The sequence below is a fragment of the Solanum verrucosum genome, unplaced genomic scaffold, assembly GCF_900185275.1.
Source record: "Solanum verrucosum unplaced genomic scaffold, falcon-dt-bn FXZP01000253.1, whole genome shotgun sequence".
In the NCBI taxonomy this organism is placed as follows: Eukaryota; Viridiplantae; Streptophyta; class Magnoliopsida; order Solanales; family Solanaceae; genus Solanum; species Solanum verrucosum.
Genome location: NW_026019984.1, coordinates 2,867,011 through 2,939,099, shown reverse-complemented (window position 1 = coordinate 2,939,099; position 72,089 = coordinate 2,867,011). Strand labels below are relative to the sequence as shown.

The following is a 72,089-nucleotide window of genomic DNA, read 5'->3' as shown; positions in this document are numbered from 1 at the left end:
AGGGGAAGGTTAGTTTTGTAAATATAGAAATAAAAAAAAAATCTTGGTTTGTGGTGGCACCACGTAGGCGGGCCTAGGGTTCTCTTTTATATATATATGATTTTACTAGGTAAATTACTCGTGCTTCGCACGGGATTGAACTATTTTATTAAGCTTGCATATGATCATTCAGTAATATTTGTATTTTCGATATATACACTACACTGTCAAGAACATTTTATCTTAAGGCAAAGCGTTCCTCCGAAATCTTAAAGTGCTATATTTTTTTTAATTTTCATTTTTGTTATACAAAAATTATGAGTCATAGATAGATTTTAAGTCTCAGAAAATCTCCCTGGCAATAGTTGGTCAAAAGTAATAAAAAAAATTAATTCCAAGAAATTATAAAGAACAACATCAGACGTTAAAAAAAGAGACCAAAAAACATCGAACAACAACACTCCCAAGTAAAGTGGAACATCACGTCCATACAAGATCATAATTAACTAAATTCAAATGGACGACCTTGGACTCCTTTCTTATGAACCTCCATCAATCTCTTTTTTATTATTGTATGCCATATCAAGTATATGCTAAAAATGACCCTAAAATTATTATTATCATAAATGCTTTTTGTCATTGTCTCAAAATAGTTATTACTATTTTTAAGGTTTCATATCACCGACCCCAACTTATTTGGATTAAATCATAGTTATTGTTATGGTTATAGTATGCAGTTACAAAAAATTAATGAAATTATCAACGGGATATTCTAAACCAAAATTTTGACACATAACATATTAAAATCTCGCAGCATAATTTTGTGAGCACTTGAACTCACAAATATGCAAAAATAATAATAAAGACGACATTACTTTCCTAACAATCAAGAAGAAAAAGGCATGTTGCTTAATATATTTTTCAAAAAGATAGTCTTTTGGGTTGTATTCAAGTTTACGGTTCACAAATTTAATTGAAAGAAACTAAAAGAAAGAGTTATTACTTCTTTATCAAAAGAATGAGTTATCACTACAACAAAAATGATCTTTAACAATAATTAATAGCTTAATTATCGTTAAATATGTATTTTCAGAGGCGACTGGTACTCTGTATAAATGTCCCTAAAGTCTATATAACCATTGAATCCAATGACAATTAATTAATGTCGATAAAGGCAGTAGCACTCTTCGTGAACGTGCATATTTATATTGCCGATAAAAAATATTTTTGTTATAGTGTATGTTGGACATTTGTTAGTTTCACGAAGACTTGATTTCTTATTATGCCCAAAAATAAGAGAAGAAGAAATATGACAAATTAGTTAACTTGCGATAAAAGATGTGGACTAATTGTCTCTATACAAATATTCTAGGAATAGTGCAATGGCATACGAAATGTTTATACCTAAGAAAAAACAATCAAAATAATATATTAACTGTGCCAAGAAAGAGAGCAATCATTTTGGTTCTTTTAACAAACTTCATCATTGGTTCCGTATTAGTTATCAGATATTTGTTGTTGTGTGCTATCAAATATAGCACAACCCACAAGCAATTTCCCCAAAAAGTGTTTAAAGAAAACCTGTAGAAAGGGATAAAAGAGAAGATAAATTTTCAATCATCCTCACTGGAATTTTGAACATAATTCAGAAAAAGACACCAAATAGCAAAAAGAAATTGTAATTGATACATGAATCATTATGATTTATAGTAAAAAAAATTATGCTTCATGAAATAGGAGGAAGAAAACTTTGAGAAATGAAACACACTTTATAAGAAGCTTAATTAATCTATTTGAATTCGAAAAAAACATACAAATAATAGTGGCAGAAATAAAAGATTTGTTTACTAAAGAACCAGATGTAATGAATTCAACCATCAACCATTTCAGCAGCGTTATGAGTTGTGCACTTATAGGTCCAAGAGTAGTAATGTCGCATTGCAATTGAAATCAATTTTATTTGTTTATATGAAGAAACCTGTAGAAAGGGACAAAAGAGAAGATCAATTTTCAATTATTTTTTGCTGAAACTTTAACAGAGTTAAAAAAAAGGTCACCAAAATAGGAAAATAAATTGCCATAGTTATATGAATCACTATGACTTATAGTAAAGATTAAGCTCCATGAAAACTATAAACATTATCGAATTCAAACATACTAAATCTAAGGGGTGATGCAAGCGTCAATTATCAATGGGGGGGGTTGTATTAACTAATCAACAAAAACGACATAAATATGCATTTGATGACACTGATTCAATTAAAATAAACCCCTAAATGAGTCCAAATTGTGAACTCATCAACACCCCCAACTTAAACTTTTGCTTGTCCTCAAGCAAAACTCAAGTTCAGCAATTCAAAAAGGATGTCTCAAACAGTACTACACAAGACTCAATCATGAATGTACACAACAAGGCTCAACTTACTCATACAAGGATCAATTGTCTACTCAAAGACTCAAGTTGTGACACACCATTATCAAAAATTCTCAAGCTCACTATACTTGCTTCAAATGCAAGTTCGAGCTCAACAAAGGTATTCAAATGCCCTCACACAAAGAATGATTCCATATTCACACATAATGGTTTAATCATTTAAAGTTTCGGAATCAAATGCAACGCTCACTCTCACAAAGAAGAACACAATGCATGTTTTCACCTATAGGTTTGCCCATATTTTCCAATCAACAATTGTTTCAGCTCACTCAAGATCAAAAAGGTCTTTTCAAGGCTTGTAATGGGGTTGAGTGCAAATGTATGGTCATTTAGGCTTAGTGACTTTCATCCTCGTGAAATGTGGTGCTTTCAACACTCCATTTCCTCTTCTTTCATCATTTTCTTTAGTGCTCATAAGTCATCCCATTATTCACTTTTCATGGATTGTTCGGGAACCCCATTTCTTTTGTATCTTATTCCACAACTTTTTCATTCTTTTTCTTTTCTTTCCCTTTTTTTTTATATAGAGGGGTTCCATTTTTCTCAAAACCATGGGTTAAAAGAGACTTTTCTTGCATTTCTTGACTTGCCTTCTCTTTTTGCCACACCTCCGACTTAGGTTTTTGGCCTAAGTTGGCTATTCAATCAACCACAAATCACGAGGATTATGGGTAGTGGATTTAAGAAAGGTCATGTTTTCATCAAGTTTCTTCAAAAGAAAGGTAAGGCTCAAGGGGTGTTCAAAAGAGGTTCACACACTCACAAGGTACGCCATAAAAAAAGGTATATGTCAAATTGGCTCACACTCTTCGAAGTTGCCTAAGATCATATCAAGAGATAGCCTTACTTAGTTGACCGGACCAACACCAAAGTCGAACAAGACTCCACACTCTCGTTAGTGTGCAACGTTCATTGCAAGAGAATCAATTTGATATTTGGCTAGTCACAACGAGATGCAAAGAGTTCACATATTGACTATGTAACTTCATTTGGCCTCATCGTAGCCGCACATTCATGTTTGTTTGATTATGAGCACTATTCGAGTCATTGATATTGATCAAAACTGATACTCAAATTTGCAAAAGAACAGCCACATTCAATACATACAAGAGGTGGCAAAATATTTTTGGAATGGTCAAAAATCATTTTCAATTAAAAACAAAAAGTAGTACAACACAAATTTAGCACAAAGCCCAAATAGATAAACAAAACAAGAGTCATAATCAACACACAAAGGTGGGCCTCACCCCACTACAAATAAAAAAATATTTGTCCTCAAATATAAATAAAAATTATCCAACACTGAAATAAAGCAAAATAGAGAGGGAGGTAAAGAGGGGGAGGTCATGTCTACACAGTCGCTCCGTCTGTCTGGGTATCAGTGCCATGCGTTTTATGCCTTTCATTCTCAGCACTTTCTACTTAGATATCTAAGAAAAGTTTTTCAAGATTTCAACGACATGACATTTTTTTAGAAGATGAAATATTTATCTTTTCTTGATATTACAATGTAATAAATGAAATAAATAAATATATTGGAAAAATAGTAGACAAATAAAATTAAACGGAAGATTTAATATAGTAATCTATATTACCTTAAAAGCATGAACTCCTAACTTGAATGTTAAATTACTATAATATCCCTAACTTAAGTTGTGACTTTTTCGATGAGTTGTGACTTTTCTGATAAATTGTGACTTTTTTCAAAGGGTTGTGATTTTTCAATGAGTTGTGACTTTTTTCAAAGGGTCTCATTTTTCAACCACAATTTTTTTAATCTTCGACTCTTCTTTTTCTTGCATTTTAACTACTCTTCTTCTTCTTGCATTTCAAAATATTACGTGTGATTTGTTGTCGTTGAGTGAGTTCGTAGTTTAGCGGAATATGAGATACCACTATTCTAACGAAGTAAATTGTTCTATCCTAAAAGAGTATATTCTTTTACCTCGAGTACTTGAGGAAAATAATTCTGATGATTTAATAATTATTATTTTACTTAGTATATACTTGAGTAGGTAATGTTCCAATATATGAAGTTAACAAGATGTAGGTTAAATTTAATTGTTTTTGTTAACAATTTCTCTTGTGATGTAGATATATGCTTCTGACTATCTTTTTCAAAAAATATTACATTTCTCAAGAGTTAGACAACTGTCACGATTTGTTTTTTTATGCTCAATACAAAAGAATAACTTTATTTTGTCAATGTTACTTATGTGATTTAGATTGTCAGAAAGTTTGCTTCAAAATGGTTATTACTAAATAAACATTGTTCTTTTGTTCTATTGATTTACAATTTCTTAATATTTAAGTAGTTTCGAATGAAGAAAAGTTTATATGACTTGTAATAACGCCAGTTGAAATTTGTATTAGTTTAATTTTTATTGTAGTCTAAATTAATTTGTTTTTGTTAATAATTTCTCTTGTGATGTAGATATATGTTTCTGAATATCTTTTTCAAAATTAATAAACTTTTCAAGAGTTAGAGAATTGACACGGTTTGGTTTTTTGATGCCCAAAGACAAAAGAATGACTTTATTAATCAATGTTACTTATGTGATTTAGATTGTCATGAAGTTTGCTTCAAAATATTTATTACTATATAAACATTGCCCTTTTATTTTACTGATTTACTATTTCTTAATATTTTAGTATTTTCAATGAAGAAAAGTTCATGTGACGTGTAATAACGTCAGTTGAAGTTTGTATAAGTTTAATTTTTATTGTAGTATAAATTCATTTGTTTTTGTCAACAATTTCTCTTGTAATGTAGAAATATGTTTCTGAATATTTTTTTCCAAAATTATTAAACTTCTCAAGAGTTAGAGAATTGTCACGATTTGTTTTTTTGATGTTCAAAACAAAAGAATGACTTTATTTATCAATGCTACTTATGTGATTTAGATTGTTAGGAAGTTTGCTTCAAAATAATTATTACGATGTAAACATTGCCCTTTTGTTTTACTAATTTACCATTTCTTAATATTTCAGTATTTTCGACGAAGAAAAGTTCATTTATTATCTAACAACGCCAGTTGAAGTCTGTATTAGTTTAATTTTTATTATTTATTTAATAGCTAATTTTTATGATCTATATATTTTCATTAAATATGCGAGCAAGAGCAGATACAACTTTCAGTGACTTCTTGCTTCGTATTGGAAATGGAGAAGGAACCACAATAAAGGATAATTTAATAGCACATCCAGAACAAATGACTGTCCAACTAAGTCAGGATAGTAATCCTGAAGAATCATTGATCTGGGAAATATTTTGATTCCTTTAACAAAATTACAGATCTGTTGACTATATAACAGAACGGGCAATCTTAGCAAGTAGAAACAAATTTGTAGATAACCTAAATGAAATGATGATTGGTAAATTCCTTGGAGAAACCAAAACATATATCAGTTTTGACTCAGCGGAAGATGATACCAGCAACTACTATCAAGAAGAATATCTCAACACCTTAACACCAAATGGACTCCCACCACATAGGTACATTATTAAATCCTTCTAAACTTTTACAGATGTCTTATTATGTTACTTCATAGCACAAAAGAGAAGTCAACATTGCATGCTTATAAATACATAACAATTAATGAATCTTTACATTGTACAAATAAGTTAGTTCTGAAAGAAAATTCGCCCATCATGATGCTGAGAAATTTAGACCCCTAAAATGGTTTGTGCAATGGGACACGGTTAATTTGTAGAGGATTTGACAAGAATGTCATACATGCCGAAATAACAACAGGACAATATGTCACAAAACAAGTGTTTATTCCAAGGATACAATTATCACCACCAGAGAATGAAGGATATCCTTTCAAATTTATTCAAAAATAATTTCCAATACGTCTATGTTTTGTGATAGCAATAAATAAAGCACAAGGCCAAATAATACCGAATGTTGGATTGTACCTACCATAACATATTTTCTCACATGGCCAACTGTACATAGCACTAGCTAGAGGAATATTTATGGTGAAAACAAAAGTATTGGTCATAACTAAACAACCAGATCGGCACAAAGGGACGTACACAAGAAATATTGTGTACAAGGAAGTTTTAGGGGAGATTTGAAAACTACTAAGAATTGTAAGAAATCAAACATGGAAAAACATACATGCAAATTGAAGCAAATGAAAGAATAATTGGATGTATTCAAAAGTTTGGTGGAAGAAGAGACCATATGAACAACACCAAAAAACTACCAAATATGACATTACTGTTGTGTAGATTCAATTGTGTAAACATATAGTTAAATTATTATACACTATTTCAAGGGGACGTGTTTTTCATGACATAACATAACTAACAACCCAAATTGTTAAGTCCTGCAGAATTATTTGCAAACAAATGTCGTAACAACAAATCTATAATACGACCCTCGCCCATACATGTGTTACAACACAACGCAAAGTTGTGTGACCCGTCACTTAGTATGGCATACTGAACAATAAAATACAAAGTCATAATATGTACAACTGAAATACACATTATCGATAAACTTTTTCATGCATAGGGATGCCAAGACTTGACAAACACGTCGAATGCACAGCCACCTCACGTTACCATACACCTTTGCCCATTAACAAAATATTTCACAAATAGACATAACTTCCAACAATCACATCATGGACAGTCACCAGCGACCATCCACCAACAAATTACCTACTCGCTAACCTCTCTTTAAAACAAACCAGTGTAGATTCAGCAACATACAAACTGCCAGTATCACAACAAACATCCAAATTCACCAATAAACGAATAGTTATACCCTGTTACATTCTCTAAGGCCTGTTACTGCCTTAGAATATTAGACCTTCCAACTCGCATTTGTAAAATTCAATAACAGATCATTAAATGGTCCTGAAACACTCATAGCAGAGCCATAACGGTTGTCAAACACAACAGGACAATATTTGACTACGACTTTATACGATCCCACATCTCCAAAAATAGAGCCGCACTTGGAAAAGTCAAATAATAATAATAATATATAATATATAATATAATATAATATATATATATATATATATTACCTTAAAAGCATGAACTCCTTATCTTAAATATTAAATTACTATAATACCCTACATTAAACACCCATCTATATAATTGAATATCAAATGCCATCTTGAAAGGTTGTGACTTTTCGGATGAGTTGTGACTTAACTAAAAGGTTGTGACTTTTTTATGAGTTGTGACTTTTTCAATAGGTTTTGACTTAACGATAAGTTGTGACTTTTACAAAGAATTGTGACTTTACAGATGAGTTGTGACTTTTTCAAAGAGTTGTGATGTTTCCGATAAGTTGTTAGTTCTCCAAAGGATTGTCACTTTTCCGATGGGTCGTGACTTTTAAGATAACACACAATAAGCACGTGTTCATACGACCCTTTGTTGACTATAAATTGAGAGGTTCCTCTCATTTTTTACCCACAAAAACTTTCTAATCTTCTAATCGTCTTCTTCTTACACTTTAAAAATGATCGTGTAATTTATTGTTGTTGAGTGAGTTTAAAGGTCAGGGGAATTTGAGGTACCACTATTTTGAAAAAGTAAATCATTCAATGCTAAGAGGATATATTGCATATCGTTGAGCACTTGAGGAAATTAATTTTTGGTGATACAATAATTGTTTTTCTTGTTTTTTTTGTTTAATATATATAGTACTATGTAATCATATATCATATCATATCATATATCATATATTCATATAAAAGATAACCTTAGTCCCGCCTACGTGGTGCCACCACAAACCAAAATTCCCTTTTAATTTATTTATTTACAAAATTAGCCTTCCCCTTTCATGAAAAGTTGTGAAATTTATGAAAAATTGTGACTTTTATGAAAAGTTGCTACTTTAATGAAGAGTTGCGACTTTTATGAAAAGTTATGATTTTTATGAAAAGTTACGACTTTAATGAAGAATTGCGACTTTTATGAAAAGTTGTGACTTTTATGAAAGGTTGTGACCTTTCAGAAGGGTTGCAACTTTTCCAATAGTTCTAACCTTTCCGATAAGGCACAATAAATATTTGTTCACACTACCATTTGTTGCCTATAAATAGAGGGATTTCCTCTCATTTTAAAACAACAAAAATTATGAACCTTTTCTTCTTCTCCTTCTTCACAATTAAATATTTGTGTACTTCGATCCTGTTGAGTCGCTCACTGACACCATTGCTTGTGTTAAATATTCTGGTATGTATTTTTATAGTCATTTATTTATACTTTTGTTATTAAGTATAAATGATAAGATGTAATATATTACATTTTCCTTTAGATTGATAATGTTTGTTACTACGTAATCTTGTATGTAAGATAATGTAATGTTTTAGTTTTAATAATTGTTAGGTTTTAAGTATTATTTTATAAATTCCATGAAATTAAATTCTCGCGTGAAGCGCAGGTAATTTTACTAGTGTTCAAATATATGAAGGTAACGTGAAGTAGTTTAAATTTATTTGTTTTTGTTTAGGATTTCTCATGTGCAACAGATATATGCTTCTGAATATTTTCTTAAAAAATATTGAACTTCTCATGATTAAGAGAATTTTCAAGAGTTTTTTTGTTGATGCTCAAGACGTAAGAATTACTTTATTTACAATGTTATTTATGTGATTGAGATTTTCAGAAATGACGTCGCGTTGAAGGGTGTATTAGTTTAATTTTTATTTTGATTTAATTACTAATTATTTTGACAGAAATAGTTTTATTATATGCAAATCTTTATATATAGATATATATGTGTAAGTGTTTTTATTTAAATTAAAGGATTATATGTGTCATGAAAGTATCATCATGTTAACAAGATCTTCTTAGTTCAAAATATATCATTTTAAAATGTTATGATTTCTTCTTTATTTCTCTAAAAAAAATTCATAGCAAATATGATAATATGTGAATCGTTTAAAACTTATCATTTGCAAAATAAATTTTATATTAAGTAATATGAAATAAACGTGGAATACACAGAAAGCTATGAAGTGCAAAGTTGGATTACTATTACCCCCTACACAAAATTAAAATCTAATTAACTATCTAAATAAATAATATAAATTAGAAGTCCTATTTATTTATTTCAATGCGGAGTTAATAAGAAATTTAGCAATTGCACTTTAATTCTTTAGTTATGGCATTATAAATTCTCTTACTTATTATAAATTATTCCAAATGTTATTGACACCCTTTTACATTCTTTAGCTATAGCATTATGAATTTCGTTAGTTATTACATTAATTGTTTCTATCTTCATCTTTCCGTATATTATCTTTTTGCTCAATAACTTTTCACATTCTTATACCACCCCTATATACTTGATAATACAATGTTGTTATTGACCATTGAACGAATCATGCCTGATTATATAAAATGAAAAGTATTTACGAGGATATGAACAATATATTTGTTGGGTGTAAGGTAAACATGTGATTATATATGCGATTTAATAGATTGAATCAATTTTTATGTTAATTTTTTAGTTTATCAATGAAAAAAATGGAAACTCAGAGAACTATCTTTGATTTATCTACAAATTCAATCTAAAGTCTATAAAAAATAATTTAAATACTTTTAACAGAGAAAGTAAAGTGTTGGTGGCAAGAGATTTCAATCAAATGAAACACTAGGGTGAAAATAGCATGAACATGTATTGTCGTCTTCCTTCTTCATTGGCTATGAATTGTTCCATATATTATTTCTTTCATATATTTCTATCGAGTATGCAATTCTTTAAGTATGAATTTCCTATTATTTTTTTGTTCATTTTAATATGAGAAAATTTTACGTCACAAGATACACTCCATGCTAGCTATATAAAAATAGACAAGAAAATAGTGATTGATCATAAAACAATCTTAAGTCAAATTAAAGACTCTATAAATAATACTTTAAATTTATTTCATCTAGTAATTTTTTATATTGAAAAAATTTAATAATTTATATCACGATACAACTTCTATAAGATACTAGATACTTCTATTAGGCAAAAACTATATGATATGTATGCAGCAGGAAAGAGAAGAAGACAACACTTCTGCAAAGAAAAGGTAGAAACTTAAAAAAATGAAATACTTTTCACCATAAGTGATGTTGTTGATATATTAACATGAAATTATGCTACTAAATATATATATCTAAAACAAAGAATTGGTCAAGCTAAATATTTGACATACACTCAAACCTCTTTACTTAACAATCATTCATTATAACAACATTTCACTGTAACAACCTAATTTTCTTTAGAACTAAATTTTGATGTTATATTTTTTCTCCCTATAACATTCTACTTATAACAGTGTAGACATTCACTATAAAAGTAAAATGTTCATAAAATTGCATGTCTATGAAAATCTTACTCAAATATCAATCGAGTAATAATATTTTATAAAAGATATAGATAAAATATTGAAATATTTATGGCAATCGTTATTAGTGTCATGCACATAATAAAATTCAAGTATGAATATTTAAGAGAAAAATTGTACTTAAATGGCGTCCATTATTTAAGGTCATAACCTCAAGAGGAAAGACTATTGGTGACCTTTTTGATACTGTGATTTTTTTCTTTTTTGTTGGTTCAATTTGTTTACGAAATTGAGTAAAGAAAAAAACCAATACTACTAAAAAAATGTCACTTTCTCCCCATATTTAAATTTTGAAAGCTTTTGAAATGTTTCAATGATATCTGGTTGTTTTGTTTTCAAAAAATAATTAAATCTATGATAATCTGTATTAATCATTTAAAAGCACTTGTTCAATATTTTTTCAATTATAATTATTTTCTAAAAAGCTTTAATTTAGTAATATTAATTCTATTTTACAACATCATCTACTATATGATATAATACACGTGCAACGCACGTGCCGTGAGACTGGTTTCAACAATAAATAAGAAGACACATAATTTTACTCATAAATCACATTCTCATTCTCAGCTCTTTCTAGTTAGTTATCTAAGAAGGGTTTTTTCAAGTTTTCAATGACATGACTTTTTTTTAAAAATAAAATATTTATCTTTCTTGATATTATAAAAGTAATAAATTAAATAAATAAATATATTTTAAAATATTATAAAAATAAAATTAAACGAATGGGGTAATATAGTAATTTCAACAATAAATAAGAAGATGCATAATTTTACTCATAAATCACATTCGCTGAATGTGCTTCATGCCTTTCGTTCTCAACACTTTCTATTTATGTATCTGAGAAAGGATTTTCAAATTTTAAACGTGTCACGACCCAAATTGAGTCATGAGTGGCACCCACACTTAACCTCCTAAGTGGGCGGACCAAGGAATCTAAACCCCAACACATACCAATAATTCAACTACTAATAGCAACAATAACGCGGAAGCTCCAAAACTTATTAAAGTAACCAATCAAATAAACCTCTAAAGTCTATTACATATTATCCCCAAAATCTGAAAGTCATCACATCAAGGACATCTAATCTCAAAATACTAAGTCTAAGAGTATCAAAGACACCGAAATAAATGAAATAGAGCAATTTGTGTCCGAAAACTATGGACATCAAGTCATGACTGAGAGAATCCAACACAAGCTCGAATGCATAGCTCACCCTTAAACCCGATATTCTGAGACTGGCTAGAGCTGAGGGCTAGTCAAATTTGCTAGTACACTCGCTGCACTCCATAAAAGGAAAACAAAGAAAAATACAAGTAAGGATCAGTACGGGGCAACATGTACTGAGTAGGTATCATTGGCCAACCCAAAATAGAAACTAATATACAATGAATAATAGTATAAAGTCAACTATAGCACTGAGCAGGTGATAAGAAACAACAACATGAACAAGTGACAGTTAAAACAAGTACGTAATCAATCACAATATCAAGCACACACACGAGGACTCATGCCTCCACATCACACTCGTTTGGGAAATGCGTTCATTGAGATTGAGTACATTAAGTTAATTCAATATCTTTTTCCTTTAATGTTACTGTGTCGGAACGTGACACTCCGATCCAATTATACCGTGTCGGAACGTGACACTCCGATCCAAAAATACCGTGTCGGAACGTGACACTCCGATCCAAAAATACCGTGTCGGAACGTGACACTCCGATCCAATAATATTATTAATTTATCATTTATTATCACCACTTTTCAATTCATTAATAATATTACATCATGCCTTCTTTATTCAAGGCATCACTTCGATAGAGAAGTTTTCAGATTATAATCTCACGGTCTCAGGATTTTAGACCAATCACAAACCACACAACCAAGCTACACAATCACACAATCAAGTACATAGAGAACTTCACAGTATCATTCAATGCATATCAATCGCTATTAAGAGTTTATCTGTCAAATAGAATAAACCATAACCTACCTCCACCGAAGAACTGACGTCAGGCAAGCTACTTCTCCAATGCCTTTCCTTTCCTTAACACCTTCGAATGTTTCCAATCTATCAAGTATGCATAATTTGTAAGTTAACGAATCTATAGACACCACCCACGTTACTATATGTCTAGCCTAGACCCAAAATTTCACCCGATTCCATAATCAATTTTCCTCCAATTTGCATAACTTTCAATTAATATATTATGCCTTATATTTAATTACCTATCTCAATATGTCGACTTATAATTTATAATACGAGAACACAATACTAATATTAAATGTTTGAAGCCACCGGTTACGAAACCAGTGGCAGCCAACCCTCAACCATACTCCTGCATAAATATTGCACGATGGCAATACCCAGATTCCATGATGACCTTACTGCATAAAATATTCTCACAACCAGTACTCCAATCAGTTGCCCCAATTAGGAACTTTAGTTACTGATTATATTTTCCATTAGTCATATCAATACGCACACCCTTATAAATACAACACCTCAATTTTCTTGCCCCCAACATTATTATAATAATAATAATAATAATAATAATAATAATAATAATAATATTATGAATTAGCGCCTAACATTTACTAAAAATGGACAACAATAGAATTGAATATATAAGACTAATGAGTAATTAATGCATTCCAAGGATTTCCACCCAACTTTTCCTATCATTAATTACCACCCAAGTTCAAAGCAGCACCATCTATATATCTGTTTCTGATTCTTTCACCCCATTATTAAATAATTAATCATACAATCTATGTTCATATATAAAATACAAAAGAGTTATGATTTGGTTGATTCTTTACCTGATTCGCTGGTACTTCTTCGACTCCGCAGGTAAGGATTCGCTCGGTTGTAAGTCTTCTTTTCTCCTCTTTTAATTATTTAGGGTTAATAATTATCCACTAATTAATAACTACATAACTACTAAACCCTATAATTTATTTCTACCGAATATTTACTCCTTAATTATTATATAAGACCAACTATAAAAATGTGAAAGTGACCCACTATAAATTTTAATGTTATTTTCTTTAACCACCAACTAAATAAATTATTAAAAGCACCCCATTAATTTTATAATTGTAGTTATGAATAGTCCAAAATATCCATTTAGAATCTATCGAAAAGTATTTTTTTGAAATAAAAAGCTCTAGCACTCAAAACGACCAAATGGGTCGTTACAAAACGACATGACTTTTTTTAAAAGATGAAATAATAATCTTTTCTTGATATTAGAAAAATAGTTAATGAAATAAATAAATATATTTTAAAAATAGTTGACAAATAAAATTAAACAGATGGGGTAATATAGTAATTTCAACAATAAATAAGAAAACACAGAATTTTACTCATAAATCGCATTCGCTGAATGCGTTTTATGCCTTTCATTCTCAGTGTTTTCTATTTAGGTATTTCGGAAGAGTTTTTCAAGTTTTCAACGACATGACATTTTTTTAAAAGATAAAATATTTAATTTTTATTGGTATTATAAAAGTAATAAATGAAAAAAATAAAAATATTTTAAAAATATTGGAAAAAATAAAATTGATCGGAAGTGGTAATATAGTAATTTCAACAATAAATAAGAAGACGCATAATTTTACACATAAATCGCATTCACCGAATTCGTTTTATGTCTTTCCTTCTTAGCGCTTTCTATTTAGGTATCTGAGAAGAGTTTTTTAAGTTTTCAACGACATTACTTTTTTTAAAGATGAAATATTTATCTTTTCTTGATGTTAAAATAGTAATAAATGAAATAAATAAATATATTTTAAAAAAGTTGACAAATAAAATTAAATGGATGGAGTAATATAGTAATTTCAATAATAAATAAGAAGAGGCAAAATTTTACTCATAAATGACATTCGCTGAATGTGTTTTATGTCTTTCATTCTTAGCGCTTTCTATTTAGGTATCTCAGAAGGGTTTTTCAAGTTTCAACGACATGACATTTTTTTAAAAGATAATTTTTTTTTTTTGATATTATAAAAGTAATAAATGAAAAAAATAAAATATTTTTAAAATATTGGAAAAAATAAAATTGATCGGAAGTGATAATATAGTAATTTCAACAATAAATAAAAAGAGGCAAAATTTTACTCATAAATCACATTCGCTGAATGTGTTTTATGTCTTTCATTCTTATCGCTTTCTATTTAGGTATCTCAGAAGGATTTTTCAAGTTTCAACGACATGACATTTTTTTAAAAGATAAAATATTTATTTTTTTCTTGATATTATAAAAGTAATAAATGAAAAAAATAAAATATTTTTAAAATATTGGAAAAAATAAAATTGATCGGAAGTGGTAATATAGTAATTTCAAGAATAAATAAGAAGACACATAATTTTACACATAAATCGCATTCACCGAATTTGTTTTATGCATTTCCTTCTCAACGCTTTCTATTTAGGTATTTGAGAAGAGTTTTTTAAGTTTTCAACGACATGACTTTTTTTAAAAGATGAAATATTTATCTTTTCTTTATATTAGAATAGTAATAAATGAAATAAATAAATATATTTTAAAAAAGTTGACAAATAAAATTAAATGAATGGGGCAATATAGTAATTTCAATACTCCCTCCGTTTCACAAAGAATGACCTCATTTCCTTTTTAGTCAGTTTAAAAAAAAATGACCTCTTTCCTTTTTTGGTAACATTTTACTTTTAGCTTTCCACGTGGCATGTTTAAGACCACAAGATTAAGGGCAATTCTGTACCTTTGACATAACTTTAATTTAGGACCACAAGATTCAAAAGTCTTCTTTAATTTCTTAAACTCCGTGCCAAGTCAAACCAGACCATTCTTTTTGAAACGGAGGGAGTAATAAATAAGAAGACGCAAAATTTTACTCATAAATTACATTCGTTGAATGAGTTTTATGCCTTTCATTCTCATCGCTTTCTATTTAGGAATATCTGAATGGTTTTTCAAGTTTTCAACGATATGACGTTTTATTAAAAGATAAAATAATTATCTTTTCTTGATATTATAAAAGTAATAAATGAAATCAATAAATATATTTTAATAATAGTAGACAAATAAAATTAAACAGAAGAGGTAATATAGTAATTTTAACAATAAATAAGAAGACACATAATTTTACTCATAAATCGCATTCGCTGAATATGTTTTATGCCTTTCATTCTCAGCACTTTCTATTTAGATATCTGAAAAGGGTTTTTCAAGATTTCAACGACATGACCTTTTTTTAAAAGATGAAATATTTATCTTTTCTTGATATTACAAAAGTAATAAATGAAATAAATAAATAAATTGCAAAAATAGTGGACAAATAAAATTAAACGGAAGAGTTAATATAGTAATTTCAACAATAAATAAGAAGACGCATAATTTTACTTATAAATGCGCTAAATGCGTTTTATGCCTTTCATTCTCAACGTTTTCTATTTAGGTATCTGAGAAAGGATTTTCAAGTTTTCAACGACATGAATTTTTTTAAAAAGATGAAATACTTATCTTTTCTTGATATTAGAAAAGTAGTAAATGAAATAAATAAATATATTTTAGAAATATTTAACAAATAAAATTAAACAGATAGGGTAATATAGTAATTTCAATAATAAATAAGAATACACAAAATTTTACTCATAAATCACATTCTCTGATTGAGTTTTATGTCTTTCATTCTTAGTACTTTCTAGTTAGGTATCTGAGAAGAGTTTTTCAAGTTTTCAACGAAATGACATTTTTTTAAAAGATGAAATATTTATCTTTTCTTGATATTACAAAAGTAATAAACGAAATAAATAAATATATTTGAAAAATAGTGGACAAATTAAATTAAACAGAAGGGATAATATAGTAATTTCAACAATAAATTAGAAGACAAATAATTTTAGTCATAAATCGCATTCGATGTATGCGTTTTGTACCTTTCATTCTCAGCTCTTTCCATTAGGTATCTGAGAAGGATTTTCAAGTTTTCAACGACATGACTATTTTTAAAAGTTAATTTTTTTTTATATTATAAAAGTAATAAATGAAATTATTAAATATATTTTAAAAATAGTGGACAAATAAAATTAAATGGAAGTGGTAGAATAGTAATTTCAACAATAAATAAGAAGACACATAATTTTATTCATAAATCGTATTCGCTGAATGCGTTTTATGCCTTTCATTCTCAACACTTTCTATTTAGGTATTTAAGAAGGGTTTTTCAAGTTTTCAACGGCGTGACTTTTTTTAAAAGATGAAATATTTATCTTTTCTTGATATTATACAAGTAATAAATGAAATAAATAAATATATTTGAAAAATAGTGGACAAATAAAATTAAACATAAGGGATAATATAGTAATTTCAACAATAAATAAGAAGACACATAATTTTAGTCATAAATCACATTCATTAAATGCATTTTATGTCTTTCATTCTCAGCGCTTTCTAATTAGGTATCTAAGAAGGATTTTTCAAGTTTTCAACGACATGATGTTTTTTTTAAAGATAAAATATTTATCTTTTCTTGATATTACAAAAATATTTAATGAAATAAATAAATATATTTTAAAAATAGTGGACACATAAAATTAAATGGAAGGTGTAATATAGTAATTTCAACAATAAATAAGAAGACACATAATTTTACTCATAAATTGGATTCACTTAATGCGTTTTATGTCTTTCATTCTCAGCTCTTTCTATTTAGATATCTGAGAAGAGTTTTTCAAGTTTTCAACAAATGACAGTTTTTTAAAAGATAAAATAATTATCTTTTCTTGATATTATAAAAGTAATAAATGAAATTAATAAATATATTTGAAAAATAGTCGACAAATAAAATTAAATAGAAGGGGTAATATAGTAATTTCAACAATAAATAAGAAGAGACATAATTTTACTTATAAATCATATTCGTTGAATGCGTTATATATATATATAATATTTTTTGAATGCTATGATAGCCCGCAACCGCTACAACCTTTGTCCTTCGGGTAAGCATTGGGTAAACCCCCACTATGTACCTGTAAACAACACATGTGATGTAAACCGCACTAGGTAAGCTCTATGCGACATGCTTGACTAAGAAGGTATTAAGAGGAGATCAATCCCGGATTATCCATGTGAGTAACCACCCTCTAAACAAATTGAGTCATTGCGAAGGATGATGAAAATTAGAGAAAATGATCAAAAGGGTCCTTAATGTATGGGGGTTGCTTTATTGTGGTCCTTAATCTATTTCACATGATCCATATGATCCTTAATGTATTATAAAAAGTGATCAGTTTGGTCTTTTGCCCTAACTGTAACAGATTCATTAAAAATTTCTGTTAAATTTAACCTTGCCCCATGTACAACTCAAGCTTTTCCTTTCTCCGAGCTTGTGCATTTTTTTTTTTTTTGCTTTAGCCATCAGAAGGAAACTTCTCTCTTCTCATTTAAACACAAAACTTCTATTTTTTTTTACAACAAAATGTCAAGAAAGAAGAAGTTTTTCTCTTTCTTAGTTCATCTTTGAATTCCTAATTGCTACTCTAATTCAATGATGATAAGTGATTTCTAATATAAGCAATTCTTGAAGTCTTTCATTGTCATAAAAAAAATAGAAAGTATTTGAAGATGGATACATAAGCTCTAATCACAACCTTATTTGAAGGTGATAAAATTGATCCACCATCAAGGATAGTAAGATACACCCAAATTGTAAGAAAAAAAAAATCATAAAAAAGAAAAAAAAAGAGAGTTGATTCTTTGCCACCATTTCTTTTGATAAATAAACATTCTTGGTAACAAAGAAGAAAGTAAGTGCGTTTTTACTATATAATTCTATAGTGAAACTTGAAAGAGATGCAAAAGGAGAAAATTATGGCACTTTTCACGCTATGACTTATAAGGGGAATGAAAAAATTTTCCTGATTTATTTTGTTGTGGGTCCCAACGTTAAACTTAACTTGACTTTTTGATGGATCTGTTACTTTTAGGACAATGGACTAAAGTGATACCCTTTTATAATACATTAACGACTATATGGATCAAGTAAAATATATTAAGGGCCCGTTTGACCATGCGATATGGTATCATGATATGGAATCATGATATGGTATCATGATATGGGATCATGAGATGAAATTGAAGGTTTGCTTGGACATGCGATATGAAATTTTTGTGTTGTATATTTTCTCATAAACATAAAAATCCCATAAGTTGTAAAACTATTAAAATAGCCCCAATTGTTTATTCAATCTTATCAAATAAACAAAAATTATACAATCGCATAATAAATTATTACAAAGTTATTTGTTCTCCACTTAAGTAATTGTTTCATCTAGCTTTAATATAATAAAAAAAATTGAACATAAATTGTACTTGATATGCTCATATCTCTCAACTACTCTTAGCTAGCGTTTGGCCATAGATTTCTAAATATTCTTGGCAAATATTATTTGGGTGAAATTTCACCATGTGTTTGGCTATCGTATTTGGGAAATATATTTCACTTTTTTAGAAAAATATGATTTATACCCATAAGTTTTAAAAACTATCAAAACTAACAATAAGTTTGTATTACAAGACAATTGAATCTTCGTTGCAATAATAACAAATAGTGTCCATGACACTAGAGCAATGTGGTAGTTTGGAGTGAGTGTCATACATCGTGAAGTAGACAAATCACATGACTTTGTTACCTTGAGCCGATTGTTCATCATTTTCATCAACAACCATATCATCATTTAATATTCACTGAATATTTCATCACTACTTTGGTGTTCACGTGAAAAATTATGTAATACGACACAAACAACTACTATAGAAGGTGTTTTTGTAAAAGATAAAAGTTTGGGGTAACATTTCAATTTTCAAAAGATCCCAAATAATGAGATTTGGCCCAAATGCTAGAAAAAACTAGTATTTGGGAATTTGGGATATTTGCCAAAAATATTTGCCAAATAATGACAAATTGTATGGACAAACACTATTTGCCAATTTTTTTCCCAAATATTATTTGGGATTAGTGAGTAAATATTAACTTAGAAGTAAGATAAAAAATAACAAACATCACTGACTTCTAACTATTTACAAGAAAAATCTATAGTCAAATATTATAGAATAACGAAATTTTAAAAAGTTACCACAAATTTGAGTCAAAAACACTTTTAATAAAATTTAATCAAAAAAATTATAACTAGTCCACTTGACTAAATATTAATAACTAATTGATCAAACTTTTCCCAAGTCCTCAATCCATTGGACTTGATATTCTTCAGTCATGTGAACGAACATTTTGCGAATACTAAGATTAAGAAAGTGCGGCACCGCCAATGAAAATTGTCTTTTATCAATATTATGCTTAGTCATAAGATTAAGACGTTTTTTTTTATTATGAAAAATCAAAAAAGTATTACTCCCTTCGTTCTTATTTATATTCACCAAATGAATTTCTACTTTATCATTTATATTCACCAAATTTAAAGTAATAATAAATTTTATATTGGTGAGAATAATAAATTTTAAAAAGTAATGATGTGATTATAAATTTTATTTACATATGAAACAAATGGTAGTAGATATAAATGTGGGGTTATTTTAATAAAATATAAACTCATGGATCAATTATTGTATTAAAATATCTCAAATCATGATATGAAATCACCATATAATTCCATATCATGGTTTTTGGAGAATATGGTATCACCTCTCATGATATGAAATCATGAGATGGAATCAGCGTAAAATTGCATGTCCAAACGCTGATTCCATCTCACAACACCATATCGTGATATGGTATCGCATGGCCAAACGCCTACTAAATATCAAAGTAAAGCAACCCTCATACATTAAGGACCATTTTGGCCATTTTCTCATGAAAATTATATTAGGATAATACTTTTATTAGTTTCAGTTAAAATGTTTACTTAATCAATTGTTTAACGGGCGAACCCCCAAAAGGTTCTATTTATTTATTTCTCTTCAAACGCCCCACGAAAAAAGTATAGCACCGAAACTCCAAAAAGCTACTCCCCTTTACAGATCTCCACTCGGCAATCGCTGTACAATTCCTCCGGCGAACGGAGTTCCGGGATGTCACGAAAGTTATCGGATAACGGAATCGACGGCGACGATGAGAGGGACGACGAAGAAGAATATTCCGATGAAGAAGAAGAGGAAGGAGAAGAAGATGAATATGAACCAAGGCTCAAGTATCAGAGGATGGGAGGCAGTGTGCAATCGCTTCTTTCAAGCGATGCTGCTACATGTATTGCCGTCGCCGAGAGAATGATTGCCCTTGGTACATACAGTGGAGCCGTTCACATTCTAGATTTCCTCGGCAATCAGGTGATAATTTTTTCCTTTTTGCATTGAGTTTTTGTGACTTCATGACTGAGGTTTATGTTACTGTTGTGATAGAATTTAGCTGGAAAACATTGATCAGTGGTCAAAATGCGTTTAGGATAACTGCTTTATCAACTTTAGCTCTGCTTTTATTGATTGTTTGATTTTTTTTATTCGAGTAGCTTGAGGACGAGGCAAAATTTACTTACTCTAATTTTTAGAGGTTATGTTTTACTTGAGAATTGTGAGCAGATAGATGTCATTTCAATAGCTAAACCTATAAAATTTCTTTTCTTTTTTCGCTGTGGCCTAGTGGTCAATGAAGCAGATTCAGAAATAATGAGGTTTCATGTTCAAATTCCAGACACAAAAACACTGGGTGATTTTTTTTTGATGGATAGAGTTACCAGATACATGTTGCTAGATGACATGTATACCCGTGGAATTAGTCAAGGAGCGCACGAGCTGGTACAGATATCATGTTTATAAAAAAAGAATTATTTTTTTTCTTTTTAGGCTTAAATTAACTCTAGTGATGTGTGATGCACGTCACTTTTGTGATATACTCGAGGCTAGAAAATAATAACAAATGGTTTACTTTTTTAGTCTGCAATTTGTGGTGCCATGGATTTATGTAGTTTTAGACTCAGATTCTTGACCTTGAATGATGATCCTTAAAATACTCATCAAGATGAATCCAGAAAAACTGTATACATATTTGGAGAAAGTATTCAGGGGGGAGCAAAGTATCCGGGGGGGAATTGCTGTGCAGCTGAAAGATAGTTTAACAACTTTCTAGTTAATCGAGAGGGGATTAGACATTTGCTTCTTTGTACTAGTAGGAATTTTTTTTCCTTTTTGTTTGTTTTCGTTTTTTAATATAGCGAAGTAGTCAACTTCCTGAGAAAAACGTAGAAGCAGCCAACTTAGGGAGAGGAGTATCAGGACTTTTATGAATTTGTTGTCATTCTAATCCCATATGATTTTAGGCAAGATAGAAACCTTAGTTGAACTCATGGAATAAAGTATGTGGAAGTAAAGGATGCCATTAAAAGTATGAGGGTTGAAAAGCTTGTAGTCTAGATCTTATCCCTTTTGGGAAGTACATTGGAGAGGTTGGATTAATATGACTACCAAGCTACTCAATGTTTTATTAAGGAACAAGTAAGAAAATACCTTGCTTCAGGCTATTCAAAGTTGTATGAACTATCAGATATTAATCTTATGGGTCATATGAAGCTTTAGGAAATGTTGATATATCATAGACTTAGGAACACTAATGGGGCAGTAGTGAATCAGGTTAGACACATGCATAGATCTATAACAGAAGCTATACCTTCATTAGGAAGTTTTTTTCTTTTTTTTTTTGAGAATGGTAATGTTGTATTCCTCAGCATTAAGCATTAAGGATATGTTGGAGACCTCCAAAAATTTCAGATAGAAAAACAAAAGGAACTACAGCAATTACAAAAAGCCTAGAAAATCTACTAACTGTTCAACATGACGCAACTTTGTATTACCGTTGACATGACTTTGATCGGAAGGAGTGGAGGTCGCGTATCAGGGTTGAAGGTTTGTAGGGATAGAGTGTTGTCTTGACCACCACATGCAAGGTGGTATTATATTACACCATTTCTTTTGGCGTTTGCTCCTACTCTCCTAGTTCAGCAACTAAGAAGATCTGTTGTGTGCTCTGGCATTATCCACCGAGTTTGTGATAACTGAGAAATAATGTCCAGCAACTAAAAAAATGCATCATCTCACCAACTGGTTATGAGGAGTAAATCTTTAGATCTGCATGTGGCAGTCAAATAGGATTGTGTTACTTCAGTTTTGATAATCAAAGATCTTGTTGAAAAAAACATCGTTTAGGATCTCCTTTAGTAGATAACCAGGATGTTTCTCTAATCTCTATTCGTAACAAGGCTCTTGCTCGTTGGTTTAAGTTTTCCAAATCAAGAAGTCACTTGTTCCTTGCTTAAATCTTAAAGAAGTTTTGTCTGCCATAGGTTAAAGAGTTTGCGGCTCACACTGCTGCAGTCAACGATCTTTGCTTTGACACAGAAGGTGAATACATTGGAAGCTGTTCTGATGATGGGTCTGTCATAATAAATAGTCTTTTTACTAATGAGAGGATGAAATTTGAGTATCATCGTCCAATGAAGGCTGTTGCTTTAGACCCAGATTATGCAAGAAAGGCTTCCAGAAGATTTGTGACCGGTGGTTTAGCTGGTAATTTGTATCTTAATGCGAAGAAGTGGATGGGCTATCGGGACCAGGTTTGTCTTTTGTCCATAGTGTTGATTTACCTTTTCTCATTGAATGAACGTGAAAAGATTGTGGGAACTCTTGATTTGCATTCATGTGGCTTTCTTTGGCAGGTTCTGCACTCTGGTGAAGGTCCAGTTCATGCAGTGAAGTGGCGGACTAGTCTCATTGCCTGGGCAAATGATGCAGGAGTTAAAGTTTATGATGCTGCCAATGATCAGCGCATAACTTTCATTGAACGACCTCGTGGAAGCCCACACCCTGAACTTCTTGTCCCTCATATAGTTTGGCAGGTAGGTTTCAAGGCTGTTGTATAAGTTTGTATCCGTTGATTATTTGATTGTAGTTATGAGAGATTTGCATGCAATGTAAAACTGCTGTGTTGCTTTAGGTTTCCCAACATATTTTGCAAGTGAAACCATAATTGTCTCTTTTCTGTTTCAGTTGTTGTGTATGTTGTTACTTCTGATTATTCTGGACAATCCTCATTGTTTTACATTCACATTCAGGATGACACTGTTTTGGTCGTTGGATGGGGAACCTCGGTGAAAATTGCATCGATAAAAACAAACCAGAACAAAGGCTTGAATGGGTCATACAAGTATATAACCATGTCTAGTCTGAATCAGGTGGATATTGTGGCATCCTTTCAAACCAGCTATTTCATTTCAGGAGTTGCTCCTTTTGGTGATTCTTTGGTTGTTCTAGCTTATATTCCTGCCGAAGAAGATGGAGAGAAGAACTTCAGCAGCACTATTCCCTCTAGACAGGTATCTGTTTTCTTCTTTCTGATGCTGGACTTAACTGATCCGCTGGATCAAATGTCAACGTATTTTGCCCTTTCTGGTTTATAAATGAGTTATCTTTCTTGCTAAGCTTCACTTCTACGGAGGTTTACATATTTTGAGGGAAAATGCTTTGTCGTTATTTGATGCCAACCCTTGACTTCAAATGGTTGTGCTTGACGTGAATGTAAATTGCAGTATCATAATGATCAAGACTGTTGAATGAAGTCTTTTGATGCTATTATGCACTTAGAATTTCCTTTCCTGTTGCACCCAAAAGTGTGACCTAGTGATCAATGGAAGTGGATGCACAATCTTGGATACCAGGGCTCAAGTTCCAGCAGAAAAAAAAAACCCAGGTGATCTTTTCCGTCGGCCTAAATCTTGGTGGCAGAGTTAGAGCCCATTTGGATTGGCTTAATTTATGCTCCAAGTGTTGAAAAACACTTTTTAGGTGTGGGAGCATAACTTATATTGGATAAAAATAATTCTTTATGATGAAAAAGTTAACAGATTAATCAAAGCAAAACAGTTATTAAGCTAAAATAAGGCAAAAACAATAAGTTGGACAACCCAACGCATTGCTTTTGTCTTAAAAACACTTAACTTAAAAACTACTTTGAATTTTGCCGAACACTCCAAAAAGTTGAAAAGAACTTAAAAGCAACTTTTATGTCCATCCAAACAGGCTCTTAATACCAGTGTTGGTGAACGCTAGCAGGTACCTTATAGAATAATCGAGATTCTAGAGTGCGCAATCTCTGATCCCAACACCACTTTATCAAGGGAAAAAAGAAGACGAATTTCCTTCAGCGTTGAAATTTTTGACCATATTTGATGTTATCAACTAGGATTAAGAACCGCTTGAGAAACAAAACTGAGCCTATGATGACCATTGTGGGCAAGAGAAGAGGAGAAAAGGGGGGAGATAGTGGCTTTTGTGAAGTAGGAGGCATAAGAAGAAATCTCTGTTACCTAAAACTCAATAGAAAAGTTCTTTTGTGAGGTCTAAGTAATTGCATAATTACCAGATTCCTCTCTATGATTCAGAAGGTCTTTCGGCTACCTATATTATGTCGCTTAAACCTTGTTTTGGTACAATTTTCACGTCTATGTGATGCATCAAATCCATTTGTTGATTTACATAGTTATGAGATTGCTGAGTTCTTGCCTTCTATATTCCACTGTTGGTTTAAGTTATATTTTCTTTATTAATGTACTTTTTTCTTTAAGTTTTAGAAGAAAGGAAAAAAAAATCTTTTCTCATCGACCACTACATGTCTTTGTGTCCTTGTAAAGTTTTGGGTTAAAATTTGTACCCTGCTCCAGATGTTTTGTGTTGCATGACCTTCCTCAACTTTTGGTACATTCTCAAAGCTCTATTACATTTATGGACTTGGTTGACATTTCTACCGAAGATGCCTATTCTTGTTCTTATGAAGAGGACAACATTCCTAGTAGTTCTGATTTTTTTTGAGGCTGAAAATAAAATAAAATCAAAACTACTAGGAGGACCAAAGATATAAAGAGTGTTATCTTAAGGGGGCAGTAGGGCTGGCAAGGAGGTCATCTGGTAAGAACACTAATTTAGTCTTATGCAATTAGTGAGGGGTTTGTGTTTGTATGCTTCTGTTTGTTTGGATAATTTGTTTTAATGCTTTTATGATGCATAAATTGAGACAGTTATGTGCTTCAGTTATAAGTAGAGGGGCTATAAGTTCAAAATTAAATAGCGAAATGTATTTAATTCTCACTTTTACTACCTAGCCTTGTCAGTTTTGGCCATCTCAAACTGCCATGTTCCTTGTAGCATCCTAACAACAGCAGCAACTACGCCTCAATCCCAAACAAGTTGTAGCTCTCTAACAGATGAACTGTTTTAGATTTGGTTGCCTCCACCATATGGCTTTAATGCCTTAAGGCTTTTTGCTTCTCTGTTGGACGTTCTCCTAAACGTTGTTTGTTACCCACTAAATGCTACTGAAATCCATGTTGTTTAATAAGGGTAATTGGTGATAGTTGCTAGGGTTTGTGAATTCATCCAACAGGGAAATGCTCAACGACCTGAAGTGCGTGTTGTGACGTGGAATAATGATGAGCTCGCTACCGATGCTCTCCCTGTACATGGCTTTGAGCATTACAAGGCGAAAGATTATTCACTTGCTCATGCTCCATTTTCAGGTAACCATTCAGTGTTTATAAGTTTTCATCACTCTGTATTCATTTCGTGCACTTAATTAATTTTTTTACGAGTCAATATAACATAACCAAATGATGTAGGTAGCAGCTATGCAGGGGGTCAGTGGGCTGCTGGTGATGAACCCTTATACTACATTGTGTCCCCAAAAGATGTGATTATTGCGAAGCCAAGGTTGGTAAAGCTTTTCTCTTATTATCTTCATATGTCAATTCCTATGTGATTATGCATATGCACCAAGAAAAGCGAGGTTCTTTTATGTTATCTGCCGCATATGCTGTGGTTTCTCTCTCTTTTACCAGGATCAATCTGTTCTGAACAATTAGTGCCCGGTTTTGTCCTTTTATTTCAAGTGTAACCTATCATTTATGATGCATAATTGCATATATTCTGTGTTGGATAGCGGCATTTTGGTGATCTGTCTTTAAATTTTACAAGTTAAAGCTTGGTGATTTCAGGAAGGCATCCAAGTAACACCTAATATTATTGTAATTCAAGATTCTAAGCATATTCATATACCAAAAAATCGTACACTGTGGAGCTATAATTGGCTACAAAGGTGTAAAGCAGAGAGAAATATTTAAATAAAGAAGCAGCATATTAAACTGAATTTGGAAGGAGGGAGGGTGGGTGGTTTGGGAAAAACTAGTGAAGGAGGAGGAGGAGGAGGAGGAGGAAGGGGGAGAAGAAAGCTTGAACTTGAGAACAGAGAAGCGTAGTAGCAGAGGAAGAACCTTAATCAGAAGCATGGTAGCAGCCAAGCAGAAAAGTAGGGATACGGTGGTGAATAGACGAGCCAAACAAAGTTTCATTTGGTATGGTAATGTAGGACATTCCTGCAAAAGGGAGGATACACGTGCTCAGAAATTAAAAATGAATACACTAATCAGAAAAATGTATTATACATGTCTAGGCATGTCCATGTCCTTAAAGTGTCTGATCCCATTAAGGACTTTAATTTGATACCAAAAAAAGTAACTCAATACCTATGTCTCTAGCCTGCAGAGATGGATGTTGAATTTCCATTCAGTAACATCTATCTATCCAACAAATTTATTTTAACAATCAAAAAACATCTATCTATCCAAAGAATGGCACTCCCTTCTGTTTAGATACAGGAATGCTGATTGATAAAAAATATGAATTTTACTTCTATGGTTGATTGTTAGGGACACAGAAGATCATATTAATTGGCTTCTCCAGCATGGATGGCATGAGAAAGCTTTAGAAGCAGTTGAGGCCAATCAGGGAAGGAGTGAGCTCGTTGATGAGGTATTTTGTTTGAATGTGGGTTTATATTGATTTTTTCATTAAACCGATATAATTTTCATATATGTTCAGCTTAATATAGGTTAATCTGTTGCTATGATGCTCAACAACTTCTATGTGTGTCTTTTATATATAAAGGATGGGGAAGGGCTAGAGCAAAGGTTTGCGAGCTATTGCATAGGAGCGGGGGTTTTACCCTGTGCGCACCCAAAGTGTAGCGGCTGCGGGTTTCCTTGTCTTGAAAAAAGAAGGGCTAGATCGAAACTTTCTGTGATCATGCCTTGCTTGCATTTCTATGTCAACCATTAAAAATATTTCTGACTTGACTTCCTATGCGATGTACTGACCTGCAGGGGATTCCGTCTATTTTTTGTAATAACATAAAATCTTCTCACCTTTTAGTGCTTCAGAGATCCTTTTAACTCTGCATGTACAGTTGTACACTCTACCCTCCCCAAACTCCACTTAGTGGGATTTCACTGGGTATGTTGTATGTACTTTCCATTTATGTGCACATACCATTTTCTAATTCTCATTTTCTATTCTACGTGTATAGGAAGTGTATGGAAACATATTATTGAGAAATCGGGGGGCTAGTGACGCAAGATTCAAAATTTGGTGGTCAATGGGCCAACCCCACTACTCTTCTCCACTTAAATACCAAACTTTTGTCTGCAGTAGGATTCGACCCCCTGACATGCGCCTAACTCTCACCTGCACTCTTACAACTAGACCAAAGCCCTAGGGGGTTGCAATAAGTCGCTAGTCAAAGGTTTAGAGCAATTGCTTGCCATATGGATTATGAAGAGACATTAAGTTCTGGTCTTTCTTAATTCACTCACAATGTCGCTTCTTTGTTTCTCCCGTATCCAACTTACAACTAGGCCAAATGGCCAAATTTGGTTACCAAATAATAGCTCCATGATATTCCTTTGTAGTCCATGCTCAAAATCAGTTTGTTACTAATGGAGTCTTGCTCTTTTACTCCTTGCACCACAAAGAAAACATTTTATAGTTGTTGAGAATGTGTTTCTGCACTATCCAGTGGCATCTCTATGACCATCTTTTCATAAGTGTGCTCTTTAATTCAGTTCCCTTTTGCTTCGCTCTTCTTTTTTGTGTTATTGAGTAAATTTCTTCTTTTTTGCCTTCCTAAGGAATCCTGTATTAATGCGTTACTTCCAACTTCCCCGATATATATTTCTCCCTGACTCAGAGAATGAGCAACACTATGTTCAGGTTGGATTATGGTCTTTTCTTGACTTTATCCATGCCTCTTAAATGGCATTTCTAAATGCTCAAAGAAAATTGTCCCAAGGATTAGATTAATGATATCACCTCCCAAAAGTTCCTGGTGTGCCTGGATCAAGTTCCATGCTTATGCTTTGGATAGATTAAGCTGTTTTGCACCTCCATTACATTGCAGTGTCTGATTCTATTATTATTAATTAATCCACTCTGTCCCACGTTTGGTTGGGCCGTTCTTTCATAATTTTGCAACATTGCAATAGCTAGTCCTCTGTGTTTGAGATCATTTATTGTCCTTCTCTCCTCTCTTGGACGTTCCCAACTACTCCCAGAAAGTGTTTTTTGTGTGCATCACACCACAAGTGCTCTGCAACTACTCCTATCAATAAGATAAGTTTCTAAGTTATCGTATGCCACCCTTATCTTCTCTCTGTTTCTGCCTGAGGGCCTGAGTGGTATATCTCCAATGTATTGGATAAAGATAAAAATTGTGTGACAGAACTCGCTTACATACATGGATAGTTTCCATATTGAGTTTATGATTGATTGTTCTTCTTGATCATGTTTCTTAAATTTGGATATCCACTAACAAGATACTCATTATAGCTTTCCTCTCACAAAAATTGTCTACTCAAATCAGGTGGGTTCGAGATACCTCGATCATCTGATTGTGGAAAGGAAGTATGGTGAAGCGGCATCTCTATGTCCAAAATTGTTGCGAGGATCAGCTTCCGCATGGGAAAGGTTTAAATATCCTTTAAACGATGAAATATCTTGGAAATATACTTTTAGTTATTGAAGTGCAACTGGTTGTCTTTTCCAGATGGGTTTTCCATTTTGCACATCTGCGCCAACTTCCTGTGTTGGTCCCGTACATCCCAACAGAAAATCCAACATTGCGTGATACAGCTTATGAGGTCTGCACTTTGCTACTGTGTCCATTAGTTTCTTGAATGATTTCTTATACACACCTAAAGAGAGTCAACAACTGAAGCATTCCTTATCAAAATAAAAACTCAACAGCTGAATCATTTTTTACATTAGGTAGCTCTTGTTGCTTTGGCCACAAATCCATCTTTTCACAAGGATCTCGTATCAACTGTCAAATCCTGGCCACCTGGCATTTATTCTACATCGCCTGTTATCTCAGCTATAGAATCTCAGCTTAATACCTCATCTATGACTGGTCACCTCAAAGAGGTAAGTACAAAGGAGTTACAGCTCATGTTTTATGTTCTACATACGCTTTCTTTGGGTACATTTATTTATCGTGCTACTTTAACATGTAGGCTCTAGCAGAATTATATGTGATTGAGGGACAACATGATAAAGCTTTTGCTCTTTATGCGGATGTAAGTTCAGTGCTGTATTAAATTTATTACCCTGGAGGAGGATGCTGATAATTGTGTGTTAAGGAGTTGACTTCTTTCGCTCTTTGTTCAATTGTTTTTGCTTTCAGCTTATGAAGCCGGATCTGTTTGACTTCATTGAAAAGCATAATTTGCATGATGCTGTGCGTGAAAAGGTATGCATATTAGACTGGTTGAATTTATTATGTAACTGTCTTATATATTATGTTGAGAAAGATGTAATTCAGCTCTAATGGAAAACAACAACTTTATCTTTTTCCCTTTTCTGTTCTATTTTTCCTTTTTGGTCAATCGACGCGTTATGATTTCTAGAAGGAAATAAATCCTGTTTTTGTCTTCTTGATATTCTTGAAACAAGAAGTAAGAGACTTTAAGGACATAATATTGGCCATACGTTAGATAATATGGTTCTACAACTCTTCACTTATGATTGTCTAATTATCATGGACTGACAGGTTGTCCAACTAATGATGGTCGACAGCAAGCGTGCCATACCTTTGTTGATCCAGCATAGGGACTTTATACATCCACCCGAAGTGGTGTCACAACTTATGGCTGCAAAGACTAAGTGTGATTGTCGGTACCTTTTGCATTTGTATCTTCATTCACTATTTGAAGTGAATCCTCATGCTGGACGGGATTACCATGACATGCAGGTTTGTATAGAATCACCCTGGGAGCTTTCACTTTAAAGTTTATTTTGTGGTAATTTGTAGGTGCGGTCTATGTGGCATGGCAATGCATCCTTTATCATGAGAAATTAAGAATTGTGCTGTTGCTCATGTTTCTTGGGTTAAATGTTTTGGTTTTGAATTGTAATTGAAGGTATATGCAGTGTCTTTCTGTTCATGTGGGTGCCCTTATCTCATTTTGTGCCACTTGACAATTTGTTTGTTTAATTACTAACTTAACATTTCCATATGGTAACTCAAGGACACTAAGCCCTTGGCAAACTCAAAATTGGTAAGATGGGTCCAAACCGATTAGAAGTTACTGAACCTGTAGAAAAGTTAATGCATTACATTGATGTTATTGTTCAGCAACGTTGTCTGGAAATTGCTTGTTTGTCGATCGTTGTATAAATCTTCAATTACTCGAGAAAGAGCTGCTCCATTAACTAGCCCTGGCTAATGCGTATAAATATCTTTATCCTGAAACAACCTTTCTCCAGTGTTCCACATTATAAGTTTCGGTTTTAGCTTTTGCTCTCACCATCGCATACATGGTGGATTCAACTATATCATGCCTTTATTTTTTGGGAATCTTAAATATCTCCTATGTTTGATTCCGTCATTTGTCTTGGCGTACCCATGTCAGACTGGTGTGACATGGTTGTGAATAATCCATATGAATTCTTCAAAACACGCAAATTTAAGAACTTCATGTGCAGGTCATGAATACTTACTCTGTGGCATCAAATATATCTATAGATGAATCCATGAAACATAGAGTATCTCTATCTAATTGATTCAGGCTAAAAAACAAAAGTGGCGTACAAGTATTTCCTTAGGCCTTAAGGTTTTTATGCCCCATTTTTGTGTTCTTTTTTGTCTTTTATGTCTTTTATGTCCATGCTTTCTAAAGCATATGCATTTACTTGGTGTATGGGTGCTTTTTAAATTTTATTTTTTTTGATAACCGAGAAATCCGTCTGAGACCCGGGTGCCTTTTAGACCAATCACAGCCTTCTAAACTCGGTGGATAATGGGCCCGCCCCTCTATCCTTCTCCACTTAAATACCGGGCTTCGCTTTGCATGGTGTGGGGTTTGAACCTGCGACCTAAGTCACAAATCCTCCACCTTTTGCCACTTGAGCTAGGCCTTGGGGGCTTCTTTTTTTAAAAATTATTTAATTCTTAAATTTTGTGGATTCTATAGTGGCGTCCACTGATTTTGTTTCTCCTTGTTTATGATTTTCGTAGGTCGAGCTTTATGCTGACTATGATCCAAAGATGATGCTTCCCTTTCTCAGAAGTAGTCAGCATTATACACTTGAGAAGGTTTTTGTGAATGAATGGATGACAAGTCCCGGTCTCTGGCCTTTTGTTCTTCTTATTGACCTTTCTTCTTTAATGAACTACGCTAGGCTTATGATATCTGCGTGAAGAGAGATTTATTAAAGGAGCAAGTTTTCATCCTTGGAAGAATGGGGAATGCAAAGCAGGCCCTTGCTATTATCATAAATAGAGTGGGAGATATAGAAGAGGTGGGTTCTTGCTGATTTGTAGTCTTAATATTGCTTTTTCAAATCTGGATTTCAACAGACTAGCCTTATAACTACTCACATGCAGGCCATAGAATTTGTAAGCATGCAACATGATGATGAACTCTGGGATGAGCTGATTAAGCAAAGTCTTAATAAGCCTGAAATGGTAAACCATCACCTTCTTTTTTCCCTTCTTTGTTAGAGCACAGGAGACTGTATGAACATTATTTTAACGTTTGGTATTTTGGATTAAGTTGCCTTACTTTTTTACAGGTTGGTGTATTGTTAGAGCATACTGTAGGGAATCTTGATCCTCTTTATATTGTAAATATGTTGCCCAATGGCTTGGAAATACCTCGGTAAGTTTTGTCGATTAAGTAAACTCTCACATTTTCATGGGTATGACTCTAAAACAATATACATAAAGTTTTTTGCTTTTATTCTTTTGGCATAAAATATTTATATTGCTGGCAAGTCTTCTTGAATAGTGAACTAGGAGGAGGTAACAGTGTAGTCAAAGGCGTGCTTAAGCCCTAAAGCGAGGCTCAAAACGTGTTGAGCGCTTTGCCTCGCTTTATGTGGGCTTCAGTGTCGTCATCAAGGTTCTAAGGCAAACTTTTCCTTGCCAATGAGCCTCTTCTGAAGAAGTGACAGTAAACAATTAATATTTCACTTAATCATAATTTTTCTTCAGTTTCTTTGGTCATATATTTGTCATTCATGTTTATAGTTATTAGTCTTGGACTATATATTTATATTTTTTTTTCTTCCTTTGCGCCTTTTTTCATTAAAGCTCACGCTTTATTTACGCTTTGCGCTTAAAGCCCCCACGGACCTTAGAGCTTTTTTGCGCTGTTCGCCTTTGATAACACTGGGAGGTAATATAATTGTGACTCGACCTGATATTGGTTTTCCATGAGCATCATATGTTAATTTCTAGATTCTTTGCGACTTTTATTGGATGTTGTGGTCCGTATTTATGATGTAATAGGTTAGTCAGATTGTGTTTGCAATTTATGATGCGAACTGCTGTTAGTTAATCTTGAATCTCTTAGCACTAATCTGAATGTTTTGCAATATTGCATTCCATTGCAGTCTGAGGGATCGTTTGGTCAAAATTGTTACTGATTACAGAACAGAAACTTCTCTTAGACATGGATGTAATGACATACTCAAGGTACATTATTTGTAAGCCTACCTTCCACAGTATCTTATATAAGATATGCTTTTGTTTGCAAGTTATGATGAAGTGATTCCATTGACGATTTGATTTTACTGCCAGGCTGATTGTGTCAACCTGCTAGTCAAATACTACAAGGAAGCAAAGCGTGCAATATGTTTGAGTGAGGACGTTGATCAAGCACATTCCAAAAGAAATCAGCAGAGGGCTTCACATTTAGGAGAGAGAGTCATGAGTATGAAATCCATGGAGGTCAAGTCAAAAACCAGAGGAGGTGGAAGGTGTTGCATATGTTTTGATCCATTTTCTCTACAGAACGTATCAATTATTGCCTTCTTTTGTTGTCATGCCTACCATACAACTTGTCTCATGGAGTCCACCATTTCCATTGGCGGCGATAAAAAAGAGGCTGGGGCTTCTTCTAAGGGCACTACGTCATATTATGAATTTGATAATGGCAGTGATGACGATGATGAAGAAGAAGATGCTTCTTCAGGTACCCCTCGGATGCGTTGTATTTTGTGTACTACAGCTGCAGGTTGACTGTCTGTTGTTTTTTTTGTTTGTTTGTGGTGTACTATAGTTTTGTTTGGTGTGTGCATATATCATGACCATGTGTTATTATTATTTATTAGATAGAGACTGCTTTCTAATGCTCTATATCTGTATTTTAGGAATTTGTACTGTATTTATTGATCGAGTCGAATTCTCTGCTATCCCTTCAATTATTAGGGACGGCTTAACGCATAAAATTCTCCAGATTATTTGTATGGTGCTGTTCTTTTTGGAAGAGACTGTGGGTTAATAATTCACAAAAAATTTCTTCATTTTCTTGGTGTTCATCTTTTCCCTCCCCTCTTTTTCGATTTTTGACATTTAACCTTGTGGAAACTGATTACGAAGCTGACCATATCGATGAGAAAGCAGTACGAAAACACAGTGCTAGTATTAATGAAGTTGAATATTGGATAGCTTCAAATTCCTACATTTGGTGTCCACTGGTATTACTGGTCATATATTTGTCTGGTATGAAGGGAAATGTTTTTTCTTTTTTCCTGTACCGTTCTCTTTTAATTGACCATTTCTTTTCTGCTATGCCTATCCCCTATCCATTCATCAATTGGCATCTAGAGGTAGGTGAGTGATAGTTTTTGTCACAAGAAAAGGAAACATTACCAAAATGTTTCATGTCCTTTTAAAAATAATTTATTCACAAGTTCATATCTGACGTGGAAATACCATTTATCACTATCCTAAATTGGAGGTGCAAACTTGTTTTCGAGTAAAGTTCAATATAAGATAACAAAAAAAATACGAATATGATGCAAGACAATTTGGCCTTTTAGGGATATGTTGTCAACCACCACGTGTATACATAATATGGTCAAATATTAGAGGTGGTTAAGATGCACATTGTACTCCAACCCCCGGCTAGTATGGGGTGGAATGTATATATCATGGTAAAAAAATTTAACGTCGTTTGTTCGAATATTTTTTTGTTACTATAGTAAATGTTGTTATAGAGAGTAAACAATGTAACATACCATATGAAGAATCAGTTTTAAAGGAAATTTGACCATTAAAGTGAGAAATTGTTATAACGATCTCTGATTGTATTTTACAAATTTATGAGAGTTAGATCAGAAACAGATGTAATATTGCTGCAATAAACTCATTTAAACTCGATATTTTTTTAATGTAAAGTATAGATTTATGTGTAATACTTTCACCAAAATTGTAACATATAGTAAATTCAAACTGGTATTTTTTTTAAAAAAAATAATATATATATATATATAACTTTACACAAAAAAGGAGTAAAAAATTTCAAGTTTGTCCTGCCAAGTGTCATGGAATCACATTTTTTTTTTGTAACTAACGGTTTCATTAATCACCAATGTAAAACGATTACAATCTCCATAGCTAACTACACAACTAGCTATCCAATACATCAAAGAGCTCCTACTTAGTCACAACTAAATCTGAAAGTAGACATGAGAGCACTAATCTTGGGTGGGGCTCGAACACTACAAACAAAAGCTATATCTTTAGCAATGGCATTTGACTCTCTACTCTTTTTTTTCAAAAAATCTCATATTTCTCTCTATCCACAGACAATGTACGAACTCTGTGTAGATCATTTTAAAAACTTGTGCTGCTTGTGTCTTTCCCTTCACACACCTTAGCACTTCAGTAAGATGTTGGTCCCATGACATGGATTGAATTGGCTTAGCTTGGATCCACTGCTGCACTATTCTCCAAATTTCTACTCCATAAACACAAGAAGTGAAAATATGATCCCTAGACTCATTGTGCAAAGTGCATAGGGGGCATATTGGAGACACAGAAATAGTAATGAGGATCACTGTTATTATAAATATATATTATTTTTATAAAAAAGTAAAATATAATATAAAACTTTTTAAAAAAAATAGTTATTATAATAAAATAGTATTATAAAAAAGGAATGTTATAGAGAGATTTAGTTGTAATACAACAATAATAAAACTTACTATTGTATGAATGGCAAATGTGATTCCATGCACTATTTTAAAAATCACTATAATGACGATAATTCTGATTGATTTAAAGAAATTTCTAACTTCCAGTTTTAGTCATTTATTTGCATATTTAACCGCATATTTTTAATTAAGAAGAACGATTATTAATGATGCACAACATTTTTGACTAATGACCATCAATGCAATAAGTGCCATTTAATCATCAAGTTCTATTTTTATTTTATATTTCTATCTGCCATTCAAACAATAGTAAGCTCCTATTTTCTTAATTACATTCAAAATTTTCTATAACATTATTTTTATTATAATAATTATATTTTAAAATTAATTTTTCACTGCAGAAAAACTCATAGGGCTAAGGAGCTGACAAAATAAAGACAGTGATCTAAATTATTTACAAGGAAAGAGTTAGCCCAATTAAAAAGATTAACCAGACAACTAACCTTAAACTTACAAATTGGAGTTAAAACTTTATTGAAAAATTTCATGTTGCTTATATTTCAAATACATCAAACCACCCGATGTTCGATATCTATATTGACGCCCGACTAAATTCAGATTTGACATGTTTTTTTTTTTGTTTCCCACCCGATGTCTGATACCCACATTAGAGCCCGATTAAATTCAGATTCGCATCTGTTTCCCACCCGATGTTCGATACCCACATTAGAGCCCGATTAAATTCAAATTCGCGTAAAAAAGTCTCATGTTGGGAGTAAAACGCTCCCTAACTAAGGCGACTTCGTACCAAGGAGACTCGAACCTGAGACCTCTTGATTAAATTCAGATCCGCTCGGAAAGTCCCACATTGGAGGTAAAGGGCTCCCTAACAAAGACGACTCCGTACCAAGGAGACTCGAACCTGAGACCTCTTGATTAAATTCAGATTCGCGTCGGAAAGTCCAACATTGGGGGTAAAACGCTCCCTAACAAAGGTGACTCCAAAGGAGACTCGAACGTAAGACCACTTGATTAAGGATAAAGGAGTACTTACCAATTCACCGTAATCTGTCGGTGGCATAAGGTGGTTGATGCTTCTAAAGTTGACTAACACATGTAATACCTATAACTAGGGGTGTAAAAAATGAACCCAAACATAGGTAACCCGCCCAACCGCCCAAAATTTTAATGGTTGGGCTCAAGATAATTTAAATTGGGTTCAATCTCAACTCATTCAAGCCTAACCCATTTTAAGAGAATCCTCAATTGAGCTCAATTCAATCTCCAATTTCAACCTGTTTTAAAACTCTTTACTAAGATATGTTCCTATATTAAAGGTATGAATTATTATCTATTTAACATCTTTAGGATTTATCTATCCATTTGTTACTTTTTTAAAAAAAAATCTTGAGCGAAAATTCAAATTGTGATTATAAAAGTTAAATATCACTATGTTAAAATTATTGAGATTAATCGGGTCAAATTGGGCGGGTCAAGACCCAACCCATTTTTTAGCCCATTTGAACCCAACCCATTTGAGCCCAAAGTAAACTTGGGCGGATCATGACTCAACCCAATTTCTATCTCAATCCATTTTAATATCTCCAATTTCAACTAAACCCGCCCATTTGACACCCCTACCTATAACAATAGTCATTATTATGTCGCTAATCTTTAATAACATTACCTCTTTAGAGCCGTTCTATTCAAATATTAATTGTTTTTTTCATTTCGCTATAATGATGCTATTTCTCAAATCCTTCATTAATTTTCATACTTATAGCACCAGCTATAACTTAAAATGTTTTTAATTTTTTTTGAATTATTTTAAAAATATGTGAGTGCTTTAAATGGTTTAATTCTTTGTGGGTACATTACAAGTATTAATAATGTATTAGCAATTGATTTTTTTACTTAATGAGATATGAATATCTTTTGAGATTTTCAATTTAAATATTAATTTGTTTTTTTATTATAACATAATTTTTTTTTGGAAAAATGACTTTCTGGGTAAAGATCAATTGCTATTATGTGTATATTTATTATATATAAATGGTCATTCATTATAAGAATTTAATGAATATATTCAAACAAATAACAAATTCAACTATGCAATATTGAAAACCCTTAATACAAGGTAAATGATGCTTCATAGATATTAGGTAGTGTAACAGAATCATTAATTAAATAGTGCTATACTAATCAATCTTAAATTAGGGTGGGCATAGTATGATACAATATTTAAAATTTCAATCAAGTAGTATTTATTGTTTAAGAAAATTATATCATTTTCATATTAAATAATTTCGATATGATTTGACATTTTAAAGTTTGATTTTCAATATTTTATAGTATGATAAATCGATCAACATAATTTATTCAACTTTAATTTATATATACTCATATAATAAAGAATGACCTCAATCTTTCAAAAAAACGTCTTAATATATCATAATAACACTTTACACAAGTGTATATATATATAAAGTATGAGCAATTTCCTTTAATTTGCTAATCAATTACATAAAAAACATTTTAATCAAAGATACAGTAGTCAAAATTTCAATATCTAAACATTTGAATTTATACAAGTACTAGCTTGTATGTTTGTTAATATTATATATAATAATGTACATAAATTATTTATATAACTATATATTTCGATAAGATATTTGGTATTTGGATACTTTATTTATAAATATCAAATATCAAAAGATTTAAAATATATATCATATACCATATCATAATATCAAAAATACGATAACAAAAAGTTTGTTTTGATATAATAAATCGGTACCTACCGTATTATGCCCATCCCTAATCTAGATGGAGGACCATGAAAGAATTTAAAGATAATAAATTCAGTCACCTGATAATACATACTCTATTTTAATTTATGTGAGTTAGTTTGATTTGACATAAAGTTTAAAAAGTAAAGAAAAACTTTTGAAATGTGGCTATAAATCATTTTCACTAATGATAAAATGAATATTTTAAAGTTAAATCATTATTAAATATAAAAATATATCATTTTTTTTTAAACTGACTAAAAAAGAAAGTTATATATAGAAAATTTAAATTTACTAAGTTTAAATAATTAGTCCATTTTGCAAACGAATATTGACGTGGACAGATTTTAGAAGAAAGTATTGCTATATTTGGAAATTTTTTAAAAAATCTATGTTCAAATATTATCCCAAAAAAGTAATAAAAAGAAAAGTGGTAGCTGAGTGAAATGTAGGTTGTAAATTGTACTTTATCTTTCTGTGACTAATTGGTTAAGTAAAGGCTGTAACTGTCTTCCTATGACTATTTGGTTAAGTGTATTTATCCAAGGGATGGCCCGACTATGTTCGGATCAGTTTACACGCACGCATTTCAATTAATTTTAAGAAATACTTGTTATCTTTCATCGATATAAATATTGGATAAATTCATCCACAAAGTAATATTCTCCCCCTCTATTAAGTAGTACAATTTCTATTTCAATTTATGTAGCGATGTTTGACTGAATACAAAATTTCAAAAAAAAAAGAAAAAAAGAGAGACTTTAGAAATTTATGGTCGAAAACAAACACCCACATTTGTCCGGGTAAATATAATTGGATCCTTACATAAAAATAAATAGCAGATTCATTATTTATTTTTCTTTGTCAGTATACATAAGTTAAGTATTGGTTATATATAGATATTATTGCCAATTTAAGGGAGTTGCTCGGATGGTAAACACCCCTCACTTTCAACCTGAAGGTTGCGAGTTCGAGTCACCAAGGAAGCAAAAGGGTGGGAGCTCCTAGGGAGGGTAAAAAAAAAAAAAAACCTATTAGATGAGCAACTATTCAAATTAATTCTTTCAATATTTAATTGCAGCCACAATCACTTTAAATGCAACTAATACACTATGAAATGTTTGAACGGTAGATACAAAAAAGTTCAACGTGACATTCACTTACAAATTTAATACCTACCAAACCCCTATGTCCATTTTTTTTAAAAATAAAATAAAATTCAACCTCTCATTCATTTTCCTTCTACTTCATTCTCACTCTATATATATATATAAAGAAATTGTGATATTGAAAAATTAGAAGTATTAAAACTATATATTATAAGCTTTATATTATATTTTCGATTTTAATCATGGTGTTACGTATTAGTGAGTTGTTTGCCGCGGCTATAATATATATCATACTACATATTATTATTTCAAAATTAATAGCCACCGTCCGGGAGTGGGGGTGGAGGCTACCGCCGGGTCCGACAGGGTGGCCGGTGATCGGAGCACTATCACTTTTAGGTTCAATGCCACATGTTGCACTTGCAAAAATGGCCAAAAAATATGGACCTATTATGTATTTAAAAGTTGGTACATGTGGGATGGTTGTTGCTTCTACCCCTAGTGCTGCTAAAGCTTTCTTGAAAACACTTGATATTAATTTTTCCAATCGTCCACCTAATGCAGGTAAAAGTATTAGTAGTAATTTGATAATATTATAAAATTATACTAGTATATGTAGGGTTATAAATTAAATGAGTTCATAAGGTTTGTGGTATTTGTGTGTTCTTGTAGTTAAAAGCATCGTCTCTGTGAGACCTAGGTCATAGGTTCGAGTTGTGAAATCATCTATTGATATTTGAGTTAGGGTAGAAAGTCTATGTCAAACTCTATTGCGACGTTGTCCTTTTTCAGACCCGATGTGAATACGGAATGTTTTATGTATCAATCAATTAGCTTTTATCCATATTTTAGGGTTATGAATAACATAGTTTTTCGACATCATAACAAGGTCATCTGAACTCAATATTTTTATATAAAACTTTTCTATATGAAAAACACTAAGATTTCAACTAATATTAAATTCATCTTTTTAAAGGTCAAGCACATTATAATTAAATCATGAATCTGTCGCTCTTCTAGAATTTTATTTTGTGATTTTTAAGCGATATAAAGTCTTATCTAGAGGTAAGTTTAGAATCAAACTTTTTGTACCTATAAAATACCCCATTTTATTTATCATTTTGTATTTAAAAACTCTCAAAATCTTCTTACAACTAATCTAGTGTACGTTTATTGATAGGTGCCACACATTTGGCCTATAATGCCCAAGACATGGTTTTTGCACCCTATGGACCTCGTTGGAAGTTGCTAAGGAAATTGAGCAACTTACACATGCTAGGTGGAAAAGCCTTAGAAAATTGGGCCAATGTTCGTGCCAATGAGCTAGGCCACATGCTAAAATCGATGTTCGATGCAAGCCAGGAGGGCGAATGTGTGGTGGTTGCTGATATGTTGACGTTCGCGATGGCAAATATGATTGGTCAAGTGATGTTAAGTAAGAGAGTGTTCGTGGAAAAAGGGGCAGAGGTTAATGAATTTAAGAATATGGTTGTGGAATTAATGACGGTTGCAGGATATTTTAATATTGGTGATTTTATTCCTAAATTAGCTTGGATGGATTTACAAGGAATTGAAAAAGGGATGAAAAGTTTGCATAAAAAATTTGATGATTTATTGACAAAAATGTTTGATGAACATGAAGCAACTACCTATGAAAGAAAAGAAAATCCTGATTTTCTTGATGTTGTTATGGCAAATAAGGATAATTCTGAAGGAGAAAGGCTTAGTACAACAAATATCAAAGCACTTTTGCTGGTATGTATCAACTAAATATTACTATATTTGTCCACTTTTAATTGTCATAATTTTCTTTTTTAGAGTCAAACGATAATAACTTTGACTAACATTTTATAATGTATCTTTTCATCATATTGATATGCAAAAATTTGGAATTTATAATACTTTTCGTATAATTTTTGAATATCTAAATTTTTTGTTTAAAATATCGAATTAATGTAATTTAATTTAATTTTGAAAATTAGTCGAATTGATTTTCGAAAAGCGCAACATGACAATTAAAAGTGAACAGAGAGAGTATCAATTTGTATGCCATCAAGATTTACTTGAAACCTATGTTGTTCAGACTCTTGCTAAAAAAAATTGTGTTTTATTTAGAAAATAGGTAAAGATATTATATATATGGAAAAAAAATTTTAATAGTTTTATCCTATATTGTCTGCTCTATTAAGATATTGTTGTGCTCATATTGTATCTTTTAAAAAAATACTATTTCTTTTAAAGAGTTTTCTTTTGCAGACGTTCATTCATTACACTGAAAAAAAGGAATTAGATTGACAACTTCTATGGCTAAACAATGAAATTGCCAATCCCATTTAATGACGAATTAGCAACAAATTATTACAAAAAATTATGTTAGCCACGAGCTGTTTCTTTTATTTTTTGTAAGAGATTTCTATTAATTAAATTTATTTTTCCTTTCTAATTAATATATTCTGACATATTATATTTTGACAATTTTTTGTTACAGAATTTGTTCACAGCTGGTACAGACACTTCGTCAAGTGTAATAGAATGGGCCCTTGCAGAAATGATGAAAAATCCTAAAATTTTCAAAAAAGCACAAGAAGAAATGGACCAAGTAATTGGCAAAAATAGACGTTTAATTGAATCTGATATTCCAAATCTTCCTTTTTTACGTGCAATTTGCAAAGAAACATTTCGGAAACATCCTTCAACACCACTAAATCTCCCTAGAGTATCGGCCGAGCCATGCACGGTCGATGGTTACTACATACCGAAAAATACTAGACTCAGTGTCAACATATGGGCAATCGGACGAGATCCTGACGTGTGGGAGAATCCGCTCGAGTTCAATCCCAAGAGGTTCCTGAGCGGGAAAAACGCAAAGATTGAACCTCGTGGAAACGATTTTGAGTTAATTCCATTTGGGGCAGGACGAAGGATTTGCGCGGGGACAAGGATGGGAATAGTGATGGTGGAATATATATTGGGAACTTTGGTTCATTCATTTGATTGGAAATTACCAAATGATGTTATTGATATTAATATGGAGGAATCTTTTGGATTAGCTTTGCAAAAAGCTGTCCCTCTTGAAGCTATGGTTACTCCAAGGCTATCTTTGGACGTTTATCGTTGCTGATCGAGCGAGCCTTCCTAACCATTTATAGTGCAACGTATCTGCTGAAGATCGTAACGTAAGGAATACATGTGTTAGCAATATATAAAAATAATGATAGTGCGATACCTTGAAGGGATTTGTTTTGTAATTTGCTCGGCTTTCTTCTAATAAACTTTTGTGCTCGTACAATTTTTTTTTCTTGATATTGGAATACCAGGCCTTAAGTCCTTTGATTTATTTCATAATATTCAAAAGTTTCTTTTTTTTTTTAATAAAGAGGAGGATAACAAACTTGGATATTAATTCAAGTAGTGCGTTAAAACAATGTCAACCCGTTGTGAGAAAAAAAAGAGAGGGTGACCCGATTCTCAAGCCCATCTTTTAGTATTATTGGTCCATACATTCTGGCCCATTATCTATTGTTATGGCCCAAAATGGTGGCCTCAATTCTCAAGCCCACCTTTTAGTATTATTGGGCCATACCTTCTGACCCACAACCTATTGTTATGGCCCAAAATTGTAACCTCAATTCTCAAGCCCACTTTTTAGTATTATTGGGCCACAAATTATGGTCCACATCTATCATAATGGCCCAAAATGGTGATCTCAATTCTCAAGCCCACTTAGACAAAGAAACACTTTTTGAGCAACCCCCCCCTCAAAAAAAAAAAAAAAACTCTCCCCACCACAAATTATAGATATATCAAATATTGAAGTTAGACAAAAATAAACAGATGAGATAATTTTTAGTCTCATATTATGAGTGTACCGTGAGGTATATGTTTGCGATAATAAAATATACATATAAATAATTTATGATAATATATCTTATAATAATTATCGATAAATTATTGATTTGTTCCTTTTCTCGAGTCAATTACTCTACCTTAGGCCTAGTCCCCATTTCACTACAAAAGAAGTAGTTATTATGATCGCTTTTACTCTCTGTCCAACAATAGTCGTCCACTATTGATTTTGCACACTTCTTAAGAAACTATAAATAGAAGGGTAATTTTATTATATCACCCTTTGAATATAATAAATATAATGTCTTGAAAAATGTAATAAGGAAATAACTATAATTAATGATAAGGGTAAATTGGGAACTAAATGTAAAATTATCCATTGATTTCATAAAGTGGACAAGTGTTGTTGGACATTCCAAAATAGTATAGTGGACAACTATTATTGGATGAAGGGAGCAACATATGATGGCGATTTAAAATTACCATAATATGCATTTACATCGAGTTTGAATATCCTCATAGTTATCAGTTATCACTAATGTAATGCGGCGGTTTTAAAAAACTCGATAAGTTTACATTTAATAAATATGGTTTATTCAAATTTTATGCTTTTACTAAACCAAGAATTTGTAAATTTTCATTTTACGATTACACGTTACAATAATTAGTTTAATTTTACGTGTATTCCTCACAAACAATGTTAGTTTTTTGGTGTTATATCACTAAGATAGCAATATATGGAAAAAATGGATAAGAGTCACGATTCTAAAATTATACCTAGCTCTAAATTAATTTGCCATAATCAGACAAAGTGTACTTCATCCTCAAACCATAACTTTATTTCCAATTCTCATTAAATTTCTTATGTCATAGTCCATGATACCTAAAAGAAAAATTATTCTTCACATCCAAAGCCTATAAGAAAAAACCTACAAATGTATGATATTTGTTGCTTTACAACACTTCTATCATATTATACTTCACTAAGGTCAATTAATACTTTCATGTCCCAATAAAAAATTAAGTATTTATTTTAAGGATAGTTTTAAGACGTCGTAAAGTTTGTTCATATTTTTTAATTTTTATGTCCTATTAAACTACATCACATATATTAAGACAGAGGGAGTATATACTTCAATTTCATCTTAATTTGTCATATACTATGTATATTTTTAAAAATAATTATTGGATCGGGTCTAATCATAAAGGATACGATGTTAAATGACCTATAAAACCATTAAATATTCCTCAACGTTTAACTCTAGAACTAGTCCATATAAACACCATTATGGATGTTTAAAGAAATCTTTATTCATTACATCGAGACGATCAATGTTTAGACATAAGATCTATCTCCGCATCAGAAGGGATATCTAGGTTGTGGACAAATTAAAAGAGATCCATTCACTTAGTGAGAATTATTATTAACCGATAACATAAATCGTGATTGCTGCAGATTTGTTTTTGTTGAGGAAAAACCTGAAATTCTCCTAAACGCAGAGGCGTATCCAAGATTTCGAGATGATGGGTGCACTTTACAAAAAGGTTGATATAAGACATAAATTTAATCGGTTTGATATTTAGGTTCTTATTACTGAAAATTATTAACAATTTTAATATTATAGGTCCAAAATTAATTCTTATATATATGAATTAATTAAAATGCCAAAAGTGCTACCAATAACCACTTAGAGAGGTGTTATCTAATTTTAGAAAGAAAAATAAAACAAGATAAATATAAAATTCAAATTTCTAACCTCACGTAGAGAGGTGCACTCAGTCATCATCGCAATACTCCGAATGTGGATTCACACATCTATATTTCAATATTTTTTTAAAAAATATAACATTATTATATATGATCTTGGGAGGGGAGTATGAGTTCACGTGAACCCAGTGATCCCATTTGGATACGCCCCTGCCTAAACTAATATATATTTATATGATCGATAACAACAATATAATTTAATGTAATTATTGAAAGCAAGTAAGTTTTTATGAAATGATTGCTTGAAACTTTGCTTCACTGCTAAGCTTAGGTGACAATTTTCCAGGCATGACTTAGACAATATTCTATCAAATGATTGAAAGTTTTAGCAATGTTCCTTTTTTATAAAAATTAATTAAAATCTGCAAGTTTTTTCTTCTTCTGTGAATGTTCCAAATATATTTTTGGAAAATCACTCCCAATCAAATTTTTGAAAAACTCAACCAAACAAGCAACATTTTGCAAATTTATCATAAATAAATGGGTTTATGAATCGATTCATAATGATCAAACGCTAATTACTTGTACCTCCGTGCGGATCTATAGTATCAATAATTATTCGATAAATATCTATAAATATTTCATTGTGGACCTGGTTAATATCATGTATATTAACTTGACTTCATTGTAGAAACGAAAAAACTTTAAAATTTGTATTCGCCTGCCTCTTATATCAGCAGGGTGAATGCATGTAATATAAAAATTATGAATTCGACAAAATGTACTACTAGTATTTATATATTGTTTAAATTTTAAATTCTGAATCTGTCAATATTTACGGGTTGTGATTCTAAAGCAACAGTGACTTCCATGAATAAAATGTCTTTTTTGTTAGAATTAGAATTATGATTTGTGAGTAAGGGCCATCTATGTTTGGTACTTATTAATGTGTATAGTGCGCACGTTAGACCATCAATTTCAACTTTTGTTATTTTCAATAAAACGTGCTTTGTTTTGGTCCAAAGGTGCATGATATTATCTTACTTATCATCAAATGATGTGATGCATTAGATAATGATATTTTTTAAAATTAGATGTGTATCGAGATTAAACTTTGAATGCGATTTTTTTAATAATGAACATTTTCTCCAAACAAGGCGCTATAAAATACGAATTTATTTAAATCAAACTTTAATATAAATATCAAATACTAAATAAGAAATAAAAAAGAAGACTATATTATCTCAATTGGAATTTTGAAAGAGTACTTGATAAAGATTGAAATGTATCATTCATTAATTGAAACTTTTTTGTATTTTATCGCCATAAAATGATCACCATCATTAGTCAACTTGACTTCATAAGGGTTTATGAGCTAGCAGTGGTAAATGCGGTTGATTTAATTAGAATTATCGAGCTGAGTAGGGTTTTGTGGTTCAAGATAATCAAACCATCAATAACAGTAATGTAAGCAATATGATACTTTTTTATAGTATCGGTGAATCAAATGGTTGCAACGATGAAATCTGAGACAAATGAGGACTTGTAATATCTCTCTAGATCTAGCAAAAGCGAAAGACCTCCAAACATAATTTAAATGGGCGTTGACCGCTAAACCCACTCTAGCCTCATAGGACGGGCCCTTGTGATTGCAAGCTGGAGCTACTATAGCTTATGACCATAGCAATGGGAGATTAAAATTTTTTTGGGATACAAACCAAATTTGTAACTGTTTAAATAGACTTTTATCTTTATTTATCACACATATCCAATATTATCAGTCAATTATCATCATCATTAATTATTATCGTCAGTCAAAATCCACGATTACTATTATTAGCCATTATCACTATTGTCGATCATTTATAAAAAAAATCTATTTACTTAATATTTCGCTATAGAGCATGCTGTTTATTAACTCAAATACTCAATGCAACGTGAAGAGTTTTATCAATTTAAAAATGTTGTACTGAATTCTCTTGAATAAGAGGTGTGCCTTCAAGAATACATACAAAAATAATATAGCATTAGATTAATTAATATTTATTAAAATTTGTATTACTTATTTTCAATAAAGATAGATTTTATATATTTAAATTTTGAGAAAATAAACGATCCTAATTATTTTAGTAGGAAAAATCCTTTTGGCCAGAATGGTAAAATAACATATTTCACACTATGTTATTTTACCTTTTTGAACATTTTTACCCTTTTAACTTTAATACCTTTTAATTAAAAAATGAAAAAAGATCAGTTTATTTTATAATAAAAAAGATATTATAGATTTTTTAAATTTCTGACCAAATTCTGACCAAATTTTTTGATCATTTAGCATTACCCTATTTAGTAATGATATCTTAATATATATTCACACTGACAAATTAACTAGCATTAACCCACTCATTATATTACCCCCCAAAAAGCACTCATTATCAAGAGATAATATATAGTTGGCCTTTGCTCTTAGTCCTCCATAATATTTAATGGATACACAACCTTTAATTTGTAAAGTGGGAGACAAACATTCCCTAATCATGATAAAATTGCAAGTGGTTGAGTATATACTCACTCTGTTTTATATTAATTGATCAAGTATATATTCACGTGGAAGGTTGAAGAAAAAGTAAACTTATTTATTTTGGATTTTAAAATATAATTTTAGTGGTCAGTTCGATTCTCTCAAAATTGTTTCTAGAAGAATATGTAATAAAGATAAAATACAAGTTTATTTTATAGCAAGAGTAATTAGTCGTTATTATTTCAAGATCGATATATTTTTACGTATGGATGAAGAATTTTCTATTTTTTTTTAAAAAAAAGTTTGTTATTCTTTTCTCTAAAATCTTTTGTTTCTCCTCCAAATTGCAGTGGCATACTAATTGTATCTAATAAAGCCAAATTATTATAACAACCAGTCAGTTATATATAGTAATGATAAAATTTCATAAAAAGTCTCTTAGCTTTACTCAATGAAACTGGAATAGTGGTCATAAAAGGGCACAATAAGTGATTCATGATATAAAGTCATCTTTCTTTTTCAAAAAAAAAAAAAAAGAATCTTTTTTATTTTTAGAAAAAATGCACTTAACCATAAGTATAGCATCTTTGACCAAGTTTTTCAGAGACCAAAAATATTTTTTTCCACATTAGAGTCCAATTCTATGATAATGGATACATATCTTTCTTTTGCAAAAAAAAAAAAGGAATCTTTTTTATTTTTAGAAAAAATGCACTTAACCATAAGTATAACATCTTTCACCAAGTTTTTCAGAGACCAAAAATATTTAATTTTTCCACATTAGAGTCCAATTCTATGATGATGGATACATATATTCAGTTTGATTCCATAAATATGATAGGATAAAATATACGTAGAATTTATATTTATTTTTGAAATAAAGAAAAAAAAATCTCCGAAATAAAGGGGATGTTTCCAAAAGACTCTCTTTTCATTCTATGATATTGAATATTTTTTAATTATATGGGTTGATGAATGGTTATTTATGAGTTTACTCCATAATCATATGTCCTGAATTTAGACCTGTCTAGAGGCAAAATTCTGATAGATAAAGAATTTTTTCGACCTCTTAATGGACCTCAAATATCGTGAATCTAGATTAGTAGGTCTTAATGATGGAATCCTAATAGAGAAAGGTATTCTCTTTTAACAGATCTTAGCTACAAAAACAACGAATTCAGATGAATCAAGCTTTCGAACAAACACCGAATAATGAATAAGAGAAAAACAATAAAAGAAATTTGTCAGATAAATTATTGAATCATGCATCACATGGTATAAAGTGAAACACTTATAAATATATCAACAATAAGATATAATTTCCTCCGTTTTGTTTTTATTTGTCATCCTTTTCTATAAATAGTTGAACCATAATACTTGTTATTTCATAAAATCAAATACATAAGTTACTATATTCTTCCTATTATACCCTTGATAGAGTGACCAATCTAGAAAAAACTAATAAATAATTACTCCCTCCGTCCGACAATAATTGTCCACTATACTATTTTGAGATATCCAACAATACTTGTCCACTTTATGAAATAAATGGATAATTTTACATTTAGTTCCTAATTTGCTCTTATCATTAATTATAGTCATTTCCTTATTACATTTTTCAAGACATTAAATTTATTATATTCAAAGGGTGATATAGTAAAATTACCCTTCGATTTATAGTTTCTGGGGTGTGTCAAGTCAATAATGGACAACTAAAAGCACAACATGACAAATAAAAGTGGACAAAAGAAGTATTAATAAGTCTAAAATAGTATAAGATAATAATTTGTAATAAATTCTTTTGACCATCTTTAATACTCTCTCCGTTTAAAAAAGAATGGTCTAGTTTGATTTGACACGGAGTTTAAGAAAATAAAGAAGACTTTTGAATCTTGTGGTCCTAAATTAAAGTTATGTCAAATGTACAAAATTGCCCTTTAAACTTGTGGCCTTAAACATGCCACGTGGAAAATTGAAATTAAAATGTTACCAATAAAAGAAAGAGGTCATTCTTTTTTAAACTAACTACAAAGAAAAGGAGGTCATTCTTTTTGAAACGGAGGGAGTAATAAATATAAATAATTTCAAATATTATTCTTATACTTTATATTTTACTATCAACAACACTTATAAATATATCCACAATAAGATACATAGAATCACCAAGAAACATTCTTTTTCTTTACCAAAGTCCTTTTTATTTTTTTGCAATGAAGATGAATAAACTTTTCTTATTTCAATGGCTTCTTTTATTGATCTTCACAAAAACATCATTAATTTTTTCAAAACCTCATAAAATCCCAAGACTAACCCCACTTATTGAAAATATACTTCAAGATCATTCTAATACCTTTTCTTCTTCAATAAATGATGATCTTCCAAAAGAATTTGAGACTTACTACTATAAACAAACACTTGATCATTTTAATTATGGACCAAAAAGTTATTCAACTTTTAAACAAAGGTATATAATTAATTCTAAGTATTGGGGTGGTTCCAATTCAAGTTCTCCAATTTTTGCCTATCTTGGTGCTGAATCTTCTATTGATAGAGACCCTCTTGGTATTGGATTTCTCACTGATTTTGCACCTCAATTTAAGGCTCTTCTTGTTTACATGGAGGTAATTAAATTCATTAATTATATTCCATCAAGTATATGTATCAATTAAAACTATCAACTCTTTTATTTTACTTTGTTTTGTCATGTTTTTTTGTTTGACCATAAATTTTAAGAGTAGATTTTGAAAATTTATTTTCAAATATCTGTTTGATCGTGAAATTTGATCAATTTTTGAAAAGTTGAAAAAACTTCAATTTTTTAAAAAGTAAAATGCATGTCGAAATACAACTTCAAAAACTCTATTTTTTAAATTTCATGTTTGAACTTCAAAATTTATAGTCAAATGAGAGCGTCTAAGAATTCAAAACTAATTGTTTAGCCGCGTTCATCATTAGTGCAAGAGCACTCGATCAGTGAGCTATAATAGAATATGGTAAAAAAATCATAATTGACATCCAAATACTATGATGGTATTTTCTTGTCCTCAAGATCTTTTTATTTATTAAGAATATATCGTAGATTTTGAATCTTCTTTGACTTCTGTCATTATATATGCTAGCTATATGTTATGTTAAAAATTTTGGCAAACTATTTTCCAGCATAGGTATTATGGAGAATCATCACCATTTAAGACAATGGAAGAAGCTGTAAAAGATGAAGATACTAGAGGATATTTCAATTCAGCACAAGCTATAGCTGATTATGCAGAACTTTTGTTACATATTAAAGAAAAATATTCAGCAAAAAATTCTCCAATTATTGTCATTGGAGGATCCTATGGAGGAAGTAAGGAAAAAGGATATCCCCTTCTTAATTTTCTTTTTTCTTTTTTTTTTGAAAAAAAAAGGTAATTTAGGATGTGTTCGGTATGGAAAAAATATTTTTCAGAAAATACTTTTAATTTTTTTCTTGTTGTGTTGGTCAGAACTTTTGAAGTAGGAAAAATAAATTTCACAAGTGATAGTCCATACTGATTTTGTCGTCATTCCTACCTCCAACACACCTCACTTTTCCACTCCACTACCGCCAGTGGAGAATCCAGGATTTTAAGGTTATGGGTGCTCACTTCCTTTAGCGAAGAAGTAAAAAAAAAAAGAAGCAAACATATAGCAGTGATAAGATTTATAGAAGATGTTAAAAAAAAAAAACCAAAAATCCTTCATTGGGACTCGAACCCTCACACTTAGGTCGTTAGCGCAAGCCTTACCTTGCATTTGAGAACCAAAGCGCCCATCAAACCTTTTGGTTAATGAGTGCTCAAGAATTAATTATATCAACTTTTCAATATTTTTAATGAACATACACAAATTTTCGTCGGAGTCAATGGGTGCTCGAGCACCCGATACCCTCAATGTGGGTCCGCCCCTGACTACCGCACACGACCTTACCCTCACTCCACACCATAATATTTGTCTATATTATATACAAATACTTTTAGGATATTCTCTTTGTTTCAATTTGTATGGTTTATTTTGATTTGATACGGAGTTTAAGAAAATAAAGAATCTTTTTTAATCTTGTGGTCTTAAATATGCCACGTGGAACGTTGAAATTAAAGAGTCATTAATAAAAGGTAAGGATTATAATTCTTTTTTAAATGTACTAAAAAGAATAATAGATCAAACAAATTGAACTGGAGGAATATTATATTTTACTTATGTACTGAAATACAAGAAAATAAATAAGAAAATCTACTTATTTTTTTTTAAAAAAAAAAATTCAGAGAAAAAGAATAGTTTTTCTTTCATACCAAACACACCTTTAAAGTTGAATTTTATCAAAACTTTTTCTCTAATTTATTTTATTTTATTTTATTTTGTAGTGCTTGCTTCTTGGTTTAGAATGAAGTATCCACATATAGCTCTTGGTGCTTTAGCTTCATCAGCTCCAATTCTTTATTTTGATAATATCACTCCACAAAATGGATATTATTCAGTTGTATCAAGGGATTTTAAAGTAAGAAATCTATTTAATAAGTCCTTTATTTATTTATTTTTATTTTTAACTAACAGGTTAATTAATTTTATAATTATTTCAGGAAGCTAGTAAGAGTTGTTACCATACTATAAGAAAATCATGGGCAATAATTAACAAGATTGCTTCTAGAAAAAGCGGACTCTCCTATCTCAGTCGAAAATTCAAGACGTGTTCGTAAGAGTTTAAGTTATATATATTATTAAAAAATTTATATTATTATGTTATTTTTATTTATTTACATATAAATATCTTTTGGCTAATTTAATGACGTACAACTCGGTGTAAAGTAATCAGTATTAATATTATGATAGTATTTTTTTTTCTACACGAAAAAAATTATACTATCAAATTATCTTTATCTATTGTAGCATGCAATTTGTTTTATTTTCATGATTAGAAATTTTACATTTTTAATCGATACCTATCCTTTAAGTGAACGAATAGTATAAGAACTTTCTTTGCAAAAAATTATATATATGCATGCATCGTCAATGTAAGTAATTTTTACATCAGGTCAATTGTATTCATGATAGCATATACATGTCTTATACTCAAAGTTACAAATCTCACTTGAGTAATTCATCATCAAATCACTTTTATCTGTTTTAGTGTAATTTTTTTTAAAATCTTATTTTTATTTCTATATTTATCTAGTCTTGATTTCTTGTTTTTATAGGAAGTTGAATGATCCATTTGAGTTGAAGGATTATTTGGATACAATGTATTCAGTGGCTGCTCAGTATAACAGCCCACCAAGTTACCCAGTAACAATAGTTTGTGGTGGAATTGATGGTGCACCAAAAGGAAGTCATATTCTTGATAGAATTTTGGCTGGAATTGTTGCATATAGAGGAAATTCATCTTGTTATAACATGAACCCCCACCCTAGTGAGACAGGTTTGGGATGGAGATGGCAAGTAGGTTTTATACTAATAAACACTAATTTAATTGAGAATTTAAGTTATATATATTGATTGTATTAAAATATAGTTTGCATACACTGTATCGGGATATAATAGGTAAAGTTACTACTTTTATCAGATTATTAATTAAATATATTTGTAATTACTTTATAAGTGATTTGACTGTGAACACATGAGAATTTGACATAGTGGTCAATTTAACATGAATACTCATGACTTTGGAAATATAGGGTTCAAATCACAGCTAAAACAAAAAAATATAGTATGTGGTTTTTTCTCCATATGCTAAAGTTTTGATGGGGTCGAAATTGTTCAACATCGATGATGGGAGGTAGTATGTACCTGATTATGAGTACCTAAGGCCTTATAAGAGCGTGGCTTAGAGTGATCAATTAAGTCGATGGGGCAAACTTTGGACAACATGGTCCAAATTTTAGTAGAAATAAAAATATTTGATGATTTTTTTTATTTGTGTAAATTTTGATGAATAGTATTATCTAATATTAATAATAGGCAGTTGATAGTATGGACCTAAGGGTCTGTAGTCTGGAGATCAATGAAATGGATGTAAACCTTGAAGATCAGGAATTTATATCCCACCAAATACAACAAATATCTTCTTCTATCTGCCTTAATAATAGTCAGAATTATTCGTTATCGTGCGTATTAATATATAAGAGGTAATAAGTATATACTATATGTAATGAAATAATCAAGATACGAACAAACTTACTCATTTTATTATTTTGTAGACATGCAGTGAGATGGTGATGCCTATAGGGCGTGGGGAAAATGACACAATGTTCTTTTCAGCTCCTTTCAATTTGAATAATTTCATAAAAGATTGCAAGAAGAAGTATGGTGTCTCACCTCGTCCACATTGGATCACAACTTATTATGGAGGAAAAGTACATACTTCTTTCTCATACTAAATTTAATTTATTAATTATCTTAGTGATAATCTCATTTTTTTAAATTTTCCATCTGATATATTTATATACGTGATGATGCACATGCAATTGCAGTGGCGGACCCAAGATTTTCGTTCAGGGGTTCGAAAAATAAAAGTATAAACGTGTAAATAAGCCTTTAAAAATGGAAACCTTGGTTTTTTTTTTTAAAACCACACTTTTAGCACGTTTTTTAAAGTAAAAAAACATTGAAAAACAGTACTGAAAAAAATAAAACGCTTTCACCGGGATTCAACCAGTGACGTACAACTTAATTTCAAGGGGTCTTGCCACTGCGCCATCAGTGTCTCTTTATTTATAAGGAATTCAAAATTTATATAACTCCATAAATACAGAAAATTTACTTTATATATACAATGTAATTTTTTGCCGAACCCCCTAAAACCCACATAAGTCCGCCCCTGTGCAATCGTATAACATATATAGTGCATGTGAGAGTGAGCGAGCACATATACATATTGTGCATGCACGTGTGTCAGTTATATATATATATATATACTACTATGATTAACAAGTGACTTTCCCATGGAGATTTTCGAGGGAGGTTCGTCAGAAATTGCTTGTCAGAAATCATATTTCACAGACCTGAAAAATTTTCATAAAAAATTCACTTATGTTTAAGGCACGGTACTTGTTTTGGGGAATATTTGATTAATTCGAATTTATGTCGGAAAATTATACGATTACGTAATGACGACGGATGTGTAGTGCATTATTTAAGAATTTGAGATGTGAGTCGTCTAATAATATTTTTGAAAATTTTGAACACATAGTCGAACAATTCTACTTTAAGAATAAAATACTTTCTACAGACACAAACCCGAAACCTCAACCTCTTACAACAATCTTTCATTATGCTTATTAGATTTGTGAACTTACTAAATGAGTGAATTTTGCAGGACATAAAATTAATTCTTCAAAGGTTTGCTAGCAATATTATTTTCTCTAATGGGCTAAGAGATCCTTATAGTAGTGCAGGGTATGTACATGACGCCACCCCCACACAATTTTCTTTTTCCTTTTTTCTATTTGGTTTTATTTATTTATTCTTACATTGATTTTTTTTTTCTATTTTAGGGTTTTGCAAGACATATCTCATAGTCTACAAGCTGTCCACACACGTAACGGTATGCCAATATTTACAATTATGTGAAAACGATATTTACTTCATCATCAGATTACTTATATATAAGATAATTAAAATATTTTTTTTAATATCTCATGTAAATAATCAAAGGTCATGACGAAATGGATAGAACCTATCCGACCCTTAATAAGAGATTTTAGAGGTTCATAAAAATAATCCTAAGAGCAAGAGCTTCGTAGAAACAACACCTACTGGCTACTTTTTGGCCATGTCTTTGAAAATTAGCTAATGTCATAAAGTTTCAAAAATTTCACAGGTGAAATTCAATTACAATAACTCACGTTAAGTCACAAGAGCTGAAAAGTGGCTACTTTTGTAAGCTTTACCCAAGCGCTTTCCCCTTTAATGTGCAAATCGCGTGAATCCAGATTAATCGAAATGATTATCAAATGCCGGGTGAATAACAAATAAAAACTTTTTTTTCTTGTAAATATACATGTCAACTCTAATTTCTTCTCTCTTTTTTTTTCTTTTTTTTTTTGTAGGTTCCCACTGTCTAGACATTCTTTCTAAAGACTCATCTGATCCAGATTGGCTAACCATGCAAAGGAACACAGAAGTTAAAATCATTGAAGGATGGATAACAAAGTATTATGCTGATCTCAAGGCCCTCAAAAAAGGCAAAATGCACTAATTATATTTCCATTAAACAATAATTAGTCCACGATTACTATTATTAGCCATTATTCGATCATTTGTATTACTTATTTTCAATAAAGATAAATTTTATAAGTTTAAATTTTGAGAAAATAAACGATCCTAATTATTTAGTAATGATATCTTAATCTATATTCACACTGACAAATTAACTAGTATTAACCCAATAATTATATTACCCCCCAAAAAAGCACTCATTATCAAGAGATAATATATAGTTGACCTTTGCTCTTAGTCCTCCATAATATTTAATGGATACACAACCTTTAATTTTTAAAGTGGGAGACATACATTCCCTAATCATGATGAAATTGCAAGTGGTTGAGTATATACTCACTCGGTCTTATATTAATTGATCAAGTATTCACGTAGAAGGTTGAAGAAAAAATAAACTTATTTATTTTGGGCTTTAAAATTAATAGTTTTAGTGATCAGTTCGATTCTTTTGAAATTGTTTCTAGAAGAATATGTAATAAAGATAAGATACAAATTTATTTTATAGCAAGAGTAATTAGTCGTTATTATTTCAAGATCAATTTATTTTTCGTATGGATGAAGAATTTTGTAATTTTTTTTAAAAAAAAGTTTGTTATTCTTTTCTCTAAAATCTTTGTTTCTCCTCCAAATTGCAGTGGCATACTAATTGTGTCTAATAAGGCCAAATTATTGTAACAAGAAGTCAGTTATTTATAGTAATGATGAAGTTTCATAAAAGTCTCTTAGCTTTACTCAATGAAACTGGAATAGTGATCATAAAAGGGCACAATGTGATTCATGATTTAAAGTCATCTTTTTTTGAAAAAAAAATTGAATCTTTTTTATTTTTAGAATAAATGCAGTTAACCATAAGTATAACATCTTTGACCAAGTTTTTCAGAGACCCAAAATATTTAACTTTTCCCCATTAGAGTCCAATTCTATGATAATGAATACATATATATTCCGTGTGATTCCATAAATCAGATTTAAAGAGGATAAAATATATATAGAATTTACATTTATTTCTGAAATAAAGGAAAAAAATCTCCGGAATAGAGAGGCTGTTTTCGATAGACTCTCTTTTCATCATATGACATTGAATATTTTTTAATTATAGGGGTTGAAAGATGGTTATTTATGAGTTTTACTCCATAATCATATGCCCTGTATTTAGACCTGCCTAGAAAATGGAAAAAATTGATAAACATGAAGTTTTTTCGAATCTTTTAATGGACCTTAGATATCGCGAATCTAGATTAGTAGGTCTTAATGACAGAATCATAATAGAGAAAGGTATTCTCTTTTAACGGATCTTAGCTATAGGAACAACGAATTCGGATGAATCGAGTTTCAGAACAAATGTCAGACAATGAATAAGAGAAAAAAAAAAAAAGAAATTTGTTAGATATATTATTGAATTATGCATGCATCACATGGTAAGTATAATACTACCTCCGTCCACTTTTAATTATCATAATTTCCTTTTTAGAGTTAAACTATAAAAACTTTGACTAACATTTTATGATGTATTTTCCCATCATATTGATATGCAAAAAATTGCACCTAATAGTATTTTTTGTACAATTTTTAAATATCTAATTTTTTTGTTTAAAATATCAGATTAATATAATTTGATTTAACTTTGAAAATTAGTCAAATTGACTTTCAAAACATGACAAATAAAAATGGACAGAGAAAATATTAATAAGGCTAAAATAGTATAATATAATAATATGTAATAAATTCTTTTGACCATCTTTAATAATTGATAAAAATAATTTCAAATATTATTCTTATACTTTTTAAGATAATAAATATATTTATCAACAATACTTATAAATACATCCACAATAAGATACATAGAATCACCAAGAAACATTATTTTTCTTTACCAAAGTTCTTTTTATTTTTTGCAATGAAGATGAATAAACTTTTCTTATTTCAATGGCTTCTTTTATTGATCTTCACAAAAACATCATTAATTTTTTCAAAACCTCATAAAATCCCAAGACTAACGCCACTTATTGAAAATATACTTCAAGATCATTCTAATACCTTTTCTTCTTCAACAAATGATGATCTTCCAAAAGAATTTGAGACTTACTACTATAAACAAACACTTGATCATTTTAATTATGGACCAAAAAGTTATTCAACTTTTAAACAAAGGTATATAATTAATTCTAAGTATTGGGGTGGTTCCAATTCAAGTTCTCCAATTTTTGCCTATCTTGGTGCTGAATCTTCTATTGATGAGACCCTCTTGGTGTTGGATTTCTCACTGATTTTGCACCTCAATTTAAGGCTCTTCTTGTTTACATGGAGGTAATTAAATTCATTAATTATATTCCATCAAGTATATGTATCAATTAAAACTACCAACTCATTTTACTTTGTTTTGTCATGTTTTTCTGTTAACTAAAACTTAATTTGCATTTGACCATAAATTTATGAGCAGATTTTGAAATTTTATCTTTAAATATCTGCTTGATCATGTATTAATTTGATCAGTTTTTGAAAATTTGAAAAAACTTTTCAATTTAAAAAAAATGTAAAATGCATGTCAAAACACAACTTCAAAAACTCAAATTTTTAAATTTCATGTTTGAACTTCAAAATTTATAATAGTCAAATGAGAGTGTCTAAGAATTTTACACTAATTATTTTAACCGCGTTCATCATTAGTGCAAGAGCACTAGATCAGTGAGCTATAATAGAATATGGTAAAAAATTCATAATTGACATCCAAATACTATGATGGTATTTTCTTGTCCTCAAGATCTTTTTATTTATTAAGAATATATCGTAGATTTTGAATCTTCTTTGACTTCTGTCATTATATATGCTAGCTATATGTTATGTTAAAAATTTTGGCAAACTATTTTCCAGCATAGGTATTATGGAGAATCATCACCATTTAAGACAATGGAAGAAGCTGTAAAAGATGAAGATACTAGAGGATATTTCAATTCAGCACAAGCTATAGCTGATTATGCAGAACTTTTGTTACATATTAAAGAAAAATATTCAGCAAAAAATTCTCCAATTATTGTCATTGGAGGATCCTATGGAGGAAGTAAGGAAAAAAAATCCCCTTCTTAATTTTCTTTTTAAAGATAAGTCATTTTAGGTAATTTAGGATGTGTTCGGTATGAAGAAAATATTTTTCAAAAAATATTTTTATGTTTTTCATGTTGTGTTGGTCAGAACTTTTGAAGTAGGAGAAATACATTTCACAAGTGATATTTCATATTGATTCTGTCGTTAATCCTACCGTCCAACACACCTCATTTTTCCACCCCACTACCTCACACGACCTTACCTTCACTCCACTCCATAATATTTATCTATATTATACAATTGCTTTTAGGATATTTTCTTTGTTTCAATTTATTTGGTTTATTTTGATTTGACACGGAGTTTAAGAAAATAAAGAAAATATTTTAATCTTGTGATCTTAAACATGTCATGTGAAACGTTGAAATTAAAGAGTCGTTATAAAAGGTAAGATCATTCTTTTGAAATATACTAAAAAGAAAAATAGATCAAACAAATTGAAATAGAGGAATAATATATTTTACTTATGTACTGAAATACAAGAAAATAAGTAAGAAAAGCCACTTATTTTTTTCAAAAATATTTTTTCTTTCGTACCAAACACACCCTTAAAGTTGAATTTTATCAAAACTTTTTCTCTAATTTATTTTATTTTGCAGTGCTTGCTTCTTGGTTTAGAATGAAGTATCCACATATAGCTCTTGGTGCTTTAGCTTCATCAGCTCCAATTCTTTATTTTGATAATATCACTCCACAAAATGGATATTATTCAGTTGTGTCAAGGGATTTTAAAGTAAGAAATCTATTTAATTTTTTAAAAAAAAACTTTTAAAAAAGTCCTTTATTATTTTTTATATTTTTAACTAACAAGTTAATTAATTTTATAATTATTTCAGGAAGCTAGTAAGAGTTGTTACCATAATATAAGAAAATCATGGGAAATAATTGACAAGATTGCTTCTAGAAAAAATGGACTCTCCTATCTCAGTCGGAAATTCAAGACTTGTTCGTAAGAATTTAAGTTATATATATTATCATAATTTTCATATTATTATGCTATTTTTATCTATTCTAGTAATAAAAAAAATCTTATTTAGTATAAATATCCTTTGGCTGATTTGATGATAATATTTTTTTACATTATTAAACAGTTGTATTTATTGTAGCAAGTAATCAATATTAATATTATGACAGTATATTTTTTCTAAACAGGAAAAAAATTTATACTATTAAGTTATCTTTATCTATTAGAGCATGCAATCTGTTTTATTTTCATGATTAGAAATTTTACATTTTTAATCGATACCTATCCTTTTGTATAAGAACTTTCTTTGCAAAAATTATATATATACATGCATCGTCAATGTAAGTAATTTTTACATCATCAGGTCAACTGTATCTATTACATGTCTTATATTCAAAGTTACAAATCTCACTTGAGTAATTCATCATCAAATCACTTTTATCTGTTTGTGTATTTTTTTTTAAAAAAAAATCTTATTTTTATTTCTATATTTATTTAGTCTTGATTTCTTGTATTTTAAGGAAGTTGAATGATCCATTTGAGTTGAAGGATTATTTGGATTCAATGTATTCCGAGGCTGCTCAGTATAACAGTCCACCAAGTTACCCAGTGACAATAGTTTGTGGTGGAATTGATGGTGCACCAAAAGGAAGTCATATTCTTGATAGAATTTTTGCTGGAATTGTTGCATATAAAGGAAATTCATCTTGTCACAACATGAACCCCAAGCCTAGTGAAACAGATTTGGGATGGAGATGGCAAGTAAGTTTTATACTAAGACACACTAATTTAATCGAGAATTTAAGTTATATATTGATTGTATTAAAATATAGTTTACATGCATTGTATCGGGATATAATAGGTTAGTTACTATTTTTTATCAGGTTATTAATTAAATATATTTGAAATTACTTTATAAGTGATCTGACTGTGAACACCTAGAAATTTGACATAGTAGTCTATTTAACATGAATAATACACATGACTTTGGAGATATGGGGTTCAAATCACAATTAAAACAAAAAAATATAGATGATTTTTTCTCCATATGCTGAAGTCTTGATGGGATCAGAATTGCTCGACACTAATGATGGGAGGTAGTAAGTGTAGAAATTTCACGTCTAGGATTAGAGAAATCAAGGATTGTATTGATGATTAAAATTGTTTAAGTACATATTCCTTATATAGGGAGAGAATTGTAGAGTCCTAAGTTAACTATACTTAGAATTCTACTACAATACCTATTACTACTATAATAATAATAATGCAATTATAAATAATCTAATCCTAGTTGTACTATAATCCTAATAGCAATCTAATCCTAGTCGTAATATAATCTTAATCAATATACGTAGTCTAATCCTAGTGTGACTCTAACTCTACAGCAGTGTTGTAAACCTGTGTGTTGTAAACACATCAGTTAGCTTCGTTGGACCTGTTCCTTCTACACGTTCCAATCATTAGCTTTCTTCTTCTTCAACACGTCAGTCAGCTTCGTTGGACCTGTTCCAATCATCAGCTTCCTTCTTCTTCAACACTTCCCCTCAAGCTAGAGAGTAGAGGGAACTGTTACTCCTTGCTTGCTTCGAATACCCATCAAAACTTGTTTTGTCAATGCTTCGGTATGAATGTGATGTCTAGTTGTTGTTTGTGATAGTTCATCTGTAGATTGATACGAGTAGTCCCACCCGTAAAAACACTTAAGAGCAGTATGATTGGTCCTACCACAAATTTGACATGACTCAATATTATTCCTCTCCTTATTTTCACTTTGAAAACTTTTATTGTTCAGAGAACCTGGTCCATATTGACTATTCTGAGAACTTGTTCCCTATCCAAGAGGCTTGAAATCTGTTTCTCTGGAGTTGATGTTGTTGTTTCCTCTTCACCAGCCTTTTTGGGCAGAGAATACCATGTTGTATTTTGTTGTGACACCTCTTCTTCATCTTCCCTTATATCAAAACTCGTGAGAGCATAAACAAATTGATTAAGGGTGGAATATGGTGCCTTAACTAATATGACAGTCCTAAAGGTCTTGTATTTGAGACCTAAATTTCTAGCAAAATTAATTGCTTTTGTTGCTTGAATATAAGTTTTTTTCAAGCATTCCCACATCTCCTTGGTAGTTGAGCAGTCCACAATTAGGTACATGCTTTCTTCGGTCAAGGTGTCTTTGATCCAACTCCTTAGCAACAGATCTTTCTCCTTCCAGTCATCAATGGTGCCACTATATTTTGCATCCTTCTCAACCGCTACAACTTCCCTAGAAGTCTGTCCAGTGGAACAACTACTTTTACTTGGTTCATAGATGAGATATGTTAGTTTCATCACCTGAATCAATTGGGATATTTGTGTCCTCCATATGAGGTAGTTTGCTGGCTTAAGTTTAATGGAGCAAGCGGCAATGAGTTGGTGAAGTGGGAGGTCGACAAAAAGGTCCATTGCAATTTAACGTGTGATTTTTTACCATCAATACTCAGAGAGTGGAAAAGCTTTTAAGCTCTGATACCATGTAGAAATCTCACGTCTAGGATTAGAGAAATCAAAGATTGCATTTATGATTAAAATTGTTAAGTACATATTCCTTATATAAGGAAATAATTGTAGAGTCCTACTACAATACATATTACTACTATAATAATAATAATGCAATTATAAATAATCTAATCCTAGTTGTACTATAATCCTAATAGTAATCTAATCTTAGTCGTAATATAATCCTAATCGATATAAATAGTCTAGTCATAGTGTGACTCTAACTCTACAACAGTGTTGTAAACACGTCAGTCAGCTTCGTTGGACTTGTTTCGACATGTTCCAATCATCAGCTTCCTTCTTCTTCAACACGTCAGTCAACTTTGTTAGACATGTTCATTTGACATGCTCCAATCATCAGCTTCCTTCTTCTTCAACAGTAGGTACCTGATTATAAGTACCTAAGGCCTTCTAAAAGTGTGGCTTAGAGTGATCAATTAAGTCGTTGGGGCAAACTTTGGATACCATGATCCAAATTTCAGTAGAAATAAAAATATTTGACGATTTTTTTTATCTGTGTAAATTTTGATGAATAGTTTTATCTAATATTTGGTTGAAGCTAATAATAGGCACTTGATAGTATGGACCTAAGGGTCTGTTGCCTAGAGATCAATGAAATGGATATAAACCTTGAAGATCGAGAATTTATATCCCACCAGATACAACAAATGTCTTCTTCTATTTGCCTTCATAGTCAGAATTATTCGAGGTCGTATGTGTTAATATATGAGAGGTAATAAGTATATACTATGTAATGAAATAATCAAGATACGGACAAGCTTACTCATTTTATTATTTTGTAGACATGCACTGAGATGGTGATGCCGGTAGGACGTGGGGAAAATGACACAATGTTCTATTCAGATCCTTTCAATTTGAATAATTTCATAAAAGATTGCAAGAAGAAGTATGGTGTCTCACCTCGTCCACATTGGATCACAACTTATTATGGAGGACAAGTATGTGCATCTTTCTCATTCTTAATTTAATTTATTAATTATCATAATGGTAATCTCACCTTTTTTTAATTTTCCATCCGATATATAATTATATACGTGATGATGCACATGCAATCATATAATATATGTAGTGCGTGTGAGAGTGAGCGAGCGCATATACATATTATGCATGCACTTGTGTCAATTATATATATATATAATTTTTTTATTTATTCTTTTATTTTTTTTATTTTTTTATACACTACTATGATCAACAAGTGACTTTCCCATGGAAAATTTTGAGGTAGGTTGGTCAGAAGTTATATTCCATAAACCTCCCTCGAAAAAATTTCATAAAAAAATCACTTATCTTTAAGGCGCAGTACTTGTTTTGGGGAATGTTTCATTAATGTCGGAAAGTTACGCTGCTTAGGCTATTACATAATGACGACGGATGTGTAGTGCATTATTTAAGGATATGAGTATAACAATATTTTTGAAAAGTTCAAATAACATAGTTGAATAATCGTACTTTAAGAATAGAATACTTTCTACCGAAGATGACTTCTTTCTCATCATCAAGACACTAACCCAAAACCTCAACCTCTTCCAACAATCTTTCATTATGCTTATTTTTTCATATTATTACTTTTTCTTATATATATATATATATATATTAGCTTTGCGAACTTACTAAATGAGTGGATTTTGCAGGACATAAAATTAATTCTTCAAAGGTTTGCTAGCAATATTATATTTTCTAATGGGCTAAGAGATCCTTATAGTAGTGCAGGGTACGTACACCCCACCCCCACACAATACTTCTTTTTTTTTCCTTTTCTCAATTTGGTTTTATTTATTTATTCTTACATTAATTTTTTTTTTCTATTTTAGGATTTTGCAAGATATATCTCATAGTCTACAAGCTGTCCACACACGTAACGGTATGACAATATTTACTTCATCATCAAATTATTGATAAGATAATTATAAATAATTTTTTTAATATCTCGTGTAAATAATCGAAGGTCATGATGAAATAGATAGAACTCTTCCGACCCTTAATAAGAGATTAGGTTCATAAAAATAATCCTATGAGCAAGAGCTTCGTAGAAACAACACCTACCGGCTACGTTTTGGCCATGTCTTTGAAAATTAGCTATTGTCATGAAGTTTCAAAAATTTCACAAGTGAAATTCAATTACAATAACTAACCTTAAGTCACAAGAGCTGAAAAGTGGCTACTTTTGTAAGCTTTACCCAAGCGCTTTCCCCTTTAATGTGCAAAACAAAGTGAATCCAGATTAATCGAAATGACTATCAAATGCCGGGTGAATAACAAATATTTTATTTTTCTTGTAAATATACATGTCAACTCTAATTTCTTCTTCTTCTTTTTTTTTTTTTTTTTTTTGTAGGTTCCCATTGTCTAGACATTCTTTCTAAAGACTCAACTGATCCAGAATGGCTAACCATGCAAAGGAACACAGAAGTTAAAATCATTGAAGGATGGATAACAAAGCATTATGCTGATCTCAAGGCCCTCAAAAAAGGCAAAATGCACTAATTAAACAATAATTAGTCCATTAATTGTATTTACAAGATTATAAATTACATGTTTGAAGCAAAAGTATCAAAGTTATTCTCTAAATTATACTTCATAATCATCAAGAAATATATACATGTTCTCTATCAATTAATTATTACCTGTTTGAAGCAAAACTAGCAAAGTTTTTATTCTCTAAAGTTACTTCATTATCATCAAGAAATATATATATTATCATAGAGTTGAAGTTTTATATAATGATAGTGAAGAAAACAAAAACGATCTCTAAATTTTATTTTGTGAGAGTAGACTATAGTTGTCATGTATATATAATTAAAGAGATTTACCTATATAAATATTGACCAATTGTGTAAATATTTTTTTAGGTTTGACTTACGTTTTTATTAGAATTCAATAATTTTGATTATGACTATGTATATTTGTTGAAAAATTTATTTAATAGGTATAAATTATTGATATATACAGAGTCTAATATATTACTCCTCTTATAAAATTCAAATTTTCGACTTATAATTCTAACTTGGTTTCTAATCACTTAAACATATAATTTTAAGTTTTTATATCAATTTATCCTTTGCTATTAATTTCAAGTGGACACAATACTTTAGGGGCCTTCTTTCAAAGGACACATGCACACACAACATTATTAGATGTAATACAATGATAGCATGGTGTTTGTCAATTGCACGCCCGCATCTGTCACTCAACTAAAGGTACTCTTATACGATATCGTTTGGTTGAGAATAAGTTATCTCAGGATTGATTATTTTGGGATTAGCTCTCTTGGAATAACTTTTCCCAAAATATATATAGGATAATATATCTCATCACTATGGTATAAATGGCAAGATAAGTTATTCCAGACATGGTAATCAAATAAGACACCAAAATTTTATCTCAATACTATTTATTTTTATCCCTCACACAAAACGACCCCTAAACTCTCGCCATGCGCGGAATTAAAGAAATATTGGATTATAAAAATTTATTGTACGTAGTTTTACCTTACATTATTTCTGAAACAAGTTATTTTCAAAGTTTGAATTTGTAATATCTTGATCATATGGCAATAACTTTACCAGTTGCTCAAATACTCCAACAAAGAAAAAACAAATACAACTAAGGGTGTATTTAATATGAAGGAAAAGTTATTTTCTATAAAAAATAATAATATATTTTTAAAAAACAAGTGGAGCTCTTACTTAATTTTTTTAAAATGTTTGATAAGTAAGTAAATAAATATTTTATCTTTTAAATAATTGTACATTGTAATATCTAGCAAAACAACATCGGATGAAGGAGTAGGATGGGGTGGGGAGTGTGGAGTTTACAACAATGATAAGAAAGTCAAGTTGGGAAAAAATACTACAATGTTGAAATTGGATTGGAATTACAAAGTAGTAAATAGCTTATCACAAACATTGTGTCGTGGCAAGCCACTGCCTTGAAAGCGATTTCGGCCCGACTACGGTGCAAATCGTTGTAGCCGGTCGCTCCCCAAGGTTCCACAGTTACTCTCAAACACGTGCACTCATGGCTGAAAGTTTGGATTGCACAAAAATAATTGCCCAGAAATCCACAATAGGAAGAAGGATTATTTAAGCCAATAAAGGAATTAGTGAAGGAGATAGTAAATGAAAGGAATAACTTTTTGTTTTTCTTCTGTGTGTGTTTAGCTCCCAAATGATACTCCTTAAATAGGAAAATCATTACGTTTTCAACCATCAAAAGAATGTAAGAAACTAGCGTATAATAAATGTACTCTTACTTTAATGACAAATTTGTCATAATACAAAATTAACTTCAAGTCTTCTGAATACTTCATATATTTTATTACGAAGTTAAGAAACTGACACTTGAGATAAATGTGAACCATTAATGTGGAAGTAACTCTCCTATTTCACATATACTAACGACTTAGCAATGTTCACAAAGATTAATTACGGAGAGTTAAAAGATGTAACTTATCATTTGCATTAAAAGAAAAGGAATATTATCCACAATCCTCCACTAATGCAAAGATAAAGAATAAGAATAATTTATGGGCAAAAGAAAGGAACATGTACTTAAGTGTCAATATCTTTCGATTTGAATTGGCACGTAGTGAAATGAGGCAACAACACATATCCAAAAAGTGAAGTACTCTTGAATTAAATGGACATAAGTTGAGACCCCCACAACACATACCATATCCTTGATTTTATGCAAACTCCGCGATCCAACAATGTGCTTTTATGGTCATGCACACACCTTGGATCTTATGAGTGCTCTAGAAAGGCAATCCAAGTCTTTTATAAAAGGCAACCACGCCTTTACACTCACATAGGTGATTCCATCAAGTCTATCTCAAATAGACCACCTTACAACTATAGAATCATTAAGAGCAAAATAATCTCAACCTTATAAAACACTGCCTCACGCCATAGGGATAGAAAATGTGGTGTATATTGAGGCCTTATGGGTCCACCACACTACCTCAATCAATGGGCTTTATCCCCATCCCCCTCGACGTTTCAAGGATTATTTTCCTTGTCAAGCCCTTGGTCATATATAGAATCCGCCAAATTTCTTTCGGACCTTACATATTCTAAGGAAATAACACCCAGTTTCAATAATTGTTTAACCGCACCATGTTTCATGCAAATATATCTTCTTTTTCCATTGTACACACTATTTTTGGCAATTCAAATTGATGCATGTGAGTCACAATGAAGAGAGACTGGTGAAGCTTGTCTTCCCCACAATGGCACATCCGCCAAAAGATTTCTTAGCCACTCAGCTTCTTTCCCTGCCAACTCGAGAGCAATGAATTTTGATTTTATGGTAGAACGTGCTAGATAAGTTTGTTTAGAAGACTTTCACGAAATAGCACTTGCACCCAAAGTAAACACATAGCCACTGGTGGAGCTAACTTCATCATTGTCAATTACTCAATTTGCATCACAAAAACCTTCTAAAACAGCAGGAAATTTGTTAAAATGCAAACACCAATTCATAGTACCTCTCAAATACCTTAGCAAGCGATGGAGAGCATTCCAGTGTTCACTACTGAGATTATGAGTATATCTACTCAATCTACTAACAGTATAACCTATATCAGGCCGAGTATAGTTCATGAGAAACATTACGCTTTCAATTATTTTAGCATATTCAGTTTGAGAAACACTAGATTCTTTATTCTTCCTCAAGTGTATGCTAGGATCATAAGGAGTTCTCACTGGAACTACATCAAAACAATCAAATTTTTCCAACATATTTTCAATGTAATGAGACTAACACAAAAAGAAACCATCAGCAATTCTTTTGATTTTAACTCCCAAAATCACATATGTTTCACCAAGGTCTTTCATTTCAAATTTAGAAGACAAAAAGTTATTGGTCTCATTAATAACATTCACATTAGGACCAAATATTAACATGCCATCTACATATAAACATATAATGACACAATCTGAACCTATCATCTTAGAATAAACACATGTATCAGATGAATTTACAATAAAGTCATTATTCACTAATGTGATATTAAATTTTTCATACCATTGCTTAGGTGCTTGTTTTAGCCCATACAAGGACTTTCTCAATTTGCATGATTTATCCTCTTGTCCTGGAACCACAAAACCCTCTGGTTGAGTCATAAATATAGATCTCTTCCTTTAAATCACCATTTAAATATTGTTTTGGCATCCATTTGATTTACCACTAAATCATGAATAGCGGCTAAAGCAATAAGAGTCCTAATAGTCGTTATTTCAGTTACAGAAGAATATGTATCAAAGTAATCAACACCTTTCTTTTGGTTAAAACCCCTAATCACAAGTCTAGCCTTATATTTATCAATTGTACCATCATGTCTCAATTTCTTCTTAAATATTCACTTGCTACTTATGGGTTTACAACCTTTAGATAAATCATACAAGTCCCAAGTGTGATTAGAAACTATAGAGTCTAATTCACTTTTAATAGTCTTTTTTCAAAATATAACATTTTTGATCTCATAGATTCATCATAAGTCTTAGGGTCTTCTTATATTAAATAGATAGACACTAATTCATCATTTAAACTATTAATATCAAAATTTTCAGTTAAGAAATTAGTGATAAGATCAAGACCAAAATTTGTCTCAATTCTACGTCTTTTACTCCTTCTAAGTTCATTTTCATGCTTATTAGAAATAACATTAGAAGAAGGCACAGCATGAGAACTAACAGACATAGATGTAGAAGCATTATTTTGCACGCCACTCGACACATTATTTTTCAAAGGAAAAATATGCTCAAAAAATTATGCATCTCTAGATTCACAAATAGAGTGGATCATTGAGAGACATAAATCTATATACAGCACTATTTTGAGCATAACCAATAAAGACAATATCAGAAGTCGTAGAACCAACATTTACTCGTTTAAAATCAAGTAGACCAACCTTAGCCAAACACCCCCACACTTTCAGAAATTTCAAGTTAGGAGAAAACTCTTTTCACAACTCATATGAGGTCTTGTCTAACTTCCTATGAGGGACTCTATTAAGAATATAGCACGCAAACAAGACTGTTTCTCCCCACATATTGTCAGATAGACCAGAGCTTAAAAGCATAGAATTCATCATTTAATTCTTTAAGGGTTTTATTTTTCCGTTCGGGTACACCATTTTGTTGGGGAGTATAGGGAGCACTAAACTCATGTATAATATCATTTTTCTCACAAAAATCTTCTAGAGTTTTAGTACTATATTCATTTCCCCTATCAGATCTAAATCTTTTGATTTTTCTGTCTAATTGATTTTCCACTTCTGCTTTGAATTTTAAAAACACGCTTTCAGCTTCATCTTTAGACTTAAGAAGATATACCTTAGTGGATCTAGAAAAGTTATCAACCAAAGTAATATAATACTTTTTCCCACCTCTGCTAACAGTGTTCTTGAAACCTGTTAAATCTGAATGTATTTGTCACGACCCGAGCCTACACCCTGGACGTGGCAGGAACTTGAAGACCATTGCTGGTCCCCAAGTGAACCCTCATCCTGGCTGACTACAAGCGGAAAACTGATTCAAGCATACAAAGCTTAAAAACTGAAATAAAAGTTCATAAAACTTAAATACAAACTTTAAGTCCAAAGAAAACTCTGTATAATAAAATATATACAACTCGCCATAAAAATGCAACTTTAGTCTTTAAAACATTTAATAAAATAAATGATACAGACTTCTCAACTATACTGACTATCTATGAAGCCTCTAACTGATAAAGATGGAAGTCGGGACAAGACCCACGACGTCCTAACAACTGATATAACTGAAAGGTAAATGAAATCCTCTGAAAGCAAGGAGGCTCACCATAGCTAAATCGAACTCTTGGATGTATTAACGAAGCTCCTGTTGATGATCCTGAATACCTGTGTCTGCATCATGAGAAGATGCATGCCAAATGGCTCAGTACGTGGAATGTACGAGCATGTAAGAGGAATTCTAAAACATAAACATAAGCTTGAAACTTGATAGAAATGAAACATACTTACCTCTTCTCAAACTTACTCAACTCAAGGAATACTCAAGGGTACTCAAAACTACTCAAACTTACTCAACTCAGAAGTACTCAAGGATAAGATACTCAACTCCGAGATTAGATACTCAACTCAAGGATATGATATTCGACTCAAAGATATGATATTCGACTCTGGATACTCAACTTTGAATACTCAACTAAATATGACTGAACTCATTTCAATATAAAACAATTTAAAACAAGTGCAATATAAAGAAACAAATTGTTTAAAAACATGCTGTCAAATCTGTGTGTATGCAAGGATACAACATAACTCTGAAATGTATATAAAAATACAATAAACTGATGTATATAAAAATACAATAACTTCTGTGGGAGTTTCTCTAACCGACAACCATCACATAAGAGCTATAGTGATGATACAGCGATCTACCTCACGCTGCCAGCGCATCCTATACCCGGCCAAAAGTATAGGACCTGAACTACTAATGGATCCACTAGTCTATGCGAAAAAGGGTTCATCTAAAAAGTATGACCCTTTTCTACCCATGATGGCTACATGGTTTATGGGGGCTGTGAGTTGTCTGAACTCTCCCCCATATCGGTGCTCAATACTACTCCCAAAAATATACTAGCTCTTATGTTTTAAAAACATACTTCTTTCTGCTGATTTGAGATAATTGCTCAAAAACTTAGCTCAAAGGCTATCTTGAAAATCTCAGTTTCCCTACTTGCTTCATTTAGAAAGCTATTACTCTTTTCTGAAAACTAGCCCGAAAGCCCTTTGGAAATCTCAGTTTCCATTCTTATTTAAATGTGAAAACATTTATAAACTCTTTGGGAATACTTAGTCCCCATATACTTTTGAAGAAAAGGACTTCAAACTTTACTCTTCACTCTTTAATGAACTCAAAACTTAAGTCTTAAAACAAAGGTAAAACATTTGTAAAAGACTTCTTAAAATGTGGTTCGTGTCGAATGATGGACATGAACGACTCAATGCAAGGTTTTCAATAACCACAGAAAGAACTCAAATACTTGGAACTCAAGAACTTCAATAATACTACTCATTTCAAGAATGCTCAACTCAGAGGGTTCATGCGGAATTATGACCATGAACGACTCAACTCAAGGACTCAAAGATACTTCTCTTCTCAAGACTGCTCGACTTATAGGATTCATGCG

At 31.1% G+C, this 72,089-nt stretch overlaps 4 protein-coding genes across 4 annotated transcripts; all 4 read left to right on the top strand.

Moving 5' to 3' along the window:
• Positions 1–20,772: 20,772 nt before the first annotated feature.
• On the top strand, positions 20,773–34,431 carry LOC125818413 (vacuolar protein sorting-associated protein 41 homolog). Its single transcript, XM_049497932.1, has 19 exons — positions 20,773–21,112; positions 23,119–23,388; positions 23,491–23,670; positions 23,887–24,147; positions 26,211–26,343; positions 26,443–26,533; positions 27,529–27,631; positions 29,517–29,620; positions 29,700–29,793; positions 29,921–30,076; positions 30,166–30,228; positions 30,336–30,401; positions 30,702–30,902; positions 32,169–32,246; positions 32,333–32,452; positions 32,538–32,618; positions 32,726–32,811; positions 33,548–33,629; positions 33,735–34,431. Exons 1-19 carry the CDS (start codon positions 20,858–20,860, stop codon positions 34,173–34,175), a joined length of 2,865 nt encoding a protein of 954 aa, XP_049353889.1. The 5' UTR covers positions 20,773–20,857; the 3' UTR covers positions 34,176–34,431.
• Positions 34,432–40,145: 5,714 nt separating this feature from the next.
• LOC125818042 (flavonoid 3',5'-hydroxylase) lies at positions 40,146–43,278 on the top strand. The gene is made up of 3 exons (XM_049497549.1): positions 40,146–40,556; positions 41,173–41,747; positions 42,481–43,278. Exons 1-3 carry the CDS (start codon positions 40,235–40,237, stop codon positions 43,111–43,113), a joined length of 1,530 nt encoding a protein of 509 aa, XP_049353506.1. The 5' UTR covers positions 40,146–40,234; the 3' UTR covers positions 43,114–43,278.
• Positions 43,279–50,231: 6,953 nt separating this feature from the next.
• On the top strand, positions 50,232–56,416 carry LOC125818170 (uncharacterized). Its single transcript, XM_049497710.1, has 9 exons — positions 50,232–50,685; positions 51,224–51,410; positions 52,447–52,580; positions 52,663–52,775; positions 53,278–53,518; positions 54,277–54,432; positions 55,395–55,474; positions 55,573–55,622; positions 56,128–56,416. Exons 1-9 carry the CDS (start codon positions 50,275–50,277, stop codon positions 56,274–56,276), a joined length of 1,521 nt encoding a protein of 506 aa, XP_049353667.1. The 5' UTR covers positions 50,232–50,274; the 3' UTR covers positions 56,277–56,416.
• Positions 56,417–58,199: 1,783 nt separating this feature from the next.
• On the top strand, positions 58,200–65,485 carry LOC125818171 (uncharacterized). Its single transcript, XM_049497711.1, is given in 10 exon segments — positions 58,200–58,530; positions 58,533–58,603; positions 59,168–59,354; positions 59,995–60,128; positions 60,232–60,344; positions 60,881–61,121; positions 63,698–63,853; positions 64,547–64,626; positions 64,727–64,776; positions 65,251–65,485. Coding segments are annotated over 10 exon segments (1,512 nt in total). The 3' UTR covers positions 65,400–65,485.
• The last annotated feature ends 6,604 nt before the right edge of the window (positions 65,486–72,089 follow it).

What these genes read in the sequence shown, in the direction of transcription:
- LOC125818413 (XM_049497932.1), top strand. Translation starts at nt 20,858, where the DNA reads ATGTCACGAAAGTTATCGGATAACGGAATCGACGGCGACGATGAGAGG. An exon ending in TGCGTGATACAGCTTATGAG is followed by an intron (nt 29,794 to 29,920) that starts GTCTGCACTTTG and finishes TTTTTACATTAG; the next exon opens with GTAGCTCTTGTTGCTTTGGC. An exon ending in CTTTTGCTCTTTATGCGGAT is followed by an intron (nt 30,229 to 30,335) that starts GTAAGTTCAGTG and finishes TTTTGCTTTCAG; the next exon opens with CTTATGAAGCCGGATCTGTT.
- LOC125818042 (XM_049497549.1), top strand. Translation starts at nt 40,235, where the DNA reads ATGGTGTTACGTATTAGTGAGTTGTTTGCCGCGGCTATAATATATATC. An exon ending in CAATCGTCCACCTAATGCAG is followed by an intron (nt 40,557 to 41,172) that starts GTAAAAGTATTA and finishes GTTTATTGATAG; the next exon opens with GTGCCACACATTTGGCCTAT. An exon ending in ATATCAAAGCACTTTTGCTG is followed by an intron (nt 41,748 to 42,480) that starts GTATGTATCAAC and finishes TTTTTGTTACAG; the next exon opens with AATTTGTTCACAGCTGGTAC.
- LOC125818170 (XM_049497710.1), top strand. Translation starts at nt 50,275, where the DNA reads ATGAAGATGAATAAACTTTTCTTATTTCAATGGCTTCTTTTATTGATC. An exon ending in CTCTTCTTGTTTACATGGAG is followed by an intron (nt 50,686 to 51,223) that starts GTAATTAAATTC and finishes ACTATTTTCCAG; the next exon opens with CATAGGTATTATGGAGAATC. An exon ending in CGAAAATTCAAGACGTGTTC is followed by an intron (nt 52,776 to 53,277) that starts GTAAGAGTTTAA and finishes TTGTTTTTATAG; the next exon opens with GAAGTTGAATGATCCATTTG.